This window comes from Engraulis encrasicolus, chromosome 12, assembly GCF_034702125.1.
Source record: "Engraulis encrasicolus isolate BLACKSEA-1 chromosome 12, IST_EnEncr_1.0, whole genome shotgun sequence".
NCBI classification, from domain to species: domain Eukaryota; kingdom Metazoa; phylum Chordata; class Actinopteri; order Clupeiformes; family Engraulidae; genus Engraulis; species Engraulis encrasicolus.
The window spans coordinates 8262974-8334076 of record NC_085868.1 but is presented as its reverse complement, the minus strand read 5'-3'; the positions used below and the strand labels follow the sequence as shown (position 1 = coordinate 8334076).

The window sequence follows — 71103 nt, the reverse complement described above, 5'->3', positions numbered from 1 at the left end:
ATAGCAATAGCAATAATAGCTAGTATTTACATAGCACATCATCATACATAACTGTCATTCAGTGTGCTAAAGACAAAAGAAAGAGAAGAGAGAACTCAAATATATATTGTAGAAAGTATTAGATATAACTTTCACCAAAGGCAAAGGAGAATAAAGCTGTTTTTAATTTCTTTTTAAAACCTGACACTGTTGGGTGCAGTTCTAATTTGGACAGGAAGCTGGTTCCAGCATTTGGCCATTTTGATTTGAGCTTTGATCATCAAAGCTTGTGCAAAGCTCAATAGAAACGGCAGGTGCTGCTGAAAAAGGCTCCCGAAATCATTTTAATTTTTACTATACTTGTCAGTCAAGGGATAAAAGATATGTTAAGAACGACCCTCAGTCTAGATCTCAGCTCTTGCACCCAAATGGCACCCTATATATGTAGGCCTGCGCTCCTCTTTTCTCCGTCCAAGGGCAACGGCTGTAGCCCCTGTTTGCTTTGCTGCATGTCATAACCCTCCATGATACAGACAGAGCACTGCACTACAGCGACCCACTATACATTCCTTACGCTTCCTTGCATAGCTTGCTAATCATACAGTCATGACCCAGATCTGTCACACCCAGCTCCTCAGCACTGAGGGTCTCCATTCAGAAAGAGCTTTGAATTTCTACTCTGTTTCCAACCGCTTTGCCACTACTGCTATATACCATAATCACATGACCAAGCATGCTTATTGTGTTAGCCAGGCGGATAATGGCGGCCATGTACAATGCCCTTCACCTCCAAAGCAGTGACCTGACCCAGAGACTCACACCATCGATGATAGAAATGTAATCTGGGAAATATTTAGATAATTACTCAGGCAAACGTTAGCATGTCACATGTTCATTGTGTATATTGTACACTGTTGTCTATAGGCTAATGGCATCCTCATAGTCATGGGCAGATTAAAAAAACACTTGTGTTAGCTAATGAGGGATTATGGATGGGTTTTAAGCTTAAACACTGCAGTTCCCAGTATTGCTGCCAGATGGCGCTGGTGCTCAATAGAAACAGCAGATACAGCTGAAAAAGACAGTCACATCACAGCCACTGCTCATTGACATTTTACAGTAGCCTACATACCATACGTGTACAGTTGGCCTATTTATAGGCATCCTATATGATGTCATACATGTATATGACGTCTATGGTGTGCACAGTATGTGGATCATAGATAATGTCTAATCAACCTTCCGAGCAAAGAGGCGCCACATCCACGTCTCTCTCTCTTTCTCTTTCTTTCTCTCTCTCTCTATCTCTCTCTCACCAGACTGCGGAAAAGCACCGGTCACGTTTCCACTGCAGAATAATAGGATCAGTTCACATCATTAATGTGAAACCAGAGATTTTGATAGGAAGGTCTAAACCGTCTCCAGTGTAGTCACTGTAAGTTAAGCCACTTCCTGTTGTGGGTGAAACATAAGTGTTGTTGGTAAGTGCTGCAGGTGCTGGTGAACATCAAATGATAGGGGCATCAGGATGCAGGTATTAATATCTCTGGTCAAATGAGGACACGCAGACACAGAAACGCCCCCTTGGACAGGCAGTCCTCCTCTGAACTCAATCTCTCTCTCTCTCTCTCTCTCTCACACACACACACACACACACACACACACACACACACACACACACACACACACACACACACACACACACACACGTGCAGTGCACTTACACACCTACTACAACAATGTGTTCCCAGGAAAACTGTAACACATCAAACATTAACCCCAGCCATACGCCACTGTAAAATGTGCAAATATTTGTCAGGCTTATCAAGAGAGGAGGAAGCGATGTCAAAGATTTCCTTATAATTTCATTTAGAACTTCCATTAGGCAAGGTGCTGTTTGCCCAGTGTTGCCTGGTAAAAATCTTTTTTTTTTTAATTATTATTATTATTAAATTACATTACATTATTTTGCACTGTACCTTACACTCAGGTCCCTACATTAACCTTTTTTCAACACCAGTCAAAAATGGCGAGTAGATGTTAATCTTATTAACCAATACACACTCACTAATGGGTCAAAGTGGCTAGTAAGTTGGTCTTTTCTACCAGCCAAATTGAAATTTCACCAGCATTTGGCCAGCTGGATGGTGTTAGAGCCCTGCTTACACTGTACGCTCACAGGACTGCACACAGATCATTCATAGAAAGCATATGGTGTATAGGAGGGAACTTGGAAGTATCCAGTTACGCGTTTGCATGACGTTGCGGGTAACTTTTTCCTGAACTTCAGGATGAGGTCAACTTAAGGACTCGGTTTGCTCTACTTGTTCAACGTCCATGCGGGCTCATTCATGTCATGGGTGGCAGTTTACGCAACACACCGCCTTGTTGGCCCTCGCCCCCAGCTCGATCCAGACTCTACTGCATATACTATAAACAGTTTGGCGCGCACAGCCGTGTCTGTGTGTGTGTGTGTGTGTGTGTGTGTGTGTGTGTGTGTGTGTGTGTGTGTGTGTGTGTGTGTGTGTGTGTGGCCGAGGGGGTGGGGTGTATAGGGTGAGTGTATAGGCACGTGGGTAGCATACTCATATGACATCAACTGGCCGGGGGCCAAGTCTTACTATCTCAGCTATTCAAAACATGCGGCCCCTCACACTTGAACTGTGTCTTGGAGACGGTCTTAAGTACATACAGACGACATGCGACACCATGACACATATACACATACAGTAAATCCAGGCTGACACGAAATGAACTCAGACTTCAGACTCATTGATTAAGCTGTGTACATTCAATCAATCGGACACGGTTAATGACTGCAGCCACTGAATGTGGCTCAGGGGCTTGGGTTTTAGTGCCTCACCCCCCCCCCCCCATATATATCTCTATTCCTACTCTATATTGTAAAAGCAGTGCTTTCCTATGTCTTTCAATGCAGCTACTGTACGAAAAGAAAGATGGAGACTTGATTTATTGTAAGGCCTGGGAGCCAACAAAATAGTTTGGCCAACTCCCATAATGAAATCCAATGAGAGGGACTCCCCACAGTGATCACTGCCTTATGTTATCACACTTGCCTAGCCACACACTAGACTAGACCCACATCAAATCAAGTTGAGGAAGACGTGGCAGTGAAATTCTGTTTGCCAACGGCATGGGTCTATCATGGCTAAGCAATTAATACACCAGATTAGCGGCGAATAGCCATGTAAGACTTCGCTTTACTGAATTAAAGACAGAAACTATACAGTTTCTACAATATTTCCTATGTGTAATGTTTTCCTTAACTCAAATGAAAAGGAGAAACAAACCTTTGATATCCAAACAAAGGCAGCCAAGACAGTAAAAAAAACCCAGTAAAACAGTAACTTTAAAAAAAACGTCAAGCATGTGTATCAGTTGAAGTACTAGAGACTTAGTTTGAGCCACACTGTAAATCATGGCATTGTGAATGTGTGGCAGGCTGTTTAAGGGTCATTTCCAGATTAAGGCATTCTTTCGGAGAGGCCACTATCCCCTCTGTAAAGGTTGGACTGCACTTCAGTTTCACGTCAGGGAAGTTCACTCACTACGGTAACGCACGTGGCTCCCCCACACCTCGCTACTCATTAACTTCTTATCAAAAGTGGAAGAAGTCACGTCTCACACAAGGGCGGACTATTACGTGTCACTAAGGGAGGGCGGTCACTGGCGGGACACAGGCACCATCGCCCAGGCTAGCACCTCCCAGTTAGCAGGACAGCTGTTGGGGAAGAGGTCAACCCCACACACGCGCACATGGCTGAATTCCTCTTGATGACGCGCATCGAGTAGACCGCCATGCTCTAGGAACTCTGCTTGCCTGATTGGCTGAAGCATTTCCCACAGGAGAAAGTTGGGGGGTGTTGGATAAACAGCATTTAACTCTACAGGCGTCAGAGGAAGTCCTGGAGCTATCTGTACATCATTTGGAGGGAAGGAGAGGGGCATACTGTGATTGCAAACACGTAGACACACAGGTTCCAGCATAGTCTTAAAAATATATATTGTGTGATGAATTATTTTGCACAACTGTCTATTGTTCTCAGGGAAGCCCACAGGGAGGGACAAACGAGTCAGTTGCCCCAGGCTCAGGGAGAAGGGGGCCCCAGAATTGAGTCCTCATTACAATGTATGTATTGCGTCGGGGGGCGCTTTCAGATGATTTTGTGCCAGGCATGGTTTAAGATGTGAGCGGCCCTGATTGTAATAACTTTGTACTTACACAAGATGTACGATATAGGTCTACATAAGGCTCTCTGAAACATTACGAAGTGCTTCTTAGTGAAATCGTGACCATCTGTGTGCATTAATGAGGACAATAACTGAAACCGAAGACTCGCCATCTAATTTGTACTTCAACCCAAAGCTGCTGTGTTGGTGTTAAGGTCAAAGTAATCTGGTCAAGTTCTTCAACCCATCAAACGGTTGCCTGTTTTGCTTTCCTTACTGAGACACAGTCACAGTCAAGACAGAACTGGTGTTCTATACTATTTTCAGAGAATTGTTTGAGGCCCGTCATCTCGAATGGAGAATCTTACACCATCTGCATATTGCTGCACTTCCAACTTTCTGGAAACACTTGTAGGCTTCGAGCCCCCTTGTTTTTCTCTAATGCTTAAAATAAACTTGAACTTGAATTTGAACTTGAGCTAGATGACCCCTTTCATTGCTTGACTGATTTCCACAGAAACATATACAACATCTTGTGAAAATGCCTCCAAGCAGAGTGGTTCAAATCTGTGTTGATGTACTACTGTGTACTATAGGCCTATGTAACTCTGTTACATATACATTGCACAATCACATTGCATCAATGACCTGATGTAAGTGTCCACAGGGGCCTGCTTGTTGTGTTCACACACAGCCTAACATACAATGTTCCACTTATTGGTTATTATGTAGAGTTCAGGAACATTAACCTACACAGAAAACAATGCAGGCTTAATCTATCATTGCAGGCCTACTAAATCCAGCAATATTTCAACCAAAATATGAGCGAGGCTATCTTTCCTCAGTTCCATAGATAAAGACGGGCTCTGAAGACGGTCACAGCACAGCGCCCCTAGCTAACCTAATGTAAAATGCGCTGCATTCACTGAAATTCTTGCTCCCCCTATGGTGAATAGTAAACTTGTCCTTAAAAGACCTTTCGGAGGAGCCCATCATCATGTCTGTTGCGTCACGGCGCAGGGGAACCTGTCCTTGGTGAAACAGCCAGCCCGCAGAGGAGATGCCCATGGTTTAACACGATAGGCCTTCTGCTTCACGGTGGCTTTGTAGGGGAAAAGGGAGAGCTGATATGGTTGATTATATTGTTCATAATAATAATAAATATAAAAAATAAAGAATAATTTGCTGCATAGTCTTGCCTTGAGATGATGATGCCCCATGGTGCCATAATGCCATTCCCTACCCTCTATCCAGCAAACATTGCCTACGCCCGACCTAACTAAAACAGCTTATGGTGTTTAACTAGCAAATGTCTTTAACATGGGCTAGAAGAACTAGCTACTGTGCTTTCTCCAACCTTGTCCCTACAAGGATGTGGATCCCAGCGCGTAAAGTAGACGTATGTCAAGTGGTAACAATTCAGATTCGTCGAAAGTCGTTCACGTGATGGAGAAGCGCCTGACTGTGATGTCATACGCCGGTGCCTCATAATGAAGTGACCTTCCACTACGACCGAACAGAAGCGCTCTACTTCAGACCGCAGCAAGTGAATTCATCCTACTGTTATCTCGAAGTCGTCCTTTTATTTCCCGGAGGTGAGCGAGATTTTTTGTTGTTGAAGACTGCTGTTTAGGGAGTTGACTAATGCTGGATATATTATGTTATTCGCCCCATCTTTGAAATGTGGAGAATTGATGACAGGAGAGTCTGAGAGCGGATGAAATAACGGTAACTTGAACTGGGCTGTAAACGTGGGTAACGGCTTTGAAGAATAGCAGGTTGCGTAAGACAAACAGGTGCCTTACAATTTGGAATAAATTGCTGTTTGGTGATGTATTAACGAAGTTTGTAAGTCTTTAATATTAAACCGAATTAAACGTAAAAATGAGAGGGATGTGCAATTTTGACAGTTTTTCACTACTGGATACATAATTTGTTTCAATTTCAAGTGGCATTCGTTCTAGAGCATTCGAAAGCAAACTCGTTCGGAGTGAAGAGCTGCCTGAAAGCCGGGGTTGTCCTCAAGGTTAGCTGCCTAGGCTAACAATTGCTTATGAAGGTGATGCTATTATTAATTGTTGCATTGTGTCCACTCTTTGAAAGTCTGGCCCGGTTTGTCGGTGTGTGTTTTGCATCTCATTCTAATATGTACGCAATTTGAGCGTCAGCTCCGAATGCAACCGCTTAAAAAAGCAGCCGGTCTGAATGGACACGAACCGTGTCAAGGGTTGCCATAGATACAAGGGGAAGCGTGATGCTTTAGGTGCTGTTCTAGATACAGCCACTAGAACTACATGGCAAGTTATACTGTCCCATTCCTTGTCTGGACAGGTCGTGTGGATTTGCTATCATGGTAAACCATATAGTATGGGATGCTGAGCTCTTAATCCATTCCTGATCTGGAGAAATGTGGTTGTAACATTGTAATAACGTTATCAGGAATATGAAACAAAACGTCTGGAGTTTTGGATGAGTGCACAACTGGATATATGCTTACAATAGGCCCAAGTTCCAAGGTGCACTATCAGGTGAAATTAGAAGATACAATGCATGGTATGACATAGTCATTTTGATTCAAGCTGTGGTGTGTTGATTGCACAAGTGATTGAGCAAGATATCGTAAAGTAATTGCCAAGAGTTAAACCACAGAAGCCACTGACCTTCGGCAGCACCATCACCTTGAAGCAGGTCAAGCATTTGTGAGCTAATCTTATATTACAGGCAATGGCTTGTGGGTTGGGAAGAAACCTTGTCTTGTGATGCATTACCAAGAGTGTAGTTTTACTGTGGTATTACTGTAGTGTTACTGTAGCTTCACTGCAGTATTCAGCACTGAACAAAGTAGGCTATTTTGTACATGTAAATACTGCAATGCTGGACGACAGGGGATTATACAGTGAAGTGCATTAAAGCCTCATGTCTCACCTCAACCTGTCATGGCATTTGTCCTCAGGTAAACCATGGGTGACGTGGCTAAAGGCAAAAAGGTTTTCGTCCAAAAGTGTGCCCAGTGCCACACTGTGGAAGACGGTGGAAAGCACAAAGTGGGACCCAACTTGTGGGGGCTGTTTGGCCGGAAAACGGGACAGGCCGAGGGCTACTCCTACACAGATGCCAACAAGGGGAAAGGTAATACAGTATGAAATGACCAGTGTTGAGGAGTAGCCAAATGCACTGAAAGTGAGATTTTACTGCTGACTTCCTGATCTTATTGATTGTACTGTACTGCACACTAGTTTTTCTTCTTCTTCTTTAACATTACAGTTAACTTAAGTGATACTTATTACACTGCTACAATTGTTACTCTGAAGATAGGTCATAACACATTACCTCCCATTACTGTATGCTGTCTTGTAGTCATGTCCTGCACTTAAATGTCTGTCCTGTCTGTATCCTTTGTATAAAATAGAAAATAGAATGGAATATCTTTTATTTGTCAATGTAACACATACAACGAAATTGAGCATTCCTTGTTGTTGAATGAGCAATAAATAATTGAAATAAAAAAAGACCATATCCTAATATGATCAGTGCATGTGAAGAAATTGACATTGATGCTGACTTTGACCTTTGTCTTGCAGGCATCGTCTGGGGAGACGGCACTCTGATGGAGTACTTGGAGAACCCCAAGAAATACATTCCAGGCACAAAGATGATCTTTGCTGGGATCAAGAAGAAGGGCGAGCGCCAAGACCTAGTTGCATATCTCAAGGCAGCTACATCATGAATCAATGTATAACTTGAAAAACAAATATTTTATTTAATGTGTTATTCTTTTTTCTTCTTCGTTTTTTGTATGTGAACACACAACCGCAACAACAGCAAAATCAACACAAAATCAAATATGGCAGAACATTCTGGATGTTACTCATGGTGCGCAAACTTACTGTACTTCGCTCAATAATTTTGTTTTTGCAACAGAACGGTCTCATCACTGTTGTGTTGGCTTATATAACATTGTCAGCAGCACTGTCTGTGGAAGTTTGGCGTTACTGGTCTCTTTTTAGATTCCCTCCCTCAAGAAGGAATGGCAGAGTGTATACCCTGGTTTCACAGGAGTTCTATGAAAGATTATATATTTAATATACTGTTAATATAAAGTGTTATGGTACAGATGTTTAATTGGTTTGGTAGGAGTTGGGGAGGTATGCTATGCTTTACCTGAAGGAATTGAACTGTCAATAAAAGGCATAGCCTTATTTTGTGTGTATCCGTGTCCCCTGGTTTCCTTATTAGGTCTACCATTATACTGTCCCTGGTAGTTGACTGCTGTGGGCTACACATGCATCCAGTGGCTCACTTATTAAGAAGACTTAAGCATTTCCACATATTGAATTGTGTGTGTTCAGGACACTACAATACCTTGACCTATGCCCATGCCGGTGTTACATCACTTGTAATGTGACGACCAACCATGTGTCCAGTGTAGGGCAGCATGCTATGATTCACAAGGGTGTACTGAAGTGTGCCCAATGACAGTTCAGCAGCCCCTGCCAGTGTCTGGCAGATTAATAAAGTGTATAGCTAGCTATGTCTTAACCCTATCCAGACTGGGGGGGGGGGGCTAAAAGTGCCCGCACCAACTTTGATGTAGTATAATTCCTTAACGACTTAAGCTATGACTACGAAACTTGGTGACTTTTCCTAACATTTAGTTGGCTACAGTTTAGTACCAAAAGATTATGTTTATCATTGTGTCTGACCGAAAATCACTGATCTAAGTCTCATTATTGTTCCTTTTTCATATTTTTTTGCTATTTCCATTAGCATCAGACAGCTTTGTGAACATTAAAGTGGTCTGAAGCATATAATCATTAAAATTTAAGTGCATTACCTAAATTTGATGGAAAATACATTATGGCGAGATTTTGGGTATTATAAACAGATGATGTCATAATGATGTCATAATACCAGATAATGACACAAAAATTATGTCATTCATAGATGTCCATATGTAGATCATCTCCCCAAAGTTTGGTGGTCATACCTTATTCCGTTCATGAGTTATGAGGGGGGGGGGGGGGGGGGGGTCAAAAAGCCCCCCCCCCAGGCCCAGGAATGCTAAAAAAGCCCAGTCTGAATAGGGTTAAAATAGTACTCCTGTTTGATAATACATTTTTTCATGCAAGTAAAAAAAAACTGATTTATATTTGGAGATTCTTAATTCCTATAAAGGCAGTGTAAAGGCCATTGCAACTTGTGAACAGATTGCAGTATGGTAGCCTAATGGCTACAGACATGGACTCGTGAGAAGGTCATTGGAAGGTGATCTTGGATTACAGCCATCTGGAAAAACTGAAAACAGCTTCATTATTCTATCCATGCACGCACAGTATGAAAGGGCCAAGGCAACCATATCGCTACAGTTACACACAAATGTGTCTATAAAAGTTCGAGAAATCATGTAGTGTTGGCCAATTGATTTGCCAGTGTCCCCAGGCGCTATATTTTTATGATATGTGTCATTGTCAACAACCATTTGGTATCAGAATTTGATTTCTTTATCAGCTGCGCGCGCCTCATGTAGCCTACAGGCAACAGGTTAATCAGATGCCAACCACGCCGAAGGACAAAGTTTTCTAAATGCCTGCGTACAGTATTGTAATGATATGTAATTCCCCCTCTGACACCGTGCCTCTGAAGGGATAGTCTTCCGGAAGGGGCTTAGGCGAGTAGTAGGCGACAAATTATCAAATCCAATCCTCAAAAAATGTCATGCTCCTCACCTTCAATATTCATTCGTTGCTCGCCTAACAACCTGCTTGGAGCGATAAAGACTTTCTTCAACAATATACACTACTTGCCAGCTATCTCTATACGTCCACACAGCTTACAGGCTTGCTTTGAATTCAGTCCACACTGATCTCGGTTTCCTTTTACAGTCGAGGATACAGACAGAGCCATTGACAATCAAGGGCTCTGTGCTGAAGGACAATACTGCCCCCCAGTGGCGTAAATTATGGTTGCGCATGAAGTCCACACAGTAATTGGTTTTATAAAACGTATGTAATTGCTACATAGTCGATGGTAAAGGGACCAAAGAGCATTACAAAATTCACTGCATACCCAAATAATATGTACGAAATCAAGGACCTATAGGGAGGGAAAGTAATCTCATCGCCCCCTGCTGGCAACGTTCCAACCCCCTGCAACAAATGAATGTTTTTTTTCTTTGAAAAATTACATGTCGGCCCTGACGACGAAGTAGAAGTAGTGGCAGTCATATTATGGGCATGTTGGCCCGTTTTATCGAACCAGGTGGTAAAATGTTCGGTTTTTCACTGATCTGAGCTGATTTTAATATTCTTTAAAAAGCTAATACAGAACTACACTGACTGGCATGTGTGGCTTGTTTACTCCATGTAATTAGCATAGCCAAATTAGCATAGCCAAACATGAGCCAGAGAGGTGGTTACTCGTCACCACAGAAGCCATCATATCTACTAGAGAATTTAAAACCATACCAAAATGATCGCGTGTATATATGTGTAATAAGAAGACAATGTGGAACTCGTAGGATTACAAGAATGTGAAGATATGCGAAGAACTTGCGTTCGTTCGCGTTCATTTGTTTCTCTGTGTTGTCAACGAGGCGCGAAGCACAGCATGCTGGGAGCTGTAGTCCGTTTCCGACCAGATTGGCACAATTTCTATTTTTCTTAAAAGGGCAAAAAATGACTTGAGATTTTCACAGGTAGTAGTTCATGCTATTGTGTACGCTGAAAAATGTGTCTGGTGTTATAGTTCCAAGTCATATCTTTGTGGGATTTTTTTAAAAACTTGTCTATGGGAGTTTCAATAGGATCACCCTGGTGTTTGGAACGTAACCGCTAGGATCGCTGTTTTCCACTTTCCCTCCCAATTAAATAAATGTATCTATTGAAAAATGAGCTATGGACACTACAATAACTATGTACCCCTTGCCACACATTGAAATCGCAATGAATAACAAATGGATGGCAGAGGTTGTGATGTGAAAGCAGTAGGCCTACAATCAATAAAGTGAAAATCACAGGCTCACCGCGGAGTTCAGAACGTTGTTTTGAGTGCGCTGTAGTTGTTGTCCTGTAGGGGGCGATCATGCACTCGGAGTTCGTACTGCAGCTGCACTACAGAAGAAGCCGTCTTCACATCACATACGCGCGCGACAGATCATTTTCGCGGCGATGTGTAGAGTTTTGAAGTTCTGAGGCGAAGGCAAGTTTTTCAAGTGCAACACGTCTACTTATTTTTATCGTGTGTGGATGAGAAACACCAGTCTTTTGTGTTGGGAAACCAAGCAGACGAAATAACAATGACTGATGTGGAAACGTTTGGCCAAGAGCATTGCCATGAACGGTAAGGCGAGAAAACAATCTCGGCTTGTCTCATTTTCACCATAACATAAAATGACATTCACGTCAACCTGCCCAGTTGAAACAACTTTTAATTGACACAGTCAAGTGCAAATCCCTAACATTATAAGTTGCTGGCAATATTGCAAGCCCATGATCATCACCATCAACAAAAACATAGGTATGCGCTAGCTGTATATTGACTGAGGTTCTAGCGAAGTGACTCGCCTGTGATAGGGTAGCAGCTAGCTAGTCGGACAGCTGCCAGCTAGTTGTACCAAAGATTCTTTTAATTCACCGTCTCTGGTTCTGCTGTTGAAGCCAGCTGTAGAACTAGTTCTAGTTCTAGCCTAGAGCTTACCCCACTCTGAGATAACTGGTGCCACTACCAGCCGTAGCCTATGTTGGTTGCTTACAACACAAGAGGTGGATAAACAACTGTTGAATCAATGATAGGAGCAAACATACAGTGTCAATCAAATGTTTAAAAATGAAATCCATAACAGCTGCTGAATGTTATGAGAATCATTGTTTGGTTTGGGGAAACTGGAATGAGGTAACCTGAAGTTGTCTTTTGATAAACTGTTTTCAAGAGACCCACAGACTGTTTCTGAGAGAGAAAAAAGTCCTATAAAGAAAGGGTAAACAATGTTCACTTGTATTTGCATTTGATAGTAGTCATAAGTCAGTTGATCTCCTGAAGGCTTGATGTTTTCCTCTCCAATGCAGATCGCATCATTCTTATCGTATGCAGTGCAGACAGAGGCAGGATTCAGATGGAGAAGTCAAGGTATCCTGTTGTGGTAGTTTAGAAGGAGACACTGTAGAAGTTGTCAACATCATATCATCTTTACCATCTCCTCTAATCAATCAATGTCACACACACTTGAAGTACATGGAGCTGATCACTGTAAGGTTATACTAGAAATCGTGTTAAAGGGAAATTCCAATCAATTTCAACATGCAGTTGTACTACTCATACTAGCCTCATTATCTTGGCCCTTTCCGAGATGCTTGCCCCCATAATGACATCAATGGGGGCCCATTCAGTAATAAAAGAGTTGCCTGTTGTTGTCAGTCACTTTTTGTATTACATAAAAGAGAAACATGAGCTGATGTGCAAAAGATCATTGGTTGATGTTAATTGTGAAATTGACAATTAAAGCATATGGACTTGAGATGCACACCTAATAGAATGACTCACATGCTAAGTGTGACATTGCTTTGAGAAGAGCATAAATGTAAAGGGGGAAAAAAGTAGCATATAGGGTCAGTAGGTATTTTCAATGATTGGTCGGTAATGTCATATAATGGCTAAGCTTGGTATGGTTTCAGTTGTGCTCAGAGGTCTTCATTATGCCATGCAGGTGGATCTTGTCATAGAAGAAACAGAAATCCGCACCAATGTCAAGCATGTCACCATGACTAAGTCCCAAGCGGCTGAACTCCCCCACACAGCATCCTCCAGCTCATTCTGGAAGTCACTGAACAGCAAGGACGGCGGCACCACCACCACCACGAGTGTCCATCCGAGTGACCTGTTCGTTAACCACACAAAGGAACTCATGGAGCGAGCCATGAAGGGCCACTCCTGGATACACGGGGGCGCCACTGGGCTCGGCGAGGAACGGTCCGACGAGTCTGAGCAGGACGATTCGGTGGACGATTTGATCGATATGATCGACCGCTCAGATCCCCATGGGTGGACGCCGTCCTCTGGGAGCTCCGTCCAAGACCTCTTTGCGCCAGAAGAAGAACCTCGGTCTCCACCAGCGCCGACGCACAGCACCAAAGAACCCTGGTCTCCGCCGAGACACAGCACCAAAGAAACCCAGTCTCTCCTGACTCACTCCACCGACGCCATTCTCCTCTCCGAAGGCTTCCCCTCTGACGCGGAGTCGGAGGAACTCCTCATGGTCTCAGACAGCGAGGACGAAGACGGACAGGATGCCAACGCAAGCTTTCGACTGGGCATCAGCAAGTCCCCGGAGATCCCCATCACTCCCAACACCAGTTTCGTGTCCCGCTCCACCACAAGCCAAGACACGTCACCGGCTGTGCCAGCGGGCGTTACCAAGGCCGGACGGCGGTCTTTGATTGGCCAGATCAGAGAGGAATCTGGCCGGGCGGGCAGCGATGCCAGCGAGGGACTGGTCGTGGTTGACAGTATTGCTGAGGTAAGGCTGTGCAGCAGTTAATAAAAAAAGGTATTACAATGGTAATAGTAATTAAAGACATTTTGGGCATATTATGCCTTTATTGAGCTGACAGATATCTGATTGACTTGGAAGTTGCATTGTGTTGTGTTTTTGGTGTTCCCTTATTATTTTGAACGGTATGTAATCCAGCAGTCCGATGCTGAGAACCTCAGAGACGGGGACACCGATGACAACAGAGAGACGATGGCGATGTCTGATGACAACATGTCCGTCTGCTCTATGGTGTCGGGCCCCAGTGGGCCCCCGGTGTACGGCCCCGGGGGGCTGTGTGGACGCTGCCTGGGACTCAGCAACAGGATGAGGAGACTCAACAGCAGCTCACAGCGCAGGGTCAAAGGTGAGATTGGTGGTTGCGAAGGATGGGGCAGCTGTAGCCTAAAGCTACATTCACACACGCTCTTGCTCACTCGAGCCCTACTTGCGGCTTGCTCATGGAATGTTTGCAAACCCTTCCTGCGGGTTTCACTTCCACTGCAAAAGCGAGAAGTAGAAGTACTGTCAATTGGAACGCTGAATGGAAGAAAGCCCCCAAAACGTGAGTAGGGAAGCATGATGGTAATTGTTTTGTCCATGGAGATGAAAAATATAGAGCAAATTAATTCACTTTTGCTGAAATCTTTCAATGGCGTGGCAAGACTGCAGCTAATACGCCAAACTAAGCTACTTTCAGTGTTGATTGATTTGACCAATGGCTGGGTCACATGGAAAAAGCCTCCACCCACTTATTAAAATGTCGAGACTGCAGGGTGGCACTCAAATTTGCACTCAACATTCAACACCTGGGGGTGACGCATCCCTTTAAGCCCTATTTGGATGGGACTAGTTTTATTATTATTAATAATAATAATAATAATAATACTTTTGTTTTATATTGCGCCTTTCAAAGCCCCCAAGGACGGTAATGTGATTTTTATTTCAGAACGTTGGTAAGAGAAATGGCTGTTTAGGAGTGGATTAAAATATCTCAGAAAAAGAACATAAGTGCTTTCCCTGATATTATACTTCAGGGAATTAGGGATGTTAGGGTGTTAGGGATGGGACAAACCGCACCGAAAACCGAAACCAATTCACACACATACCGAACCGTGACATTCAAACCGTGGCAAACCTCGGTCCATGCAGTGCCTTGAAAATATCTATTAAAACATAAGCATTTGAGCCCACCGAGTATGACACAATTGAAATCACTCTATTTTCACACTATAAGCATATACAGAGCATAAGTAGGATATTTATATCGTGATGATAACTCTGATTCTATCAGCCAACAACTGAAAGAGGACATTTGGAATGCTCACACAGTGCACATCAGCTGACGACAGTTTAAGTGCAAGTGCAGGTTAGCACAAGAGGCGGTTCTCACATGCAAAAGGTGAAATTCAACTTGCGCATCTTTACACGATAATTGTAATTATATAAATGTAGTTTGATATTCCCAGTGCACCGTGTATTATGAATTAAAAAAAAACAAAAAACAAAGAACCGTAAAGAACCGAAAACCGTGACCTTGATATACCGTGATATGGACCGAACCATGAATTTTGTGAACCGTCCCACCCCGTGTGTGTGTGCGTGTGCGTGTGCGTGTGCGCGTGCGCGTGCACGTGCACGTGCGTTACATTTATGTCCCCATGTATGGGTTAGTGCATCTTGTCTTACTTGTGTTTTCTCAGATCCATCCAATCCGTACTACGACCAGTGGATGCTGCTGAAACCCTGGTGTCTTCGAGGAATACTCGGCTATCGCAGAGAAAAGGGGTGAGTAGCTTGCAAACACATTACATTACATTTGGCAGGTGCTTTTATATTATACAAAGCGACTTACAACCTTGGACATAATCATAGCATATAACACTTGCAGACACAAAGTGCACAGGGAATATACAGAACGATAAGCGCAGATGCTAAGTAGGTTTAGTTATAAGTGGCTTGCAGTTGATTAAAGTTATCAGGCATATCACTATCAGGTCTCATTTTTGCAGACTGATCTGTGTATGAGCGTGAGTGTGTGAGAGAGGAAGAAATATATGTTTTCGACACAGTCGGTTTCTATCAAGATTCAGAATTGATTTATTGGACACTCGCAAAGCTGCCTTGTAATGTACAGCACATAACACATTACATTACACTTAGCTGACGCTTTTATCCAAAACGACTTAGTTTTTTTCTTTTTTTAAAAGGGTATTGGTTAAAGTCCCAGTGGAGCTATGTGGGGTTAGGTGCCTTGCTCAAAGGCCCTCCAGCCAGGCATTGAACATTGAGCCTGCAACCCTCTGATCTAGGCAAGGGCGCAAGGATGGGGGCGACGGGAGGCTTATGGTGGCGTTTGTTCAAAAAAGGTTGTGAACCGCTGATCTAACACAGTACAATAACCTAGCCTATCGTGCTTGCATATGTGTACAATAACCTAGCCTGTTATGTGTTTGTATATGCATACAATAACTTTGCCTGTTACTGTATGTGTTTGCGTATGTGTACAATAACCTAGCCTGTTATGTGTTTGCGTATGTGTACAATAACCTAGCCTGTTATGTGTTTGCATATGCATACAATGACTTAGCCTGTTACTGTATGTGTTTGCGTATGCGTACAGTAACCTAGCCTGTTATGTGTTTGGGTGTCTCTCCACAGGAAGCTGTTTGACAATCTCTCCTCTATCTGGCGGCGGGCAAAAGGCCGAGCTGAAGGAGAGCCAGAGAGCCAACACGACAGCTGCACTAGACCTCATGTCTTCATGCAGAGGTAAACACACCGACCACGCTGCTCTACAGATCTACCGTTAAAATTTTTGATTTTTGTTGTTTTCCTGATCCTACCCTTGGACTGCCCAGGACCCTGCTTCTTGAAAGCATCGTTGCTAACCAGTTAACAACTTAGTAGGTTGCCAATGGGAAATTGCATTGCAACCAACTAAGATGCTAACATAGTTGACAACGTCACTATCCAGAAACTGAGCCCTGTGCAATGAAGGCAAAAACCCCACAACATTATCACACCAACATGGTGACAACCGAATTGTTGATGCAGGAATTTGTTAAGATGTGTACTTTTATTTACACCTACATGGTATTTTCTCTGTGTGTGTGTGTGTGTGTGTGTGTGTGTGTGTGTGTGTGTGTGTGTGTGTGTGTGTGTGTGTGTGTGTGTGTTCCAGAACGCTGCGTCAGTGCCAGAGAGTCTTGAAGAAAAAGAAGTCGGCTTCTAGGAAGGCAAAAGCAAAAGCAAAACGAAAGCCATCGAGCTACTCCTTGCCCCCACTAAACCGCTCCATGGCCCAACGCCAATCTCAGGGCCGCAGCACAAAGCACTCTGCGAAGAAGAAAGGAAAAATGAGTGTTGTGGAGGAACAGAGGAGAGAAATGGAGATGTGGAAAAGGAAGATGATGTTGAAGAAACATGAGGAGACGAGAAGCAGGGAGAAGGAAATGAGAGGCAGGGATGAAGACGACTCTCTGGAACAGAGAAGGAGAGAAGAGCAGAGGAGGCGACATGAGGAGTCCAGGAGGAGGGACAAACTTTCATCTCAGGGCACAAAGGACACTGCAAAGAGAAAGAAAAGTGGCGTTGTGGAGGATCAGAGGAAGAGGAGAGATAAGGAGATGAAAAGGAGCGACGATGAACTTGCGTCTTCAGACCGTAGCACAGAGGACTCTGTAAAGAAAGGGAAAAGGAGCATCATATCGCAACAAAGGAGGAGAGACGAGGAGAGGAGGAACAGGAGACATGCGGAGATGAAAAGGAGCAAGCATCAACACCACAGTCACCATAGCAGCCCAGAAGACTTGGTTAAGAAAGGAAAAAGGAGTGTCAAATTGGAACAGCGGAGACTAGAGGTGACGGAGAGGAGCAGCGATGACCTTGCCAGTCAACATAGTAGTCAGCCACAGAGCCTCGAGCTCAACGCCCCCTCGCTCTGCAACGCAGATGGACTTACAGACACAGACACGGACAGTTCTACACAGGCAAATGAACAACCTGCAGCTGAAGTAGATCTTGAAATGGCAAGCGACACAGAGGAGCGAGGTGTCAGCGTCACCCCTGCTGAAAACCATCCGCCACCTACAGACGTACCCCGTACAGCCCCCGAAGACACAGCAAGGACCGTGCGGTCTGGACTGGCAAATGGCCCAGTAGAAGTCCGAGAGAGGGGCCAAAACAAAGATTTGCTTGTCTATGGACATGCGGATAACAAGGTCGCGCTTCAGGCCATGAGGGTTGCAGAACACACCAGAGGCGGCGCGTGCATTAATCCCGCATGTTTGAACTCTGTCAGGCAGCCCGTCGTAATTCTACAGAAATGCGACAGCATCGATGAGAGTCTGTGCACAGCCGAGGAACTGGAGCAGACCAGGCCAGCGTCACAGCAGCTGTCTGCCACTCACCGCCAGACAAGTACTGACACCTGTCCAGGTAAAGATGCAGCAGTCGCGAAGGCCAACAACCATGCCACGCATGAGGATGTATGTGTAGGTAAAAACATGGAAAGAAAAAAAAAACATCACAATGACACTGTTTCAACAACAACAAACGGGTCGTCGGGAATGGGCCAGAGCGTTCACTCAAACAGGCCCCCGCTTACAAATGTTAGTCAAGTTCTAAATGACTGTCGAAGGGCCAGAACTGAGGACATTAACTCTCTTGACTGTGACTATGCCGCCACAGACCACAAGAGAAAGTTGCACTTGTCACACAGCGCGCCAGCCAGAGCCCCTCCCACCGCCACAGCCATATCGGGCGTCTCCAGGTTGAGCAAAAGCGCTAAAAGCAAGAACAAACTCACACAGCCTCCACGTGAGGAAGAGAAGAAGAAGGAGGAGGAGGAGGAGGACGACGACCTTTACGCGTTCCGCACCCCGACTCCTCCTGAGATGCAGAGCTGCGAGCCGGTGAGGAAGCTGCGTCCGTTCGCCCGCACGTACGAGACGGGGAGGGCCCAGCCAGAGGACTCGGGCCTCAGGTCCATGCTGTGCGCTCTGGACAGAAATTGCAGCACCGTGGTGCGCGAACACGACACGTAGCGGTCAAAAGGGGGTCCATTTCAAACTAGTCCCGCCCGTCCTCTCTATTAGCTTGTGGCCTCCATGGAGAAAACAATACAGTCTCCGCTGTCACCTTAGGCAGAGCACCTTATGGGAGACTTTTCCCCATTTTAACATTCTGATTTCAGATGAGAAAATTACCTTTGAATTGTTTGTGACCTTTGAATATCTTGGCGAGATATTGAATAAAACTTCCATCTTCAATGCCGTCTTGCCTCACATCACGAGGCCACAAGAAACAGAAGAGGACGAGAGGTGCTAGATTGAGTTGGACCCGAGGAGAGACATGGTGCCTCTTTAAAAAATGATTTTTTTTTGTACATTTGTTTTGTAAATCTCTTTGGTAATGTATAGTTTTAAAGTTATTTAAGACATTTATTTAAGAAAGTTTTCCCCTCTTTTAAATGTATTCTCAAGTTAAGTCCGACCCATGATGGGTAATAGTAAGACAAAGACAAAATAGGAAGGCTATGGTAGCAGAAGCTGAAAAAAATCTTTACCGTTAAAACAAAGTTTTGTTATGTACAAATGTTGGTTGACTTAAAGTATTATACGATTAAAGATGCTCCTTTCTATTAGAAATGATGTGCCTGCTCCTTGTTGTAGATTAGCTTGAGGTAACCACGGGGTGGCGCCACTGGCACCTGAATGAAGCCTGAAAAGGGCCTACAGGGGCCACTTGATCGTTGTGTGAGTAGAGGTTCTTCAGGGCAGGGCCACTTACATTTCTCTCCGACTGCCTACACGTAGCCAGCCAACAGTTGGTCGATGACATGAACTGACATGGATATGTAACCAAATGTTCACAATCGTGTTCAACATCCCAGTCAGACACATTTGAAATGATCAAACGCATACTAAGTAAAAGTAAAAACAAAGTTATTGCAATATCTGCTGCACAGTACTTTGTCTTGTGAACGGCCTGGTTGTTAATGTGAGTCAATCAACAGAGAGATGACGTAGTCAGTGGACGCGCGGAGAACCGTGGGAATCTGAATATAAATGATCCAAGTGCGCTTCTTCACCGGAGTCAGTCCAATGTTTTCCGTGGAGAGTGTACATCGGCTGCGCATCAGTCATCATCCAGGTCTTTCATCTAGGCTCTCTATCGCCAGTTGACCGGAGGCAGTGAGAGGGCTGCGCGTTTTGCAGGATGCGCGCTCAGTTGGCTGCCAACATCTGCACGCGGACTGAGAGCGAGCAGGGGCGCACGGATTTTTCACGTTTTTTTTAATCCGAGGACTGCAGCTGAAATAGTTTTCTTCTTCTGACACAGTTGCTTCGCCCATAAGCTCAAAATGATATCAAAATATTGAGGGTGAAAATAGGAACAAAACGGATGAGAATGTCTAAGAGGATTTGGGACTGATTTTAGTCTTTAGCGGGTGATTATATAGTTCTAATCAAGTCTGAAGACATGCACTCTCGTTGTAGTATTTGTTAGCACTTGCTGAAAATTGTTCGGGGAGAGCCGAACACACATTAACCCCACGGATGTCCTGCGCCAAGGTGTCCCGTTTGAGTGTCACCACGGGCGCGTAACGGGTGCGTTGCGAGCATCATTGCGTGCGCCAGGGATAAAACAAAACGGTAAGTGTCGGAATGAAGTGTTGATGTCTTACAGATGCCATGGGAATATTATTTGCACGCACGGTTGATGATCAGCTGTAGTAAAGCGCCATTGCATGACTGTGGAATCATTGGTAGACTGTTTTAATCCCTCTCCTTCATTTCGAAATGCTATTGGTGTTTTATTCAACTGATAAATCCAGAATTATTTACCCCTGCGATGCCCTTAATCCTTCCTGTTCGGATGTCTCCACGCAGTTCGGATCAGAGATGGTGCGCAGAGTGCGTTGCCCGTGCCTTTTATGCGGTTGTGTGCAGTCCTAAAGTTGCCAAGGAAGAATTATGCTGAAGAAAAACCCAGAGATGACGAAGCGTCTTCAGCTGACACTGGTGATGTGCTTGCAGATGGTGAGTTTCAACTTTTTTTCCCAACCATGCACTGTCCCTTTGCCATCCACCTGGGCAAGGACCTTTAATCGTACAGGCATTCCTTAATTAAACCACTAAACTAATTGTTGTAGCCTAGAAATGTTACAAATCTATTCTTCATTGCATGTAATAAAACAACTGAAGGCACCATCATCTCATTAATTGGTGTTTTGAACTTCTGAAAAGAATGTCTAATTTCTTAACCATTTCTGACAGGATTTCTTAATCCTTATTTATTACACTTAACCTGCGGAATTTAAGGAACAATACATTCTGCTTCAAGTTCAATTCTACATAATAACCACACAGCCAAGGGGTCAAACGCCAATTGATGAGATGGTGGATTAATTTCATGGTTAACGCAATAGAAAGAATAGATTTAGAGTGCAGTTTTTACAATTAGTTTAAGTAGATGTAGTGAGAACAGCGGGCATGTTTTGGACAGGCTGTAATGGCACTTTAGGTACATTATGCTCTATAAAGGGCAGGCTCTAGGCATAGGCAGACGAGGCGGTCGCCCAGGACGTCAAATGTCTTGGGGGCACCAGTGATGTGCAAAAAGCCCCCCAGAATGAGTGAAATAAAACATAGACACTCATGTTGTATATTTGGGCAGCCTAGATTAGCTGTGCTTGATTTGTTGTAAGACGCACAATGCACAATATCTTCACATCATAATGCACCAACATCAGTCATTTCTCATAAAGAAAGTCTGTTATTTGAGTGCATTTTAAAGTCCTAGATGTAAAATTTAGTTGACCTGGCTGAAGTCAAAGCCGTTTTTAGCCTTTAGACCCAACACACACACTCACACACACTCTCACACACACACACACACACACACACACACACACACACACACACACACACACACACACACGTGCGCCATCCCTCCAGTCCTCCAGCCCGGCCCCTCACCCCACCCTATTCCTCCCCTCCCAACTCAATCATCCAGCATTCTTCGCTGCCTCTTTCTGCTCTTCTCCTCCCTGCTTTTTTAAAACCAAGGGATTGTCATGAAATGTAATAAAATGTGGCTGGATTATAAAGAGGTCCCTAATCTCTGCCTCATTGATTAGTTTTTTTTTTTTGCTCATTTCTTTATTTTTCTTCAATTCTCTCTCTCTCTCTCTGTCTCTCTCTCTCTCTCTCTCTTTCTGTCTCTCTCTCTCTCTCTCTGTCTCTCTCTCTCTCTCTCTCTCCTCCTCGGGGGAGCTTATGGCAGGGACATTAATCCGCAGTTTGATTGTGTCTGTTGTCTCCTGCTCTGTTCATTTCACTGTGGCAAAGGCTTCTGGGGGAAAAAAAGAAAGCTGCATGAAGAGAGAGAGGAAGGGATGGTCCTAAACTTCAAAGACCATCCTTCGCTGAGGGGAAAAAAGGGGGGAAATAAGTAACTCTGGGATTCTCTCTGTTTCTGCTCTGTTATGAAAAAAGGGTCCACAGCACAGAGTGAGTTCCCGTTGCTCTGAAATGGTCCAGGATCAGGTAGGCTACTACAGCAGCCAGTGTGGTTGTCTCAACCCTCGGCCGTTTACAGAACCTGACTGACACTCTGGATTTAGGTCTTAGCCGTGTTGTGTGTTTGGAGGAATCCCACTGAATCCCTTCATAATAGCCAATCACTCCCGGAAATAGCAATATGATATTTTATAATAATGCCCTTCTCTACGGGCTAAGCCTGCAGAGGGCCGAGGATTGTTGCCTCATCTTGTGGGATTACAACGTGATGGCAGACAATGCATCCAGAGCATGCAGTTTTGGGCTGTTGTGCTTTGAACTTCAGGGAGAGGAACAGACCAAGAGTTTGAATGTGTGCGAGTGTTGGTTTGAGGGAAGAGCAGAAAATAAACACACACACACACACACACACACACACACACACACACACACACACACACACACACACACACACACACACACACACACACACACACACAGGATTTCATGTTGTGCATGTGCAAGCTTTTGTCACTGCTACTGCGGTTATTCCATGGTTAATGAAACATCACAGACTGTAGTTACACACTAGTTACACACCGTAGTCACACTCTGGACAGAACAGGACACCATACTACCTGATGGCGAGGACCATGAGCATGCACAGGCAGACATTCCTCATGCAGGCGGTTTTTAAAATAAAAAAAGCCTGCCAGGTATTTGTTTCAGCCAATTCACTGAAGCAGCGGGTCTCTATGCAGATGAGCTCATTAATACAATCACCTACTGTATGTTCAGAGCATGGGCAAGATTCTGGTGGTTATTTACCTCTTTAGAACAAACGCCCCCTTGACCCCATCATAAGCCTGCCAGCGCCCCCTTAGTATTTAAAAAAAAAAAGAACAAATAATGTCCCCCATTTGTAACTGAGTGCCCCCCTCTCCCTCAGCTGTCTCCTTCTCTTTGAACTCTCTTTGAACTTCTCTCCTTCTCTTCTCCATGACACTCAAAGGTGCTTTACAGGTGAAGAATACATCGACAACAGTACAAACACACAGTACAAGCAAAGACTGAGCAGAGGAAGGGGGAGACAGCAGTGCAAAAATACAAAGGGCAACAAGAACAGATCAGGAGAAAGGAGATTTGTGGTTTGGTGGTTTTGGTGATTTGTGGAGCTAGAGAACGAGAAGCCTCAGATGTTATATGTGGTTTGGAAAAGGTGGGTCTTGAGGTTATGCTTGAAGGATGGCAGTGAGGGTTAGGTTTGGGGGAGGGGGGTTATTGAAGGCTTTGTAGGTGATGAGGAGGATCTTGAAGTGTATATGCTGTTTGTAGCGTTGCCGGGGGATGGGGGTGAAGTGTTGTCTAGAGGGGGAGTGGGTGAGCAGTTGGGCAGCAGAGAGTCAATCAATCCCTGCCAACATTAGATATTTTTTCTTGAGAATCAGATGATTTAGTGATGTTGCTGAAGAATATTGACTTGACCATAAATAAATTGTGCATGCGCCCTTGTACACTATTGTCAGATTGTCAGGACAAAACGAGACGGACAGGAAATCGGTGTGAAAAAAGAGCCCAGAGTGTAACATATGTGGTTCTTGAGAGCTTGAGAGATACATATAGTATACCAGGGCTTGACACTGGCACCTGCCAACCGGCCAAATGCTGGTAAAACTTGGCTGTGGCTGGTAATAATTTCAGTGTCACTAGCCAATTTGGCAGGTAGCTTATTCAATGTTATAACATATCAGAAAAGCCTATATTCTGCCATTTGCCACTTTACTTGTGTATCACCGGTTTGTATTTAAGTTCTATTTTTTTTTCCATGTAGAAATCTGTGCACCCATCTTCTTGCTTTAGCACCTCATCTTCTGAGGCTAGATGTACATCACGATAAAGGAAAAAAAAACAATATCAAATTTGTGGCTAGTATAACAGCTGGATGGCTAGTGACTTGGGAAAACCACTAGCCACAGTGGCTGGCAGGCGAAAAAGTTAATGTCAAGCCCTGTAGTATACGTATTGTTACCCACTACATACAGCATATTGTAACTCATATTTCTTTTCTGGTCCTGCAAATGGGCAAATTCACACACATGAATGCACCTAACCAAGTACTGTATGCACAAACAAATAATAGCCTCTTCTCTGTTCTTACTGTCTCTGACACTGAATAACTAAGCCTGGGCCCACCGTCTGGATGACAACTAGGCAACTGAATCAAAGATCATCCTTTTAGAGTAAGATACACCACCCCCTTCTTTTCTTGGATCCATGTGACCTAAGGTGCACGCCCCTTTAGAAGACCTGCGGTTAGGAGACCTTTAGAGACTTAAGGTTGAGAATAAATGGAGATCCCTCAGCGCTGTAGATGGCGATAGCCCACATCTTATCCAAGCGGTCACCAAATGCCACAGAAAGAGAAGAAGAAGGAGGGGACACTGCCTCCTTAGGAGACCAAACTTGAGCACACTCCTTTACATTGGATAGGCGGAGCTTGGGGTATCTTGAGAGCTGAGGAGTCTTTGACTGAATCGCTGCATTTGTTGTGTTTTGTTGTGCAGGTGGTGTGCAGGACTGAGCAGGGAGGCTTGGTGCAGGGCATGATGGAGTGGAGCCAGCTGCGCGAGCAGAGCAGGGCACCAGCGTCCAGCCATGAGGCCCCTCCAGCAGCCCTGAAGCCCAGCTCGCTGCGGCTCTTCGCCCATCCCCCCTCTTCCTCCTCCTCCTCCTCCTCCTCTCACAAGCACCCCATCGCCGGCCCTGCCCATCCAGACGAGAGCCCGCAGGACATGCTGGACACGTGGGCGTGGCTGTCCAACCTGACGGGGATCATGGGAGCCGACGACGAGGAGGCCATCCTGGCGCGCTCCAAGCGCCGACCCATCATCAAGACGGGCAAGTTCAAGAAGATGTTTGGCTGGGGCGACTTCCACTCCAACATCAAGACGGTGAAGCTCAACCTGCTCATCACCGGGAAGATCGTTGACCACGGCAACGGAACCTTCAGCGTCTACTTCCGCCACAACTCCACCGGTAAGTCCTGGCTGGTCAGGGACAATGATATTAAAGGGTATTTTTTCTGAATGGGCGTGGTTTCGGTTGTACATATGCTAATTAACTTAGAACCTGCCCTGACGGTCCCGTTTCAACGGCTAGGTTCATTCAGACTCTTTCAGACTCTACCCTTATAAACAAAGGCCAAAACATGTTGCCATGTATTAATAAAATCAATGATGATTTAGCCATTATACCTAGCTATCTAAAGCTACCTTAACTTTTTCAAAGAGTTCCTTAGATAGGTTCATCCTTATTTATTACCAAAGTGCACCTTCAGCCTACACCTCAAGACTAATTCGGCAGCCCTCCAAAACTACTACTGACCAATTCACCCATAGCAGAACCAGAGTTGTGCAGGATAAAGGAAGTCAGTTGGTGACATGATTCACGTAGATTCAAATAGTTCTAGGCAGCAGCTTTCTGTTCACTGGAGACTAACACAGAACCATTTAATAAGAAGCAAAGACGAAGTAGAAATTAATTACATGTACCTTTAACACACTTTCTGTCCTATACACCCAGCCCCAGGGGGAAAAGCCCTGCTCACCCTCTCTATAGCTGCTGTGCCTTGTCACCGATTGATTGATGGCAGCAATATGCGGGGTAAACATGGTGACAATCTGACTTCAAGTATCTAGTGTCCATATTTATGACGTTTGCCATTTGTTCCAAAACAAGGCAGTGGTCAATGTGGTATCAAGTGTTCATATTTATGGATTTATACTATTTTTACATAAAAAAATGAAATTGATTCAATCCCCCTTCAGACCCCATTCAAACCTTCAAACTCGATATTCTTGGAGAAAAAATCTTTAAAAAAATGTACCTGATGAAGGTCTAGGATCAAAACCTTTGTATTAAAGACAACAGTGAAATGGTCAGATCACAAGTTGGGAGAAAACACGATTTAACTTGCCAACTCCATTCATGATTCGTATCAATTGTTCCCCCCCTAGGGCTGGGCAACGTGTCGGTGAGCCTGGTGCCGCCCAACAAGGCCGTGGAGTTCCAGGACGAGAGCCAGCTGAGGGAGATGGCCGCCATCGCCGCGGCGACCGGAGCCGCCAACGGCAACGCAGCCACGCTGGAGACACAGGACACCTTGGCCAGGGGCTTCAACTGCCGCATCGAGTACGAGAAGACGGACCGCAGCAAGCGCACATCGCTCTGCGGCGCCGACCCCTCGCGCGTCTGCTACCAGGAGCAGACGCAGAGCCACCTGTCCTGGCTCTGCTCCAAGCCCTTCAAGGTCATCTGCATCTACATCGACTTCTCCAGCCAAGACTACCGCCTGGTGCAGAAGGTCTGCCCGGACTACAACTACCACAGCGACATGCCCTACACCTCCATGGGGTAACCAGCGCCCCTCCCTTCCTATACATGGGGTAGCTCGTTCCTCTATCCCCATTCCAAAAACTCCCTAAATCCTGTCTATCGATTTTCCAGCCAAAACTATCGCCTGGTGCAGAAGGTCTGCCCAGACTACAACTACCACAGCGACATGCCCTACACCTCCATGGGGTAGTTATTGCTCTGTCTATTGCCCTGGAAGAGCACCCTAGCCCCATTCCAAAACCCCAACTCCCTAACTGTAGTTCTCCAGCTGAGGCTACCGCCTCAAGCAGAAGGTCTGCCTGGACTACCATTACCACAGTGACATTCCCTACTCCTCCATGGGGTAAACTAGTGCCCCCTCTGTCTTACCACAGCGACATGCCCCACACCTCCATGGGGTAAACAAGTGGGCCCTCTATCTACTCTAGTTACCACAGCCAGATGGCCGTCTCCTCCATGGGTCAACCAGTGCCCCTCCACTCCTATACAGGACATGGGGTAGCTCTTTCCTCTATCCCCATTCCAAAAACACCCTAACTCCTGTTTATCGACTTCTCCAGCCAAGACTACCGCCTCGTGCAGAAGGTCTGTACCACAGTGACATGCCCCATGCCCTATATTTCCACCTGGTAGCTAGCGAGCTCGCCTCAACCCTGCATCCTCCTTTTTTGTGCACAGCCCCATTTCAAAACATGCTCCTCCATAATCTGTTCCATCCCCTTGCTTCCCTACCCATCGTTCTCAACTCCCTACAGACTCAAGTCTTGACTATCGGCTAGAGTGGGTGTGACCAGACTTCAACCAGCAGGGTAACAGTCCAGACGGACATCCCAAAGTGTCCTCCAAAGGGGTCCAATTCAATATCTAACCTCCTGTCCTCTCGTTTTGCTTGTGGCCTCCTGCTTCGCTAAGGCCCTGCATCCTTGGAGAAAACAATTAAGTTTCCCCGTTGTCAGCCTAGGCACAGCAACTTTTGAGGGACTTTCCCCCATTCAACATCCAGAATGCAAATGAGACGATAACCTTTGTATTATGCTTTTGTGAGACATTGAATAAAACCTCTCCTGTCAATAAGGTCTTGCCTCACATGCCTCCTTGGCCACGAGCAAAGGAGCGGACGGGAGGTTAGATATTGAGCAGGACCCCTGAGCCCCCCCTAGTGTCCCCCATCACAATTCCCCTCTGGACCCGTCTAAAGGAGGCAGTCCAAGGTGAAATTAACTCTGCCCTCTGCAGAGAAGTTCGTAGAATGCTGAGACATTCGAGGCTTAACGGCCCTGAACAGCTCAGAGCCACATACACACACACACACACACACACAGGGACGTAGCAGCAAATCGCGTGCTTAATGTACGAGCAACTCCAATGGACACCCCTCCAGATATCTCCATAAGTCAGATTGTGTGTGGGCCCCCTGTATACGTACATGGGGCCCTGAGGACTCAGTCCCACTTTACCCCATTGAACAATACCCCTGCACACACACACACACACACACACACACACACACACACACACACACTGCTAATACTAATACAGAAGGTCTGTATTAATCCGTGAACCTGTGATTGATATTGGAGTTGTAATGAGGTTTTTAGGCCTTTTTTCAATTTAGTTGAGTTTAAAAAGCAGTATTATGTCACGAGAGGCTGCGATGATGACACGCAGAGGTAAATCCCTAAATGCGCAGGTCTCTCGTCACCCACGTTCCCCTCTCATTGACCTTTTGACCCCTAGAGAACTTAACGGACCCAGCTGTCATTATGTTCTATCCCGCATTCATAATCGTCACCCGTGTGTGTCTGTCTCTCTACTGCGTTCCAGGTTTTGTACTACCCCAACCTACCCTGCAAATGTGATTAAAATTTCCCGTTTTTATTTTTATTTTTCCCCTGCACTTGATGTGAACAAAGCCTAAGGTAGTGACTCATCTTGTCTGTGTCGCTGTTGAATTTTTCTTTTCCTTAAAGTGTTGTGTACCAGTGCTCGTGTGAGGAGACAAACTGACTGTGATTTCAGCCCAAGGACTGTAACTTTTTTTCTTTTCTCAACTTGTTTTGGTCTCCTTCTAAAGTCATGCTGTATAATTCATCACTATTAAACAATACAAAACCTTCCACTTGTTTTACACAGACGTTTAGCCCAAGGGATCGCTCTCTGCATTTGTTTAACTGCAATGGCATGCATATTCTCACAGACTTCGGGCTAACCTACGGCACACATGCATAAAGTAATTAAGTCTTGTCCATTTTAAGTCTTTTCAAAGTATCTGCATTTGTTTAGCTTGCAATGGAATGCATATTCTTACAGACTTCGGGCTAACCTATGGCACACATATAGTAATTAAGTCTTTTCCATTTTAAGTCTTTTCAAAGTATCTGCAAGTTAATGTTTATTTAAAATCACAGTAAATATCTGATGACTTATAAATGACTGTCATAGATAGTTAGATAATGGATACATGTTATCTACAACTTCAGATCAAAGCCATGCGCTTGGCATACCAGAAACATTACCTGGATCCCACTCAGTAGAAAACATTATGGAGATGATATACGGTACTGCAAGTATGCTGACTCAGTGAATTTGGCCACATTTCATCCTTTTGTGCAGTTGCATGTAAATTACTATTCATCGTATTAACATCTAAAAGAAGACAACGCCTGTTTAAAGGTGGCAGAAATACAAAGAAAGAGCCAATGTCTGTGTATATCTAATATTTAGTCATCGGAACACACTAAGGCTGTGTCTCAAATGCTGCACTTGTGCACTTTAGGCACTGTTTTTCAGTGCCTAGGACGCTCACGCTGAAAATTTCAGTTGAGCCAGTGTACTGAAAGTGCCAGGATGATCCCCTAACAATGGCGGAAAAATGCAGTGCTTGAATGATGGACACTGCATGCACTAAAGGCCGGCCATATTGACAATGACACGGAGGAAATGTGGCACTCAGTTCAGTAGAAGAGTTTGGTCAACAGTCTCCTAATTCTGTAAGTAATGTCGATGGGACACCAACCTTTTCATGCCAACCAAAGTATTGTATGTGTGATTGTTGTCCTTTGGGGTGAAGGACATGGAAATGCAAGCACCAGACGCTGTGCATTGTAAACAGTAGCCAACTCATATTTTGGCGAGCTAATGCCATGCTCAGCCGTCACTTCTAGCGAGGGCACAGTGCATTTTCCTGGTGAACCAGAAGCTATGTGTTGACGCCCAGGGGGCTGGGCTACACAAACAGGCTACTTGTTCACCAGGAAAACAGTGCATAGTGCTCAATTTTTTCCACGACACTGCACTAAAGACCTCAGTGCACTGTGTGCACTGTGCACTGACAAAAGTATATAATTTGAGACATAGCCTAAGACTCTCATATGGTTTTCAACCGAGCTCCAGGTCACTGCACTCCACACGATGGAGTGCTTCCCATAAATTGACACAGCACCACAGAATGAAAATTAAGCACCACAAATTGATTCTGCCTCTGCCTTTCTCTTTCTTTTCATTTTGGGGGAGGTGTATTATTTTTCAGATAGGACAGTGGAGGAGAGACGGGGAAGGATCGGGGAAGGACCCGGGCCGAGAATCGAACCCGGGTCGCCCCTGCACAGCAGTCCAGTGCCCAGCCGCTAGAGCCACGGCTGGGCTGCCTCTGCCTTTTTCACAACAGTTCTTTGGCTGAGAGAGAGAGATAAATCAACAGCTTTGCATACATGTGAATGGGGGTTCCCACCCGGTACACACATAACCCTGGCACTGGCCCCATGTCCAGTGACACAATGCTACTTGGTCTGTGGAAACACTGCATTGACTCTGCTCGTGCTGAAATTCACCCATTACGTTACACTTAGATGATTATCCAAAGCAACTTGGTTATTTACAGGGTATTGGTTACAATTCCTGGAGCAATGATGGGTTAGGTGCCTTGCTCAAATTTAGCACATCAACTGTAGATGGAGGTGTAGGGGTGAGATTCGAACCTGCAAGCCTCTGATCTTAAGACCACCTTCCTGACTATTAGGCCACGGATGCTCGTCACAAATCCATCCCAGACTTCAAAAGACCAAGTGAAACCTTTTTTTCCTGCATTTTAATTTCAAAGCATGAAATCATAATTCATTAATTCATAAACCACGATACAGCTTTTTATCCGAAAAGACAAAGAAACTCAGCCGTTTGATCAATTAAGCAAAGCAGAATTGAACAGAAATGAGAAGACCATAGTTCAGAAAGAATGCAATAGGACATTAACACAAACTTTTTGTAAACAAAAAAAGAGAAGTTGGTAAACAAATCTTCATATTTACCCAATAGTTAAGGAGGAGGTGCAAAATACAGACATCTCAGGATTCTTTTTTTCTGTGTAATATCCATAATTACATACACTTGTAATACATCACATTTTCATTAAAAAAAGAAAACAAAAAATGAACTGGAGGTCCTCAGTGAGTGTTTCCCTTTCATGGGGTTACCACTGTGGAAGTTCTTTTTTTCTTTTGTTTTGTCGGTTTCAAGATGAGCAGCATCACCACTTGAGACTGGTCCAGAGAGACAGGAGGGAAACTCACAACGTGACAAGTCACACCCCTGTCCCCTTCACGTCTGATACTCCACCAATAAGAGAAGATGGGGAGAGGAGAGGACAGGTAAACAGGGGAGTAGAGAGGGGGAGGAGCGGAAAGGGGAGTATAGAATGAGAGAGGAGAGGAGGAGGAGGAGAGGAGAGCAGGGGAGGAGAAGGGAGGGAGAGGGAGTCAACAGCTCAAGATGGGCGACATTTTCCCACTTAATTAATTCCTGACACTTTGACTGACGTGTGACGTGCGGCAAAAGTCCAAAACGCACCGCCACACAGTCATGTTTTCTTCTTCGTCCTCTTTCTGTCCAACTACTGCATTGTGGGATACTAGTGCAATCTGGAGAGGCCTGTGTTGGCCAGCCCTGGCAGGCAGGCACGGGGGCACACACACGAAGACCAAGACAACGTCAGGGGTAGGGGCTGTGTGTGTGCATGTGTGTGTGCGTGTGTGTACTGAAGAAGCAGGATATCAAGGACAGGGATGGGAATAGACAAGATTATTACTATTCTGATTCCATTATCGATTCTGCTTCACGATTTCGATCCTTTATCGATTCTATTCCCGAACGGTTGTCATTAGATTAAAAAAAAAACAGGATTGCTGATTACCAATCATTACCGATCACAGATCCGGAATCACAGTTTTTTTTCTTGCAGAGGGTGAACCATTTGTGGAAATATTAATTATTATCTATAGATATCAATAATTATCTATATATAAATGTTTGCCACAATCTTCCAAATTGGAAATGTATTAGCCAATATATTTTTCAGACTGGAAATATATTTGGTATATTCACAAACTATCGCAGAAATGTACTGGATATGTTTTTTAAACCTTGAATTTAAGTCATGGAATTCAACGATTGAACTGAAACTGCACCCTTAAAAACCCATGATATGGCTTTCTATGAGCCTACTACACACACGAAACAAAAAAATAGTCACTTGAGATGAACAGGCAATAAGTACTTTTGAAACACAGCACGCATCTGTGACAAAAGCCCCTCCTCTCTCTGTCACTGTCCGCTCTAAGATTGTCCACTCTCCCTCTCTGTCCCTCACGTGTGGCAGTCCAGGGCTTTTAGCGAGTAAAAACTAATCAGGCTTTTGATAGCAAAGAAAGTAGAATGGATAAGAAAGCTCTCATGCTGGAAAATGCATTGACCACAGTGTAGTACAGGGGCATAGCCTGAGGACACGCATGGGCAGTCGGTGCGACGCCATGATGGATAAAAAAATGTGACACCGGAAACGATGCAAAATCGGTTGAAAGAGGATGTCCGATTGTCAATGTTTAGTTTGTGGCCAAATTAAGCTATCAGTCAGCGTTAATTGCGGCGGATAATTAATTCACGGTGTCCTATGACCTGATCCACACTCCAGCCGGGCCAGCCCTGGTGGTAGTGGCATTGCACTTTACCATGCCACCAGTACTGACCGTAGGAGAAGAAGGGGACTACCCTCACGGCCATGCCGTACTACACTCTGATGACGCAGCCATTAAAACTTTAAAAACAATAACGATGGCATGTTTGTACTGTCTACTATATGATAATAAGTTAGCTAACTGACGAGTCATTTGCAAATCGCAGACGTCGGGCAGACTTTGTGTGGCTCAGCAAAATAAGACCATATTGATGCAGATAATATTTAGATATGAATGGTGAATATAAAGAGGGAATGTGCAAAAAGGGAAAGGCAAGAGAAGAGGCATTTATTTGCCCATGAGTTTTATCTCTATTATGCACAGCAGTGGCGCCAGATGTAGGCAAAAAGAAAGTTGCGTTAGGAATAAAGTCTAAAATTTAATGAAATAATGCCTTCTGCTTACTGGAATCGATGAGAGAATCGCTAGATAAAAACTATTTAGTGGAATCGAAACACACAGAACAGAGTAGGTTCTCGATTCCCATCCCTAATCCAGGAAGGGGCTGGCGTGAAGTTGGTGGGGTGCGATAGTTATGTCAGTTTAAGGCCATACCAAAAAATAACAGGTGGAGTCGAGTCAACGGTCCAAGACGCCATTTTTTTCCTGAGCCGAGGAGCAGAGTGGAAGCGGATTGCCATGTTGTCAAGAGGCTTTGACACCCCCACTCTCTGGCTGAGAGCAGGGCATCATGGTCTATGACAAACACGGGGAAGTGGTGAAAGTGTGCATGTGAGAGCTTGTGTGTTTGTGTGTGAAAGCATGGAGTAAGAGCATGATGCTAGGGCGTGTGTGCATGTGTGTGGAGGGGGTAGGACTCGTGTCTTTCGGCAGTCTGTGAGAGTATAAAGGGATGTGATGGGGGTTCATCAGCGGCGGGGGGTCAGGACTGTTTTAGGCGTTTCCTGGGCAGGCCGAAGGGGGGGCACTGGGCGGAGGCCAGCGCTCGGAAGGCCTCGGCCACCAGGTGGGGGTGTGACTGGATCATCGCCTTCCAGCCCGCCGTCTCCATGATGTCCGCCGCGTGACTGTAAACACGAAAACACACAAGAATTACAATTGTGGTGAATTACAATTGAAATACAACAAAATGATTACCATCCTAGAGCAATAACACACCAAATCTGGGACAAATTCACAAGACAGTTTGAGGCCTCAAATGTCTATGTCACCAGATGTAATTTACAGCCACTTGAAACTCATTGCAATTTCCAGTGTTCTTCAAAGGTGTGTGACGTCGCGTGAGAAAAGCCCATTACACAACAAAGACATTAGATACCCCACACCACACATGCATCATCAATGAATAATGCAAAGAGATTAACAATTGCAACATCCAAATATCTCGTCACCACTGAACATTCAGGACTTACACAATCATAAAGACCTTCATCACCCAACTACACACATCATCATCATCATCAATAAATAAATAATGCCTTTGGAATTCCAACTCGGTGGATTCTGCTACTTCGGGTTAAAGAATGGCATTAAAAATTAAGGAATTTCAAATGCAACGTTTAAAAATAGCCATGTGCTCACCTGTTGTTCCAGTTCTTCCCGTCTTTACAGCCTAGCTGCCTCAATACACTACATCTGCAGAGGAGAGAGACAGAGAAACATTACATGCTTTTATTCAACGTCAATACACTACTACATCAGATGTAACATCTACACAGGAGGGGGGAGAGAGAGACAAGAGAGAAAGACAGAGAGGAACAGGATAAGAGAGCTTATTGTCGTCTCCCAGAGAGAGAGAGAGAGAGAGAGAGAGAGAGAGAGAGAGAGAGAGAGAGAGAGAGAGATCCCTCGTCCCGCTTGTCAACATGGAAGCATTACATGACATGCTTTTATCATAAAGTGAGTCAACAATATATATAGATACAGCAGGGCTTTTTCTGAACGGGGAAATAGGGGTGCTCCACCCTCATACCTCCGCGGGTGCACCCTCATACTTCTTTTTATATATATACAAATTACTTTTTTGAGCTCCCCTAGTAAATTCCCCCCTTCACCGCCCGCAACCTGCCATGATGCTCCCTCATGCCAAAAAATCCTAGAAAAAGCCCTGCACAGTATGTAAAGGAATACAGAGTAAACAAAGACATAAGGAGCAAGCTAGGGATGCAAACGATTAATCGATTAATTCAACTGACAAGAGACCCAAGTGAAATGGGCATGTGAGGAGTGTGTGTGAAGAGGGGTGTGAATAGTGGGAATATTTAAATTTCGGGGGGGAAAACGCCGCTTATCAATTAATCGTAAGTCGATCGATATGACTATCAACTAATGATTAATGAATTAATCGATAATTTGCATCCCTAGAGCAAGCATATGACATATGGTTATCTTATCTCACAGAACGGTGTCATATACAGTGCACACTGCTCCTCTTTCCACTGGTGTGAAGGAGAAGTAAATACATTGTGCTTTTGCATGTGATGGCTGATGGCATAACAGGTGTGTGTTTGTGTGTGTGTGTGTGTGTGTGTGTGTGTGTGTGTGTGTGTGTGTGTGTGTGTGTGTGTGTGTGTGTGTGTGTGTGTGTGTGTGTGTGTGTGTGTGTGTGTGACCTGTTGTTGAAATCTACGGCTTGTGCAGTGTGTGTGTGTGTGTGTGTGTGTGTGTGTGTGTGTGTGTGTGTGTGTCCTACCTGTTGATGAAGTCTATGGCTTGTGCTTTGAGCTGCTCTGCGCTGTGCAGATCTGCCAGAATCAAGATGTCCGCCACGTTCTCCACCGAGAGACTGTTACACAGGGCCTCCTCACACATGACTTTTAAACGCTCCAATGCATACTGTGCACACACACACACACAGCAGAGAGAGAAAAAGAGTGTTACACAGAGCTTCCTCACACATTGAGAGAGAGAGAGAGAGAGAGAGAGAGAGAGAGAGAGAGAGAGAGAGAGAGAGAGAGAGAGAGAGAGAGAGAGAGAGAGAGAGAGAGAGAGAGAGAGAGAGAGAGACTGTTACACAGCGCCTCCTCATACATCACCTTTAAACACTCCACACGCGTACTCCGCATACACGCACGCGACACATACATGTTACACAGACACTCTTAACGTAATGAACGCTGGGAGGCTTATGATTATATTAGGTCAAGGGGATGTTTATTCAAAAAAGTTTGTGAACCACTGGTCTAACGTGCGTGTCTGTGTGGTTACTGTAAGGTCTCTGCATGTATTTCTAATACCTGTTGGATTTCTTTTAAAGTGTGGCAAATAAAGCAGTGTGTGCGCATGTGCGAGTTTATAAATGCAGTGTGGGGGCACATTTGAGTGTGTGTATGAGTTTGTAAATGTAGTGTGTGGGTATGTTTGAGTGTGTGTATGGGTCGGTCAAAGTAGTGTGTGGGCATGTTTGCGTGTGTGTATGTTGTGTCCCACCTTGTCTGCAGCAGCTAGCAGGTTGTCGGCCATCTTGTCCAGGTTGGGGGCCTTCCCCGTGTAGATGAAGGCCATCATCTCCTTAAACACACACGGCTCCACGTCACTGATGTCCACGCGGTTCTGTTGGGGACGCAATGCACCATCATTTACCATAACTGGAAAAGCTTCTATTGAAATTCCATATTACAGGAATTCCATGACCAGAGGGAAACCTGTAAATGTGTTTTTTTTTATTCCAATTTAGACTGATAACTCACCTTTTTACTCTCCTCCATCTTGTGTTCAAACATGGCATTGAATACTGGAGACCTCGCTGGAAAAACACGGAAGCGGAAATCAACATAAAATATAATGCATAATTGCCATACAGATGCTCAGTTAAACGTTTCGTATAACCGCATTAGTGTACAAATTATTACAAGAAGTTAGACTTACATTCCAGCATCACCTGAGTATATCCACCTAAAAATCAATCATTTCATCACTCAAGACTTAAGTCTTACACTTTACAAACGCATGCGCGCGCGCACACACACACACACACCTCACCTGCTAGTATGGACTTGTGTGCTTTAAACTCCTGCCCCCCTACAAACAGGCTGCAGTCTGTGAAGCGTGACCCCTCCCACAGGCTCCCCAGGTCATCCGACAGCTGGCACTCCGGCACCTTCAGCACGTTCACGTTGGACTGGCCAGAGATGTTCACCGAATCCTGGACAACACTCACCTGGGAGTTGGAGAGGAGAAGACATAGCAACAGTGTGAATGCAAGCTGTGTGTGTGTTTTAATGGCCGAAATGTCCACAGAGTCCTGCACCACTGCAGTGGAAAACGAAGAAGCAAAACCACAGTGTGAACCCAAGTTGTGTGTGAGAACGCTACTCTCTCCATAAAAATCTATCGCCGTTAAAATTGAGCCACGTTAACGATAGTTTTGACAGCAATAATCATCAATTCACACGTTATTAAAATCTTAAATCTTGAGTGTTTCCCCCTTCAACCCTCTTTTTTTTTCAAACTTGTCACTGAGCCTCAGTTTTGACGTCTTGCAAAACAACCCTGTCCTGTCGTCGGCATTTCCTCCCAAGGCCCTGGCGTTAAAGCACATGGTCAATTACTCCCCTGGGCACGGGGGGAGGGAGAGAGAGAGAGAGAGAGAGAGAGAGAGAGAGAGAGAGAGAGAGAGAGAAGCAGGCAATCCCTCAAGCCATCAGGCAGCTGTAGGAAGCGGTGGGTGTGAATATGGCAGTGCGGTTTAAACGCTAACCGTGATGGATCCAGCAGGGGAAATTGGCTCGATCGATAGCAGGCCTGACTGATGCCGGCTGAGACAAATCACACATTCGTTCGGTTGTTCATTGGTGTGATGAGCGGGCGGCCTTGGACACATCCGGTCACTCCTGTGTGTTATATTTACTTGTCTTTAGTCACTCATTGATTTATTAATTTGAGGGGTCATTGCCTTGGGAATCGGTTTTATATTTGCTCTTTAGAAAATGCGATAGGTCAGTGAGTTGCATAGACATGGTCCATGTGAAAGTGTTACTCTAGCCCCATTTGCATACATCAATTACAGAACATGAATGCAGTATTATAGGGAGCAAGTAATAAAAAAAGGTGTCCACATGGTGTATGCAAGTATTTTTTTTATTTCTGATTTGTTTTTTGGCTTTTATGCCTTCACTCAAAATAGAACAGTAAGAGAGAGTGACAGGAGAGTACTGGGAGAGATAGACTGGTGAGGGATCAGTAGAGGACCTCTGGTCCTGCTCGAACAAGGGTCCCCCGATTTGATAGGGTACCTTAAGCTACATTCACACGCGTTACTCGCTTCTCGCTCATGGAATGTTCGCTTAACTGCCACTGCAAAAGCGAGAAGAACTGTCAATAATCCAAACTCTACATTCCAATTGACCACTTGCTTACTCGCGTTTCTCAAAGTTAGAATAATTTTATCTCGAATCCACAGACATCGCATCGCTGGTACTCGCCTCGACTTCTCGCTTCTCTAGAAAACATAGATCAGGGGTGGGCAACCTTTGTGACAACGAGTGCCAATTTGAAAATCTCTTGTCATTGACCGTGCCACCCTATGCGTGCCACCCCTCCCACGAGTGTGACATTTGTGTGTCTGCATTTTTGCTGTAACTGCATTCACACCTAAAATCACACTAATAGGCCTACTGCAATAGGCCCAATAATAGTAATGCAGTAGGTCTAATAGGCTACTGCACTGAAACGGCAAATTTCTTTATATGGCAGTACAACTAGGGCTGGGCAATATGACGATATATATCGTTATCGTGCTATAAAAGTGTATATCGTGACCTTTCTCCTATATCGTTTATATCGTGATATTCAATTGTATAAAATTACTATAATTTAATTACATTTCATGTTGTCACAATACACACTATACGTTAATGTAACTGTAAAAATAAGAATAAAAAGATCCATTTTAAAGAAAAGTTGTTTTGCGACATGAAAAAATAAAGAGCAAATAAAGAGAATAACTGAAAACGTATGTAATTGTTGATCTATATCGTGATATATATCGTTATCGTGATATAAAGTAATCTTTATCATGATATTGTTTTTTTTCCATATCGCCCAGCCCTAAGTACAACAGTTTTAAGGAGTACAAATAATGATCTTTAATGGCACAAATAGGCACAAAATAAGAATATGAATGGATAACTTGATATTTAACATGAGCTATATCACACTGTGGCCAATTATCTTACATTGAATTATCTTACATTTAAATGACTTTGTCAACATGCAGTATATTTCTCACATTTCAGTGTTTTCAATGGTACATGTTCAACCCAAGAGCCCAATTCAATAGCCAATGTAGTAGGCCTACAGTCCCTGTTGCCACGGCGCTTCAAGGGTTAATTTAAATGCAGCGGCAAGTTGCGAGAACAATGAGGGACGCTGGCAGTCTAAAAACATACAAGACAGCTGGAAGAAGTGGATACACAAATACAGTTATTTATGCATCGTTTTATGTTGAATAATCAACATTTTGAGAGACAGCAGTAGCACTTGCTTTGCGCACGGACACAAGTGGGAATAGGAATTCAGAATTAAGCAGGAGAGCCGGTGTAAAAGACTATCTTGGGCCGTAACAACTGGTGACTGTAGATGTTAGAAGCAATGGTGATTGGTCGTAAGTAAATGTCACTCTTAATCTGGGGCGTATTCATTCAGACCAGGATTGAGACTTTCGTTTTGACCAATCGCTGTGTTTATATCATCCGGAGTCGCCAGTTATAGTCTGTTACACCTGGATGAGTGAAACACTTCTAACGGTTATTTTCAAAGATAATGAAGCAGATGAAAATTATTTTGCCATACGATCAAGACTCGCAGGTGTAGGCCTATTCTACAAATGCCCGATGTAATTTAGTCCTAATACAGACGTTGAGGCAGCGTGCACGCGGCTTCTTTCTCTTTCTCTCTCTTTTAAAAAAAAAAAAACTAAAGTGTTGTTTGTTGCGGCTCTCCCCTGTTAACGGTCATGGAGCTGCTTTTATTTTCATGATAAATCAAGATGATCACTAGCCATGCAGAGAGCTTAGTGGGCTTATAACAGCTTTGACACCTGAAATTATCCAAATCCATTTTTGTCGGTTAAACTCAGATTGATGTTTCTTAACGCACGATACATGATGGCACGTGACATCAGGTCTTAAATGGAGGCAAGTAAATAGTTATTTGCTTTTAAATGTGAACTTGTTTACAGTGAGGACGTTTTAGCAAACAGGGTTCAGAATTGCGTAAAGGTATGGAACTTTTGGGCATATTGCGTGCGTGCCAGTGATCATGCCATCACGGGTGGCACATGTGCCATAGGTTGCCGACCCCTGACATAGATATTGTATTGACTTCACTCACTGAGCGACTAGTGGCAATGTGTGTGAATGCCCCGTTGGCCGACTGGGCCCCAGCGCCTCCAAGTATTAATTCATGAACACAGCCGTACCTCGCAGAAGAGTGTGAGCTTGTCGTCGGGTAGGAGCCCGTTGGCCTCATCCAGGAGGAAGTCCCGCCTGATGAACTTCTTGAAGCCCCAGTCCTTGCCCTGCACGAAGCGGTAGGCTCTTTGGCTTTCTGCCATGGGACAAAAACACAGGTTCACACGTCAGCATGACAAAACTGCCTGTAGCACAAAGGGCTAGACTAGTATTGAGTTTGTCTGTAAATCTTGGGCATGTGTCTCATCTGTTTGTTTGTGTTCAAGGCTCAAAACCCACCAACCGACCAAATGCTGATGAAAATTCAGTTTGGCTGGTAGAAAATTTACTATACACTTTGGCCCATTCATGAGTGTGTGTTTCGCTTGTAAGATTAACGTCTACCAGCGATTAGAGCCCTGTTTGTGTTGCATGCCATCTTGGCCAGAACCCTCTGGGAGAAGAGATTTAATAGCTTAACCTTCCTGGTTAAGTAAAAGGTCAAATAAACACTAATGAAACAATAAATGAGCACAATAAATAAACACTAATGAAACTTGATATAAAAATAGAATGCTCAGCACATAGCATAACAGAAGTGTTCCCCCGAGATCAGTCGGCTCACGGCCATATGTTAACAAGAAAAAATTGAATGGTCACATTTATTGATGGGTCATTGACGTTTATTTGCAAGCAGACATCAGGGTGCCCTGTACATTTAGTTCCAATTAGTAATTTATAATTATAATAAATTATATATAAATTATTAACAATAAATAAATAAATTATAATAATTTGATTCATACAAGGGTGGCATTAGCTGTGGTTGTACTGTACCCCTTGACGTCTGCTACCGGTACTAATAAAAACATCAATGGCCCAGATATTGAGTGATGCATCTGATAGAGGATTGTTAAAGGTTAGGCACTTCTGACCCACTCACCCATGGCTTTAGTTTCTTCTCGTTTGGCGTTGAGTAATGAGAATTTGAACTTGGCCCGGACTTCACTCTTGGGGCAGCTCACCAGCAGTAGATACAGTGATAGGTAGTCTTTACTCTCCTCATCTAGCCCTTTGGGGTTCACACGCAAACACCTGCAGAGAGAGGAGGAGAGAGAGAGAGAGAGGGAGACAGAGAGAGAGAGAGAGAGAGAGAGAGAGAGAGAGAGAGAGAGAGGAGGGAGAAATAGACAAAAGAGTGGAGGGGTGAACATATGGAGAGAGAGAAAGAAAAGGAAGAGAGAGAAAGAAAAGAAGGGTAGGGGCGAACAGAGAGAGAGAGAGAGAGAGAGAGAGAGAGAGAGAGACAGAGACAGAGAGAGCGAGAGAGGAGAAACGCAAAGTGAGAATGACAGACAGAGGGAGATACCAGAAAGAGGAAAAGACAAAAGGAACTCCCATGAGCATTTATGCGAGGACGGCTAGAGACAGTTTGAAGCTAGACTGTGTCTGTGTGCATCACAAAGACGTGCCTATCAAGCGATCTCTTTGAGCATGTGCATTTCAAAACAGCAATGATTAATGCCACTCCGTGTGCGTGTGCGTGTGTGTGTGTGTGTGTGCGCGTGTAGTTTGTCTGCTTTTGTTTCTGTGTCTGTGCAAGCGTGGTCATGTACTGTACTGATGTTCCCGTGTATGAAACTGTGTCCGGGTGCGCGTGCCTGTGTGTGTGTGTATGAAACTGTGTCCGTGTGCGCGTGTGCCTGTGTGTGTGTGTCTATGTATGTGTGTGCGCGTGCATGCGTGCATGCGTGCGTGCGTGCGTTCACCATTTCATCTTGTCATTGGGTCCGGATGAGAAGGTGGAGCTCTTCAGCACCTCCCCCATCTCCTCTCTGCAGAAGCTGAAGTTGTTGATGGTCCACATGTAGGAGAACTTCACCACCTTCACCTGCAGAGACAGAGAAGAACACCAACAACAGTCAACACCTGCACACAAGTGTAAGTTTACACTCACAGAAGGATAGACAGAAAGAGATAGTCATTGGAGACACTTATCTGGTCTCTTCTCCTTTTGCTCTGTGCAAACTGCCCCACTCTTTAGTCCTTACTTGACTCTTTAATAGTGTAATACACACGTGCGCGTCCTGTGCTGTGCCGTACCTGTGTGTAGCACCAGCTCTCAGCTACAGGTCCGGGCGTCAGGTCCCCGGGGGGAGGGGGGGTGGGGACCCGAGACATGGCCACCTCCGGCTCCAGCTCCACTACGGCCCTGATGCCTCGCCCTGCCTCCAGAGAATCACCACGCAGCAGCCTTCACACAGGAGACACAAGGGAGAGGGGAGAGCAGAGTTATTAACCAGAGAATCACCACACTGCTTTCACACAAGAGAGAGGAGAGCAGAGTTATTAACCAGAGAATCACCACGCAGCAGCCTTCACACAGGAGACACAAGGGAGAGAGGAGAGCATAGTTATTGACCAGAGAATCACCACACTGCAGCTTTCACACAAGAGAGAGGAGAGCATACTTATTAACCAGAGAAGCACTACATAGCAGCCTTCAAACAGGACACAGGAGAGACAAGGGAGAGAGGAGAGCACGGGAGAGGGGAGAGCATAGTTATTAACCAGAGAATCACCACACTGCTTTCACACAAGAGAGAGGAGAGCATAGTTATTGACCAGAAAATCACCAAACAGGAGAGGAGAGGATAATCATTAACCACAGAATCACCACACAGCGGTCTTCAAACAGGAGAGAGAGGAGAGACACAGCACTGCTATTAACAGCACCAAGACACATAGAGAATCACCACAAACCACCGGCCTTACAGGAGAGAGGAGAACATAGTTATTAGCCAAAGAGTCACCACACAGCCTTTAGACAGGGGAGAGGAGAGAGGACAGTTATCAACAGTGTCAAGACAAAAGCCGCCTTCACACAGCAGGCACTGTACAAGCCCCAATACACACAGCACCTCGCCTCCAGACAATCACCTTGCAGCCTTCGTAAAAGGCCACAGACAAGACAAGAGAGACAGCACAGTTAATCCAAGAGAATCACCACTCAGGCTTCATCAAGAGAGCAGAGCACTAAGTCAAGGTTATTAACCAGCACCAAGTCACATAGGACCATCACCATGCAGCCTTCAACAGGAGAGACACAGAAGAGACACAGCACAGATATTAATCAGTACCAAGACACGCAGGCCTCACCACACAGCCTTTAAAACACAGAAGAGCACAATCATAACCAACACCAAGAGCTCCACAGCTATTAACAGACATAACACTTTGACACATTTTTATCCTCATCGTTATTATCATCTAAAATAGGCTAATGTTTCGACATCACATGTGTCTTCATCAAAGACCTTCACTGTCGGGCAAAAAAGAAGCATGACAATGGTTTAAAATGTGTGTACTTTTACAAAGTGGAGCGCAGATATTATTGATTTTGTGAAGTTGTTATAAGCTACACGATAGTGTTGTTATCACACGTTGCATTGTAACATAAAATCTTTATTGCCAAAAGGTAGGTAAGAAGGGCCGTCTGCATGCAAGTGATAACTCGGGCTTGGCTGAAGTCAAGGTGGAAAACAAATCCTACTGTAGGTGCAAACATAAATCCAACAACAACAAAAACAAAAACAAATCGCCTGACTGCCCCAGGACAATTTGGCAAACAAGGTCCGTGCCTGTGTTTGTAAAACCACAAAAGGTACCAAAGTGAGGCGTATTTGGACTTAGCCTATCCTGCAGGACAGAAGCACAGCCAGAGCGAGCTTTGAGGAGGTTTTTAGAATATTTATGTATGATTAATCCAGCTGGCGTTGCTTGCCGTTTGTATCACACTGATCCAAGAACTGGACAGACTAAAGAAAATGTTGTAGTATTGTTCATGTTCAACCTGCTCTTGAAAGGCCATTTCTCAAGGTCTTTTGATAACGAGGTAAGGCCTCTTCCTAAGCGAGTTTCTGTCTGTAAGAGTTTCCACTAACGGCAGAAATGACTAATTTGCAATAACACACGTCTGCATTGGGTTATTCACCTACCTACCTACCGCTGTGCTTTCTGCACTATTTTCTGCAGAGCTGCATAGGAAGTAGAGGAGGGAGCATTGGAAAGTCCCTCATTTCACTTTCATTACTAACAGACAGACAGATGGCAATTTCTTGTCAACACTCAAAATTCATTGAATGTTTTTTTGTTTTTTATTTATTGAGCAGTGTCTGTATGTAGGTTCCTGTTCTGTATGCATGAGCTGTCAGTCAGGTGAAATGGGGCGGTAGGCAGAGGAGAGTGACAGCACTTAATATATTGTTCAGCCACATCAGCCATCACCAGGGCAACTGACAGCTTTGGACCAGAACCTGGACAAAGTCATCTGAAAGCCCTGCGCACTTAATACATACAATGTAATAGGAAACCAGTCCTGGGGCACCCCCGTTCTCCCTGTGCCTGGGCCAACTGACCCCTGTGTCCTCCTCACTGCTGCCTTCCCTGGCCATCACCCACCAACACACACACTAACTCACTTCTCTGGTACTGAGTGACTGAGGCCTGCTGCCAAGAACTGAATAGGCTAAGACAACCAAACACCACAGCAATAGAACGATTGTTCTTCACCGTTGTTGTGATGGTGATATTAACATCAGATTGGACACACACAAGCAATTTTCCTATGCCTGGCCTGATTCAGCAGTGAGTGTTTAAATCTGAGAGGGGCCTGACTTTCATGCTACGTGTGTGTGTGTGTGTGTGTGTGGTCTTACTTTAAATCTGGAGAGGGGCTGGGCTTTCATGCTAGCTGCACCGGCATCCCCAGAGATGCGGAGAAGGTTACAGGGGGTCACAGCATGCTCATCACAGACACTCTACTGGGCTCATCCTAGAGGGGGGGGGAGAGAGAGAGAGAGAGAGAGAGAGAGAGAGAGAGAGAAACATAAATGACAGTCATGTGATATTTATATTTTATTACAGCAATTTAACTGTACAGCCTACTCCAGTTCAGCTCTAATGACTTATCACTGCATGTCCTAGCCAGACACCATTGTGTTTTTCAAAGCTTGTTGTGAACTTTGACGTAACCACACAGTTTACAAGAATGCAGGCCTAGCCTTCCAACATCCAGAGAGAGAGAGCAAGAGAGAGAGACAGAGACAGAGCCAGAGCGAGAGAGAGTTATCGTTGGCTCTGGGGAGGGTGTGGTGGAGGAGCAGACGAGAAGAGAAAAGGAGGGTGTTGGGGTGGGAGGCTTTTTCACGTCGGCAGCTTCCCAAAGGCCATGACTCAACATGCCCTCACTAACCCCCCATCCCCCCAAAAAAAAACAAACGGCCTGCCTGAGAATAGCCAGTCAAACTCCCTAGACCACAATGCAATGTCTTTCAAGTCATGAAACATCACACACACGCGCACACACACACACGCACACAAAACATCAATGGTGACAACAGCGTTTCGTCAAACGCAGGTTGCTCACACACACGACAAACATAGATCACCAGCAGCATCAGGGCTTGCACCCCTGTCACTCCTGTTTGGCAGCTCCATGTGAACTTGTAAATGGGCTAGCAGACAGCCGGGGCGAGCAAGCCAGGGAGCGGCGGAGTGGAGTGAACGTGTCTGTCAACATGACAAGGCCTAAATCTGGCAGAACGTCTAGGCCTAGTAGGACCTACAGTTCAGGAAATAGAAACAACATAAACCCTGTTTTCTTTTTTTTCACCGTGCCGGTCTCATTACCATCTCCTGGCAGAAGAGATGTCACCTGTCATTTACAGGTGGTGGTAGACAGAGACGAGAGAGAGAGAGAGAGAGAGAGAGAGAGAGAGAGAGAGAGAGAGAGAGAGAGAGAGAGAGAGAGAGAGAGAGAGAGAGATCCCTCGTCCTGCTTGTCAACATGGAAGCTGCCTGCCAGGACGCGTCCCCTCTGTGCCACAAACCTGTCCCTGCTCCTGTCATTACAGCTCTCTTGTGGTCTAACAAGAGCTGATGAGCTCACACTCCCACCCCATCCAAGAAGAGGCCTTGCCTTCCTAAAAACCAAAACATGCAATCAACATCGACGGCACACAGTACACCACTCAACATGTTCTGCCAAGCAAACCATTAACGACACTCTCACTGGAGTTGCATGTGGTCGGGCCTGCTTCACGTGTGAATGTTAGGTTGGTTCGACCTGGTAGATATTTTCCATGACAATGTCTGGAAGCTGTTACCGGAGGAGGTTGATTCACCAGAGCCGCTTTAAGATGAAAGTTCCAGAACATGTTGTTTGGTTAGATGTTTGTTTAGCCTGGTTACTTTATCAACATCACTTTCATTCAATATTCCAAATAAGCCCTCAAACCTTACACTGGGTAAATATGCTATTCAAATACACTGTGTCTACAATAAATCTGGACAATACTGAATGTTAACTGAATATTATGCTATGGCACATTTTCTTCTTTTGTTCTACACGTCAGACGTTGAGCTACTTTTCTGGTTCATGTTTTAGGTGTTTGTGCAGGTGTGTGTAGTTGTGAGCAGCACTTTTGTTGGTCTGATATTTCTTATCTCACACAGAAATCAGTTCAAACTGGATGACTCATAACAAAACGGCTCTGGTCGTCTGATTACTGAAATGGAGAAAAGACTGGCTTCCACCCAGCTGTTTCATGTTATAGTTTAGTATCGCATCTGCAATTTGGGCCTATGACGAATTTTCCCTGCAAGCACGGCATCTGGTAAAGAAGTCATCGTAACAGTTGCAGCTGTTAATCTGTGATGATAATTACACCATAATGGTAGTTGGGCAAAAAAAATTAAATGGGCAAAGAATTTGCACGAACACACACCAGTGTAAAAACGACTCGTGGGAAACAGAGGTCGTTGGTGACAAGTCAGCAACACAATAAACACACAAGTTAACAATAACAAAACTTCTTGTCTGAAACGTTGTCTATCATAAATCTTGATCTGAAACAGCAATTTCAAGGTAGCCAAATGACGGAACATCTTTTTAGGCATTATATCCAAAAACTCAACAGGATTGTTGATTGATTGTTGGTCTGCATTGCAACGTTTAAATTTACTTTGTTTCATAAAACCAGTTGGTCAGTTTCACACACTCAACATGCTAAGATACAAATAAAGGGTGTTTCCAGTTTCACTGAGAAACATACATTATATTACTCTTAAAAGTTTCAGAAGTTCTTTCCATACACGCCACACCGTTAAGTATGATTATACAACTCAACACAGAGTGTTTCCAATGGGTTGGTCTCTCCATATTTCCAAACATATGATTCCACCAACAAAACAGAAGAACCATTAGCACGCCAGGCTAGCACGCTATACCGCTTAGCCTGGCCTCCATTTCTCAGAACAGTCCAAACAAGAAACTGGCTATGCTTGCCAAGTTAGCTCGCGCTGACACTGCCAACAAAAACAAAAGCGAAATCAGATGTCACGACACAGCCTCGTTCTTAATGGTTACAACTGATAACACATAAGATCATCTTCAAAGACGCCACATCAAAGTTATGAGTGACTCGAAGTCGAGCGACGTTCCTTTGTGTAATATTACCTAGCATAAGTGGAAGCCAGAACCGCTGAAGTTAGCTGGAAACGTCAGCTAAGCGGCTAACGCTAGCAAACCTGAAAGGTATTCAAATTTAATATAAGACTTACAAATCGTTCCCATCCCGTCTCCACTTCGGACTGAATTCAAGTCCTAGGGTAGTTCACCGGTATGAGTTTATAATTGTGACCAGTACAATAAGAAATAACTTTTGGCCCTACTGATTGGAATGACTGATGTTTTCAAAGCACATAGCGGTGCACTTCTCTGTCCTGCAGCTTCCAAGGGAATGTACGCATGCGCCTGGAACAGCTGCTCGAGAACTTCCTCTTCTTTGTCATTTGTTGCAAATATTTTTGATGCACAGCCAGGAGCTTTCACTCAGTAAGTAAAACACCCTGATATGTACAATTAACAGTTGTATCCTAATGGGAATGGGATGTGTTTGGAACTTATTGAAGTACATGCAGGAGTTAATGGTTTAATGGACACATTGTTCCCTTGGGATAACTTTTACAAATCACGGCAGAGAGGCTAATGTTTCTTTTGATCAATGACACCTCATTGTTCCTCTTTCACTGATTATGTGTTCCTTTTACTTCATGTCAGCAACTGTTTACATTTTATATTGTAAAATAGTTTTCAGTTGCACAGACTGTAGCCTATCATTACTCATGTGTGCATCACACTGTTGTCCAGTTGGCTTCTTCTTTTGCTGACTGGCTGCTTATGTGTTGCCAGTGTTGTTGGCAGAGATGTGCAGTAATAGCCTGGTCCTGACCATCCCATAATACTACCATTTCATTTCGTATTTATGGTCTGGCATTTGTTTGCTCTGAAGCGATTGTAGGAAGCAGGAAGTTTGCACTCAGTTATAGTTTGAAATTATTGGACACCTCTCACCCAATCGCTGGCAGTTACTCAACAACAACATAGTGCAGACCAATGGCTCTGGCGCAGATGTGTACGTCATTGTCACGAGCGTTCTCCCCCTTTCGTCCCCACGTGGGGGGCGTATTCGATTATTGGCTGTTTTCTGGGGGGGCGTTGCAATCAAAATTCTACTGCTCCAAGCACTCCACAGAGAAGCACGGCCAGACTACAGTAGTGGAGCCAATCCTTTGGCGGAAGTACGTAGGATGGCTCGCGAGGCTAGTGCAGTAAAGCCCCTTCTTTAATTTTCACAATGGCTCCTTTCCTGGACCGCAGACGTATAATGCATTTTCCGGTATGTCCAGTGGGGACGACACATCTGTTGATGTCCTCTGTGGTGCAGAAAGTAAATTTAACACCCGCCCCCACCTTCTCTCTCTCTCTCTCTCTCTCTCTCTCTCTCTCTCTCTCTCTCTCTCTCTCTCTCTCTCTCTCTCTCTACTTTGAGATGTAAATACTGTATTATTCCCGTAATCTGTCTCCACACGTCGCAGCATGACTGACCTGTTGAGACTGATGGTGATTGATCAGTGACTACAGTGTCACATTGACAACATTTTCCAATGTAGGCTATAATGCAGTATGGAGTAGGAAAGTCAATGTCAGCATGATGTCTTGTAATGTTCACTGAAGCGTCTGAGGAGCTATAGGGCCCTCGTGCTAATCCTCTGGCAGGTACACAGTAACAAAAACATGTAGCCTGCAGCCTTCAGAGGGATGCAGTGGGAGAGGGAGAGAGAGAGAGGGAGCGAGAGGCAGAGAGAGAGAGAGAGAGAGAGAGAGAGAGAGACAGAGAGAGAGAGAGAGTGGGAGACGGAGGCGGAGAGTGCTGGAGAGAGACAGAGACATACAGTGGGAGAAGAGTAAACTACTGGAGAAGAGAGAATGTGAGCGTGTGTGTGTGTGTGTGTGTGTGTGTGTGTGTGTGTGTGTGTGTGTGTGTGTGAGCGAGAGAGAGAGAGAGAGAGAGAGAGAGAGAGAGAGAGAGAGAGAGAGAGAGAGAGAGAGAGAGAGAGAGAGAGAGAGAGAGAGAGAGGCTGAGACAGAAACAGAAACAGAAAAGGGGAGAGAGAACGAAAATGAAAGGCAGAGAGAGAGAGAGAGAGAGAGAGAGAGAGAGAGAGAGAGAGTGAAAGGGAAAAGCGAGAGAGATTGTTATACGGGGCCTTTCTCCCGTTCATCCCTCTGGCTCCACATAACCCATTTAGGAGTCTGAAGCTCTCTGTCAGATAACAGCTGCTTGGCTCAAAGACTCTCTCTCTCTCTCTCTCTCTCTCTCTCTCTCTCTCTCTCTCTCTCTCTCTCCATCTCTCTCTCTTGTCTCTCCTCTCTCTCTCTCTCTCTCTTTCTCTCTCGTCTCTCCTCTTCCCCTTCGTCTCTCTCTCTCTCGCTCTCATCCCTCCTCTCGTCTCTCTCCTCTCTCCTCTCTCCTCTCTCCTGTCTCCTCTCTCTCTCTCTCTCTCTCTCTCTCTCTCTCTCTCTGACTCTCTCTCTCTCTCTTTCTCTCCCTCTCGTTTGTCCTCTCTCCTCCCTCTGTCTCGTCTCCGGCTGCCAGAGCCGGCCTTGATCTGCTGCTGAAACAGAGCAGCGTCTTCAAGCAGCCGTGATTAGGGCCTATTGGCTTACCCACCGAGAAAAACAAAGTGTCATTTCATGTGTTTTGAAGACCTGACATGAATTCACCCCGTGTGACGCAGCAGGGAATGAAGCAACTTTTCTTTTTTTTTGCGGGAAGAGATTGAGAAGTTGTGAGGCAGCTGTGTTTACATCGTGTTGAAGTTTAAGGAGAGATCATTCGTTCGGTCTGCCCCCCGGTGCCTCGTGCGCTCCCGACCCCCACCCCCACCTCTCCGACAGTTATAATTACAGGTCTTAATTAAAGTCCATTGTTGGAGCCAAAGACTCAAATCCAGAGAGCTGTAATGAGGTTTAAAACCTTTGGCGAGAGAGAGACACAGTTGCGAGAGATGGAAAGAGAGGGGGAGAGGGAGGTAGGACAGAAGGGGGAGAGCAAGCAAGAGAGAGAACATGAAAGGGAGAGAGAAGGGTAAGGCAAGGGAGAGTGAGAGATGGATGGACATAGAGGACAGGGGAGAGAGAGAAAGATAGCAAGCGAGTGAAACAGAATGAGAGAGAGGGATAGAAAGAGATAGTCCAAGAGAGAGAAAGCTCTAGCTTGAGAGCAAGGATGGAGAGAGGAATGTGAGAGAGAGAGAGAAAGAGAGGGAGAGCTCTTTGAGAACATGGAGGGAGAGAGGTGATTGTGTGGGTGTGGGTGGGTGTGTGCGGTAAGTACATGTCAGAGAGATGTGAGAAGGGGGGTGAGGGTGAGGAAGGAAAGAGGGAGCAACAAAACCAAGAAGGAGCACGACAGACATGAGCGATGAGCACTATGCACAGGGAAGAGATATAGTCTTGCTTGTTTATTATGCCAACACAGCTCCAATCACCACACTCTTTATCCTGAAGACTATTATAAACCCCTCCGCTGCTCCCCCATGCTACTCTTCATTACCACACTAATTAGCCTGTTCTTTTCCCCCTCAGTAAATATGTAATAGCACACTAGATAAAAGGTTACCGTTTTATTTACACTTGTTTCGTGAGCCTGATTTTATTCAGATCACACATGTATTGGACCTGAATGGCATATTAGCCAGGGCTCACTTGGAGAAGGGGCAACAGCCTCAATGGCATCACCCTGGAGAAAAAAATAAACATAAAATGAGTTTTTTTTTTTTAATGGTTTATGCGGGGAGTTGGGTTCTTATATTTTAAAAACCCTTGCTGAAACCAGTGACTGTGCCTTGCCACTGAAGGATTGAAGATTTTTGCTTTTTCGGTCCAGGCCATAAGCAAAAATTGTGGTTGTACAGTTATTTGTTTGTCAGGGATGAGTGATGTCTGCTCAGATGGCCCTGGCTATACATATTACAACAGGGCCCAAGAGCATCCTATAGCCCAGTGGTTCTCAACTGGAACAGTCTTGGGACCCACCATTTTCCACTCTCATTCGGTCACGACCCATTTTTTTTAGCGTTCAGGGCCTCATTTCCGAAAGGGCCTTAAGTACTACTTAACGCTACGTGCTACTTAAGTTCACACGTAACACCATCGTAGAGCTCACAGAGCGTTTCCCAAAGCCAACTTAGCTAAGAACCATCGCAGGTTGACACGTAACTCTAAGAGCAATCCACGAGTGGTCTAGAGTAGTCTTAACGCGCTAAGATTGATCGTAGCGGCATGGCACAGTGGAGACACCCACAGGATATGAAGGGAAAAGAAGAAACCTGCGCATAAGATTGCTGTTTTAAGACGCGAGTGGCATGGCACAGTGGAGACACCCATAGGAAAAGAGGAAACTTGCACTTCAAGTTGATGTTTTAAGACGCGAGTGTAAATATCATGGCAGCACAGTTGACAATGCAACGAAAATAAGAAGGTAACATTACTTGGATGTGTAGGCCTATAAAATAAAAGCAATGTGTTTGGAAATATTTTACAGGTAGTAAAATAGTTCGACTGTGTTTGATAAACCTGGGCATAATTAAACTGTGATAAATCATAATTTGTGTGGGTGCTTCATGAACAAGAACAAGGCAAAATGAATAAGGGGCTTCGGAAACCAGAGACAAGAGTGTTGATGAGTGGTGATGAAACTTTATTTGTTTTATAGCCTATATTTTTTAAAGAAAAATGGTCAGCGAGTTGTTGCACCCTCTTTCATTTTCAAGTAGCCTAAGAAAGGGAAGGCGACGCAGAAAATACATGATAGTTGTAGGCGAAGGGTAAGCTATGACAAAAAAGGCAGCGATGGGGATTCGTGTAGATTTTTTGTTTTAATAACAGCAGACTGCCGTGCAAAAATGTCCTCACAGTTGTGAAAGCCTTGAGCGCACGGTACTTTGCGCACCACATGTGCCAAGCTCTGCTCTCCCTATTCCGACTCTAGTAGGCTAAGCAATAACAAAAAGGCAGCGAGGGGATGTGTCAATTTTGATGGACATTGTTTTTCATAACAGCATGCTGACGTGCTCCCGACAGTTGTCAAGCCTTGAACGCCTTGAGGTTGTAACTTTGCGCATCCCAATTTGGAACTCCAACTAGGCCTACTTGTCTTCTTAAATAGGCCTATTAAGCAGCAGTAGCCAACTGCACGCGCTTTATCTGGGTCTTAACGGCGTAGCTCATGGTTATTACCGTCAGTTGGGAGTTTTGCATGATTGCATTGTTTGTGTGCATTTTATTTCATTTGCCAACAATAACTCCTATCAATAGTTGCAAACAGCTACAAATGTATTCCACCTTTTATGGAGAGCAACTTTTGACACTTACACACTTTACTTTTTGTAAATGGTTTAGCAGCAGATGACGGCGCAGTTCACTCAGAGGACACTTCAGCAGCACGTAAATAGACAGCGATCCTTAAGAGCGACGCTACGAATGATCTTAAGCGGCGTACACACACAAAGCTAGCATTTCGCTTGCTCGCCTACTCGCCACTCTTTCATGGAACTGTGGCCTGCGTTATCTCTTTACCGTAATATTTTTTATATTTTTTTATATTTTTTATGATGTTTAGTGACTACGCCACTCTCATTTGTTAGGGTGAGAGAACCCAACCATCAAACACTTGATTTGACTTTCCCCGCAACAGGTTAGTGAATAACAAGAGATACAACTGTCATACAATTCAGAGTTCTTTTTATTTTCTTTCTTTTCGTAATGAGTCTCTGTATCTGAAAATATGCCTCACGGGCTCAGTCAATTATAACAAATAGAATATGAAGCTTTTACAGTATCCTTAGGCACGTCATCTCAATATACAAAATTGTGCAAATGTGCTAGTTGCACGAGAGGTAGACCAAATAACAAAAATTGCACGGCAAACAAGTTAGTAAATCCAATTGTAAAAAAAAGAAAACGCAAAAGGGCAAGATTGGTAATGGCCGCCACACACACACAAGAGCCTGTTAGACACACGTCTTTGGTCTCCCCCTACAGCAAGTATAGGTTCCAAAAGGAGTCTGAGATTTAAGATACGTCTCCCAGTAATACTTCAGTGTTCATACCCTAATCATATACACAAGCTCCGTCTTGGCGGCTATTAACCTCTTATTGCAGCAGGGGATTTTATGGAATTCTGAGGCGTTTTGTTGATACTGCATTCAGCATTAATTATTTCAAGTTGTATAAATAGTTGAGAGGTCCATGGTGGCTTAAATGAAAGAAGACAAAATGGCCAAAACAACCATTCACCCCTAGTTGTTTATTTATGTCATAAAATGTCCATTTCAGATGGTTAAGTGAAGAAAAAATGTAAAAAAAAAAAAAAAATTTTTTTTTTTTTTTTTTGGTCTGTGAATAAAAGTCTGGTGGGTGATCGGATAAGAAAAAACTACACATGGTCGGATTCCCCAAGGTCTTGGGAAGTAAAATCCAAAGTTACAAGTACATACATTGAACTAAGACGGTGCTGTGCATGCATATGTATAGGGTGCAATTGGCGTTTCAAAATGTTCAAAACGCTCGTCATGCTTAAACGAATTAAATAGACAAAGGAGGGTAATTTTGTGGGTTTTTATGGTTTGACATTGTGTAAATACATGTTAAACATCTTATTGCGTTTGAATTTCGATGCCAATGTTATTCATATGGCCATTATTGGAACGTTATCTGACATCTGACCCATTCGTCGCATTTTAACAGTGCAGTGACCATAAATAACCAATGGATGGCAGTACAAGACCAGAAATGTCTTCCCCAACTCTCTCGACTATCGCCGACCGACTTTGACCCCATCCGCCATCGCGAGATTAGCGCCCAAGGCATTTCCAGCTTGCTATGTGTCAACAGGCCCCTATACGCTAATGCTACATTTACAGGGGGGAGGCACTATTATATGTCGCTACAAACACAATCGATGGTCCAAACAGGGCATATTACTGCTTCAAATGACAATAAAACGGTATACTATTACTTTCAAGGGACGTGGATCGCTGTGCACCCGACCAGTCATGCGTCGTAGCTGGCTAAACACAGTGCTACTTAGAACGCCAATGTCCGTAGCCACGTACGCACGACATTACGCGTGCTTCCTACCAAGGCATGGTTTACTAACTAAGGCTATAGAGCCACTCTTAGTGTTCGTCAAACTGTATAGGTTTAGTTCAGTAATGCCTCGATGGCATAGTTTAACGCTGATTGAGATATCTGCATATAATGTCGGCGTGTGGCTTTCACATCTCCATAGTTGGAGGCTGTACTAGGCAGCTTGATCGGGCTATATTTGGGAAATAGTCTGTTTATGACAAAAAATGACCATATGGTGTCACGGAGAACCCCTTCACGAGTTTCCTCATGTATGACATTGCGTGCAAAACCATAAACCAGTGACCAGTAAATGTCGACGGACATGCCATTGGATTTCTATGAGGAAAAAGTTCTTTTTTTCGCGATGAAGGGATTACGCAGCTGTACGATTTCCCTGGGCATTTCAAAACAACCAAGACCACTTTCCAGACTACTGAAAGGTAAAGAATGACTTTATGGCTTTATTTGTGCCCACACGCGGTCTTAAAACACATTTCTGAACGATGTTTTGGGGAGCGTGGCATGTCCCATTCAATCCTATGGAGGTTGCCTACCCAGCTAACTTGGCTAATGCTAGCTAGCCATTTGGTCGGCATCGGTGATTTTTCAACTCGACCTAGTTCAGACGTCATACGAGCTAGGCGAATAGAGCTCTTCAGCGTTGACGTCAACTTGTATGCGGCGTTTGGACTACCGGTTCCGTGGCGATTTTTTACATTGCAAAACGCCATAGAGATTCAGGTTTGGCAAAAATATAAGTTGCACGGCAACAACGAACATTAGCGTGTCCCCGCATCCCTTTCTCATTAGTGGAACGGATCGTATCATCATGTTTGTGTATTCACATGTTAAATCATGACGATTATAATTCAATATTGCTAACCCCTTTCTGATCATTAAAACTTCCGAACTACATACTGTCCTTTGGTTACCATGGGTACAACCTTCCGCACGTACATGCCGTTAGATACAGGCGCCGCTTCTGTAGTCGCCAAAAGCTTCCGGGTTTAGCATATGGACGCAACATCGTATTTATGTCGAAGTTTGACACAAAATGATCAACCATGTCATACCTACAGCCTATTTTTAACACCCTCGACAGTTTGCGGGGGTTCGCTAAGCGCGTGCTTGCACTCGGAGCTTATTTGAAATTTACCCCTATTCATTCCCAATGGAGGCCGGAAGCCGATAGGAACCAGGACGTCCTTAAATGCTAACATGAAAGACTACAATCTACTACATGCTTCCGCTTCCGCTGAAGAACTCTATGGCGGTTGCGACTGCATTTTCAAAATTAGTTGCATAAACGTGCAGCAAACTTTATTTATCAAAATTGGGTCGCCGGCGACCCCTGGTGGACGCCCGCTGACAAAAGGAGTTAAGTAGAAACTTACACGAGCCCCTTCGTCTCAGATGTTAGAGTGAAACTTACACAAGCCCCTTCGTCTCGGACGTCAAAGTGAAAAGGTTGCACAGGATGAATCACTCACACAATAGGACAAAACAAAACAAAAGGTTGGGAAAAGAACAGTGATGCCCCCCTTCTCTAGTGACACTGCATCAGTGTAGTCGAAGGCACCATCTCCTCCTCTGGTTCTCTCGAAGCGGCATGCAAGCAGTCAACCACACAGGACACAAAGTGGAAGAACATCACCAGCGACACTTGAGTTTGCCCAGCTCAGCACACCATCCCAGAACAGCAGCCGACCCCACGCCAGCCGCCGATGGACAGGGCTTTCCTGTACGATGGCTCAACCAGAAACGGAGGGACAGAGGGAGCGGTATACCCACGCTACACTCTGCAGCATCAAAAACATAGCCTCTTTTCTAGCTAGTTACCACCGCAATGATTTATGCTACACTACACACCTGAAGGAAAGGGGAGTGTCGTTACCCCGTCAAAATAAAAGTTCAGGATAACCACCGGTTACAGAACGTTCGCTGAAAGTTCCCGCGGCTTTAACTGCCAATGGACAGCTGAGAAGTACCGAACTCTGCATTCCAATTGGTTACTCGCTTACTCGCCTCGCTCGAAGATAAAATATTTTCAACTCGGAATCCGCCCACATCGCATCGCTTGTACCACTGACGTGTATAGTATAACTGGACTGCGGAGTTCGATAGAACTCCATTCAACGGTTTTGAAGCAACCGCGGCTGATTTACTTCCGCCCCAAAAATGCGGAAATATAATAATCACCCTGACAACGTTGAGCTACATTGCTGATAGGTCGACATCACCGGCCAATCCACAAACAGACACTTCAAGACATGTCCCGCCCCTCCCACCCGAATATGACATGGCGTCCCCAGCAGAAATATTGAACCCTGTTTTCAGCTGTGGAACTGGTCGACACAGAAACACTTGATTGTCATAAAAACACCAACACAAGTTCAAATGGAACTGGTGATCGGTAAGTATGGCAAATATACCATGCTATTAATAAAATGATACTTTGGGATGAAACCTTGAAGAGCTTGTTATGATGACCATAATAATTTTAGCTTAGCATCTAACGTGAGCCAGCCGAGTGGCGTAAGACCTAGCTTACTATAAGTTACTTCACCACGTTGTAATGTAGCCGCAATTAAAGATAAATGGGAAGTTAGGCTACAAACTTAGCTACAAACAGATGTGTCTTAGGGGTCGGCGTACCGTTTGGCAAAACATAATCCATGTCAGCAATACTCAGTATCAACATTGCTTTTGTATGAGAGCTCAGAATGCTCAATTTTTCATGTTGTACATCTGCGTAAAATATTGTTTGGTTTGTGTCTGCCACACCAAGTTAATCCTCTACGGACATTTGTAAATAACTTTGAATGTTTGGGCATCAAATGACATGCAAAACCTTTCCGTTTGACAGACAAACCATGGACGCTGAAGAAAGGCTCCTCGACGCCAAGCTGTCATCCGGAAGATTGAAGATGAAGATTGCCGTGTCGAGCAGTCATCATGACCATTTTTTTTGCTGATCCCCCCAGTTTTTGAAAAGATTCAGAATACAAAGCTTCTCTTTCTTAGATCACTCTTAGAAGTAGACGGTATGGTAAACAAACCAAAGTTAACACCTTTCAGTTAGTAAAACATAGCTGGCCTACAGTAGGCTATGACTAACCATCTGGGTGTTTTGTATGCTTGACATCAAGATTAAAATGAAATATTCACCCTTATGTTCTGCTTTTTAAACTTGCAAATCATGGAGTGGGCATTCTTCCCCAAGCTTGTAAGAAATGCATTACTTCAATCACACAGTGTCTCCCAACTTCTTTTTTGTCTCATGTACCCCCTAAGCATTTTTGTCATACCATGAGTACCCCCTCCCTCATGCTCTAGTCTACTGTATATCTTCCTCTATCCCAGTGGTTCCCAACCTTTTTCTTCAGGGACCCATATTTTTACCATTGTAAGCTTTGGTGACCCAATCGTGCCAGCGCCCACGCGAGAGGGAGTCCCAGGCGAGAGGGAGTCCTGCGGAAACTCATTAGAAAATTGTATTCCTCAATTTATCTTCAGTCAAATATAGAATGACTGTTTAATGTGTCGCTTACATTTTGTTGCCTCTATGCATATATCAGTTTAAAAGCTTTACTTTGTCATATATTCAATATGGTATTAAAACGAAACCCCTTAAAATCAAGAGGGCTTCGCGACCCACTGTGGATCTTTGGCGACCCATAAGTTGGGTCCTGACCCATAGGTTAGGAACCATTGCTCTATCCCAATATGATTATGCTCCATACATTTCTTTTTATTGATACCTGCCAATGCATGTACCACCTGCATTGTGTTGTAACAATAGTGTGGTTAACCAATATAACAAATTAAACAAAATGTGCGGGCTGCTGTATATAAGCATTTATTAACTGTGTTTCATAATTGCAATGGTTTTTGAAGCTGGTTCTGCATATCGGATCCTCTGTGGTGGTAGGATGCAGGCAGCAGCGTACTGTGCACATCTTCAGCTGTAACGATAAATACAAATCTATTTTTAAAAAATAATTAATGTAACATGAACATAATTGAAGCATATCACTGGTATATATAGAGTAACTATAACATTTCAGTGTAGTAAAAATGTCTACATTTGTTTAAAAAGGAAAAACCCATGAACATCCTTCTCAAAAAAGTTTTGGGTGCAGGACTAACAAAGTCAAATGACAACTGAAAATTAAGTCTGCTCACCAAGCTCCTGTTTTACTTATTTAATGTGATGAGCTTGAAGTGCAGACTTCATTTTCAGTTTTCAAATGTTTTTATTGTCCCATTAAATCTGCAGAAATATGGGGGTGTAGACTCACTTGTGTAATACACTATAGATGTAAACAGAGACGTTGTCCAAGTCCTTGGTCATGTGATACCTGCTGCAGTGTACTCCACGTCTTCAGACACCTCCGCTGTAAATAAAATAATGGCATATGAAGTGTGATGAGAATACGTCACTGTTTGGTACACCAACAACTTAACATACTTATGTCGTTTACATTATTTACCTCAACATTAAGTAGCTGAACTTGTATTAGTGTCAGGTTCATGGGAAGAAAACACAATAGATAAGGAGATGGGCTGCTCGTGTTTCAAAGCATGCTACCTAATCAGTGAAAATCATGGGGTGGTAGTTTCATGGTGTGGGCATGCATATCTGTCAATAGAATTGGTACCCTTGTAATTATTGAAGATAGTGGCTACTGACAAACGCTGAGAGTTTACTACGCTTGATCTATACTTTTATCCAGTCCAATTACTTTTTGTCCCTTCAAATTGGGAGGCACATGTAAAAATAAGTGAAAGTCGCTTTGGATGCAAGCATTGGCTGAGTGTAGTGTAATGTTACATACCGGGTACTATATAGTATCATAGATGGCAGCAGGCTGGTCAGGTCCTCAGTTGTGCACTGGCAACAGTGGCTGGTCCTTGTCAGGTGTGTTTATGGGGCCTCTTCTCAGGTCAGAGAGTCAAATCCTTAATGATGTTGACTATGGTGAGACCTGCTGGCGTGTACTGTACATTTTCAGACATCTGTAAAGAAAATGATGACAAACGAAGGGTGATGAGAACAACATATATTTCATTACTATGTTATTACTAATATATAAACACATGCAGAGTAAGCAGATGATGGTGTTAGCCTTACATTGGAAGGTCTCTGGTCTTAAGTCAAGCGTATACTTTAGGGATTTGAAACTTAGGCCTACCTGACAGTGAGTCCTGGCTGTGTTTTCCAGGTGAAGTGTGGTTTGTTGTTTTGCCTACAGAATGAAACCATGTCACATGAGGATGGGGAAAGGATGTTTACTACACAATGCACTCGTCAGTAGGCCTGCAATCGTCAACATTACTGACAGTTTGCATTACACTATGCACTCGTCACTCAGTACAGTCAACATTAATGACGCAATTTGCATACTGAAAACGAACGTACCAATGACCATCATTTCATCACCAACTAGCAACTTGGCAATTTGGCAACACAGAAACAAACAATATTTGACAGTTTTTCACGGAGGAACACAGCTAGACTAGGTTGCTTTTCCGATGTGGCTGGCCAGCATAGTGCCAGAATGGTAGTGAAATGTTTACAGCATCGTGAATGAATATGTAAGGATTTGGCTACGGTACGGAAGGAGGGAATCCATACACATGATGCACGCCAAACAGACACATTTTGCTTTCAAAAGCAAAGGCATTCAGATTACAATTAAGTTACTTGACAAACCGACAGATAATCAAACACTGAAAGATCAGCATGCTGCCTTTGGCTAATAACAAGCTAGCATTGTCGTACGTGTTTGTTAAACAAAGCTCAGTCATTTTGGTCAATCAGCCACGTATACAAGCTTTTATTTTACTTACCAAAACCGCAGAGGTCCTTACAGAATACGGAGAAGTACATCCAAAAGTACAACAAAGCATATTTGTGGGGAAAGTGTACCAAAATTAAATAATCCATCGCAGTGATGAAGCTGTTGAAAGCAGAGCTGGTTGAAAGTAATGCAGCAGGGAGAGAGGGGGCTTCCCCTGGAGACGCCGCGAGACTCGCCCTTCTCCTTGACAACGGCCTGCCTGTCAATCAAAACAATAATTCTAAAGAATGGCAACTGCCAATCAACCCAAATAGCCATGCTCATTGGTCATTTAAACTATTTTAATAGCTTTCTTAAATAAAGGGTCAGCCCGAAAAAAATATCTGGGTTGTTTAGGAGGGAGGGGAGACTACCGTTTTAACGAAACAGGGCCGACTCGGCAAGAATTGCCTAGGAACTACATGGCTTCAAGTCCACCATAGAGATACATGGAAAAAGGCGCTCTACTTCCTTCTTCCGCCCCAAAATCGTCCCATGTCCCGCCCCCAGCCGTTGCTTCACAACGCATCGAACATCCGCAGTCTAGTTATAATAGAAGTCTGTGGCTTGTACAGTACTCGCCTACTCTCCTGCGAGTCTCGCTGGGACACATTGACATTCTATTGAGTTCATTCGCTGAGCGAGTAACTAGCAGCGACGTGTGTGTACGGCCCTTTAGAGGCTGTGCACGCGCGTTCATGTACGAATGTCTTTGGGAAACAGTCGTAGAAAATCTAAGAACATTCGTAGGATCACTGGTTAACGACACACGTAAGGCTAAGAACCATCGTTATCGGGAAACAAGGCCCAGGTCAATTCAATGCAATTTTCAAAATATAACCAAGACTCGAATGACTGGTTGCACGCTATCTATCTCGCATAAACATTCAGATTCTATCTATGACTACAGACGACACGGAGTTCACTAGCCTATCAAAATAAAAGTTGTAAATTGTTGCAGGAAAAGTTGGATCTTTTTTTTTTAGAATTACGTTTTTTTTACAGCAAGGCTCCGCGACCCACCCATGACCCCTCCGCGACCCACTTTTGGGTCGCGGCCCACCAGTTGAGAAACACTGCTATAGCCTATGTAAACCCAACACTGCAGGTTCATTTTGTAGTCACTAACAATGTTTTACATCAAACATCCTGCAACTTACAGTATATCACACCATCCTGTAAATATACATACATCGTTCCTCCATAAATATGCCTAGATAAGCAATAAATAATACATTTTATTCATTCATAGATTCGCAGTACCATAAAAAAACAAATCTTGACAAAAATAGCCAAACTGCAGCTTTCTGATGGTGGCAGGTCTGGGGAATGTGAGGTTGGATGCCTCCACAGGTGCTGTTGAGGGCAACATAAGAATATTCATCATACATAAAAAAGTGCTTCACAGCAACCAGCAAATCAAATTGATTTTCCCCCCATGGCCTCTTCACTCGTGCAGATAAAAAAGAACGCCAGTCAAGTAAATCTCCCAAAACATACAGTACATGACAGGCGGCGGGCACATGTTGCTGACAGTCGAGTCTGCATTGTTTATGCATGTTTTCCCCTCTTCCCGATTTTTGAGCTTAACTGGATTAAAAAGTGGTTGCGTCTGACTGGAGGTCGACCAGAGGCAGTATACTACATCGTCTCTTCATGTGGTGTGCGGAGCGGAGCGGAGAGGAGAGGAGTGGAGAGGAGTGGAGCGTTGGGTAAAGCCTGCTGTAGTCGCCGCCGCATCTGTAATGAGTTTGATTACTCTGCTAATCCCCGGCCTATCACACCACTGCACTGTGACTGCGCAGCACGTAATCTCTTTAAGCGTGATGCTGTGTGTGGAGTGTGTGTGTGTGTAGTGACTGAGTGTATGTGTGTGTGTATGTGAATTGGTGGGTGTGAGTTGGGGTCGCTGCAAACGTGTGTGTGTGTGTGTGCGTTCTTGTGTGTATGTGTGCATGTGTGCGTCCGTGTGTGTGTGTGTGCGTGCATGCGTGTGTGTTTGAATGCGTGTGTGCGTGTGCGTGTGCGTGTGTGTGTGTGTGTGAGACTGTGTGTTTGTGCGTAGGCGCGTGTGTTCTTGTGTGCATGCGTGCGTGCCTGTGTGTGTGTGTGCGTGCATGTGCGGTTGCGTGCATGCATGTGTGTGTGCCTTGTGTGTGTGTGTGTGTGTTTGTCACATTGCCCATGTGTGTGTGTAGATATGCCTACTTACCTAGTCCACTTTCCCCTCCAGCTGCAAGTTCCTGTGTGAGTCGGCCACAAAAAGGTCTGCTGGCAGCAGGAGCGAACACGTCATGTTTTTACTGGGTCATGTGCTACCTGTTTGAAGCAACAACATCAACCCTCTCTGACCTTTGCATGCATATCCTTCATTTTAAGGGCAGCCTATCTACAACAACAACAATATACGGGTCTCAGGACTTACAGACAGAGATGTCAAAAGTAAAAGTAAAAAAAGAAATACAATTTCCTTCCAGCACAATTAACTCATTTCAATAACCAATAGACCTGTACTTGTTTTGTGATGGATTACCTTAGACCAGTAGACCTGTACTTGTTTTGTGATTCCCTGCGCTGGTTGGATCAAATTTGTGGTGGTGGGTTTTTGTAAGGTTTTTAGTGTTTTTCAGTAACAACACAGTCTATCCACCTCATTTGTTATAATGGAGTAAATGGTGTAACCGCTATGTAATATCATGGGCTAGTGTTGTACTTACACCAGAAATTTAAATTTACATTTCCTTTTGACACCTCTGCATGTTACAGAATAGCTTACAGCTCAATACACTGTTCATTCAATTGTCTGTGGGTGCATTGAAAACCACCATTGAAGACCACCAAAATTATATTCTCTCGATGCTTTTTTGTTCTTTTAATATTAATTAACTTTGTCTTTATGTGACTTCATGTCTTTATGTGTATGTGTGCTTACCTGTCTTGCTATGTTCATTATGTGTAGTACGTGTGTGGGCTACTTCACAGCTTAATTTCCCCTTGGGATCAATTTAGTCTAATCTTCTCTTTTACACTACTATTTGTTAAGTTATGCATATGGCTGAATTTTAAAAGATGGTTACCTTAGTTGTGCTGAATGTGATTCACGTGTATGTAAAATGTGTTTCCAAGGGGAATATTTGGTAGGCCTGTTCATTAATTTGGCTCCAGACAAACTACTTATTTAGCTTTGAACTTTTCGTGGCTTTGGAAGAGATGAGGAGACACTCTTCATTTTAAAACTTCAGTTTATTTCTTAATGAAGTACAAAGAATTATCAACACATACACAAAAGTATACTTTTGTCCCTTTGAGCATGATTAATTACTAAGAGAAATGGCTAATGTTGGGGTTTTCAGAGAGATGTCTGCTTTTTGAAGTTAATCATCAAGTTATAGGCCTACGCCTGGTTGATAAGCTACAAATGAAAACGCCAATTACATTGAATTTACTTCCAGGAAGTAAACTTCTCTTGAGCGTTGCGACTTTCTGTTTCAACCCCCTCGTGGCGTGCAGCTTGTCAGAAGAAAGAGACGTCGTGATGCGCAGGGAGAAAAATAAAAGCCAGCGTTTCAGTCACAAGACGAGTGTGAATTTCCCATTCTCAAACAAGCTGCACTGATAACGCTGCCTCCCAAACACACACACACACACACACACACACACACACAGAAGCGTCCAAACACGCGCACCGCCTAGCAAAGCTGTATTCTGACATTTTCAGGATGGCTCATTCCCTTTCATCTTGGGCTGACAGGAAGCTTTAAAGCTGCTGTTTTATTTATGTCTAAATTTGTATTTTTTACGCTGAGGGAGACCGTCGGGAAAGCTGCTCAACATTTCCATGCGTTTAATGGAGCCCCAGCTAGCGTGTGCTGACAGGCAGGAGCTGGATTACTCCACGGTCCTACCGGGCACAGGCTCAGGGGCCCAAGAGTGTAGGGAGCCCTGAAACCCCAAGCTTCTATATTTTCATTCATATATTGATTACAATTGCACTTTTAACAACTCTATTTTCAAAATGTCCCACGGACAGCCAACAACATAAAATATCTAACATCTGGCCTGCATATCTTTTTTATAAACTAGCAACAGCCATAAAGGGAGCCCCTTCTCGTTGTCTGGCTCAGGGGCCCAGGGAGTCATAATCCACCCCTGCCGACAGTGAGCGCCTAAACTGAGCACTTTATCGTAACGCATTATGTATACAGTATTTCCTCTCAGGTGTCAGGCTGTTTGTTGCCTCCCCAGCTACACGAGTTATCTTTTAAAGCAACCTTGAACGCGGTAATGAGAAAACTGCTTTGCCTCCTCCCATAATAGGCTCTGCACTAGTCCCTGTCGACAGCTGTTCCCTCCCTCTCTACCTCTTATGACATACGCGTATACTTGACAAGACCTGCTTTGAGGTCCACTTCCTTCTGATGAAGTTGGTATTTTCCATCCACAGGATATTGACAAAGCACCTTCCCACTGGGGACCTGTAGTCATGATGGAGATTCATGAAGCCTTCAATGACGTGCAGACTTTTTCCTTGAACCCGAAAACCGATCAGCCAGCCATATTTTGTCACCCGAAAGCTGCTCGATATTCAAGCGCGGTTCTCTTCAAGTTTCACTCAAGCTAATGGCTTGTTTACTGATGTGGATGTGTGATGGCAGCACCGACTCTCATCGACAAAGCGCTCTGTCCTCACGATACGTGGCGCTTTGGTGCATCCATGACTGTTGTCAACACCGGGACTCCTCCAGATTAGCAAGGGGGAAACTGATGTTGTGCAGTGTGGGCTTTGACATTTGTTGGGAATTGATTGCGGCGGAGGTAAATAGTGCTTGAGAGAAGGCATTCTTCTTCTTTCCCTCCGCCCGCCGATCACCCTGCGATCAATTCATCATGACATGTTCCACTTTCACACTCCGCCACAGTCTGCCTCTGCGCAATGCATTGTGGGGTGTGGCGGTGGGGTGAGCCATCTGACACTGGGGCTCGTTTCTCACAATAACACTTTCCTCCCCCCTCAGATCCACTTTCACAGTGTTCTCATATTAAAGTCATTCGGTTTCCTCAGCACCACTGGAAAGTGAAGAAGAAGAGAGACATTTTTTTTCTTTTGAATGCTGCTGTTGTGGGATCGTTGTTCTTGTCCGGTCAGAGGTTATAGACATGATGTTAGTGGTTGTAAAAATTGCTCTGGATGCTGTGAGATGGGTGGATGATGGCCATGGCTTTGTTTCCCAATGCTTCAATAGGTTTCAGCCATTTTTATTATTAACGGGGAAGAGTGATGGTGCTCACCGCAGGCACGCGAGAACAGGGAAGTTGACTTGACAGGGGGGGCAAACGAGTCAGTTGTCCCAGGCTCATGGTGGAGAACAGGGGTCCCCACCATGTTGTCCTCATTATATTATACATATTTGTTGGGGGGCCCTTTTTCAGATGACTGTCCCGGGCCTGACCAAAGCTGTCAGCGGCCCTGTGTGAGAAGCTGGCTCTGCTCCAGGATTAAACTTTTGCCGACATCCTGCGACACAGCTCCTAAATAATAGGGCCTAGTAACTGAAAAAAAAACCACAATCCAAACATAGAGCGATCAGTACTCTCTTTTGAGTGATTAAAGTTTCGCTGCACCTCTACCCATCACACTGGGTATTTGCCAAACAAAAAAAGTGGATACATCTCATTGCTATGCTGCCTCTGTCCTAACAGCCTGGAGAATCAATGAGAGGGAGACCGTGACCTGAACACTCCCCTGCAACACAGGAGGGGACTGGAGGTTGAGTTGAGAGCACTGTCCCCTTGCTCTCTTTCTCTCTTTCTCTGCACACACACACACACACACACACACACACACACACACACACACACACACACACACACACACACACACACACACACACACACACACACACACTCCTCCAACAGTTTCCTCTTCTCCAACTGTATCTCTCTCTTTCTCTCTCTCTCTCTTTCTTTTGGCCAGGTGGATTACTTTGTGTAAGAGCAGAGATCTGTTCGGCCTCTCTCCTCCCCTCTCCCCTTTCCCCCTCTCTAGACCGCTCAAAGGCGGCCGCAGTGCTCTTACTTAATGAGTGTGCGCTGACCTTGTCGCCCGAGTGTAAGCGGCAGCTTTGTGGAGTTAGCTGGTGCGGTGCGATGCGGGGACTAAATTAAGATTCAGCCCCTGGGCGACAGCGCAGGCTTTTAATTTCACTCTGACATTAAGACTTGGAGCCAGTGGGCCAAGCTGAAAAGGCCGCGGAGCAGTCACCAGCTTACTTGTGCGAGCACACACACGCACAGACACACACATTCACACACGCATTCACACACACATTCACATGTGCACACAAACACACACACGCACGCACACACACACACACTTAAACACTCACATGCACACTTTCACACACACACACACACACACACACACACACACACACACACACACTACGTACATGCACACTTACACTCACACACACGCAGACGCACTACGTACTGTACATGCACAAACACAGACACACACAAATAGTGACGCACACAGGTAGACACTGGCACACGCACACACAGACACATACACGCATGCACAGACACACAAGGACATACACACAAACACACACAGACATGCACCTCGTACGTGTGTACACACACACACAACGTATGTACCCGAAGACAGACACAAACACACACACACGCACGCACACACACACACTTTACAGTATGCACACATGCACTACCATGTAAGACACCTTCACAAAAAAATACAATTGTGGTCCAATACTGACCACATGTCCTACTCTACTTGCAAAACATGCACACACAAAAAACTATTCACACAAGCTTGCTTGCACTTGCAAATGCACTAGTATTAGACAGGTCATCAGCTGGGAAAATTAGGCCTTTCGTCCTACCGCACTTTTCTCTGTGGATTACTGACCAGAAGGCCTATTGGAAGAAATTAAAACATGGGGCCACGTCAATTTTTGCTCAGAATTCAATATGGCCGCCATTTTCCAAAATGACTTGTTTTCATGCATTATTACATTGTACTATAAGGTGATATTCATGAACTATTGACATCTTTCAGCACTATTCTGTCCTATTTCCTTACATACATGTTTACAAAGGTTGACTAAACTAAAACAAATGAAAATAAAGTTGGCCACCTTGCAATATTCAAAGGAAAGTGCTGAAAATAATGATTGAAATGCACATACAGAGTCTATGGCAGGGAAAATTAGGCCTATTGTCCTGTCAGGGTTTTCACAGTGGATTACAGACCAGAAGGCCTATTGAAAAAGATTCTCCAGCTGGTTGCCATCTCAAATGTGCTCCAAAATTCAAAATGTTCTCTGTTTTTCAGAATGGCAGACGAGCAAGCGAGAAGCTAGTAAATAGCAGCGATGTGTGTGTACGGCCCTTAAGACCATATTTATCAATAAAGGCAACCAATTTTCAGTGAAATTCTGTCCTATCTCCAATCTACAGACGTGAGTACAAAGGTTGGCAACAGAATGATGTAACTTAAATATATATCTTGCCCCTTTGAAATATCCTAAGGATTGTTGTCAGAAAATGATTGAATTACACATACACAGTTGACTGCTGAAAAAAGGCTATTGACCTGCCAAACCTTTCACATTACATTACTGACCAAAAGTTTTTCAGGCCTACGTTATTTTTGCATAAAGCAAGGGTGAGTGTGCGTGTGTGTGTGCGTGTGTCCGCGTGTGTGTGTGTGTCCGCGCGTATCCCCCGCTCATCTTTCCTCTGTATTTCCCCCACACACTATTCTGCCTCGCCCACCCCCTCACTCATCTCCCCCACCATCCCTCACTCACCCCCCACTATTCTGCCCCCACGCTCTTCCCACCTGACTCATTCTCCCCCCACCCCCCCCCACAAAATACTCGCCCACCCCCCATCCAATGTGAAAAGTTTGGCAGGTGAACCCCCCCACCCGACTCAACTTAACCCCCTCCACACACACACACACCATTCTGCCCCCCTAACCCCCCCACACTATTCCCCCCCACCACCTCACTCATCCCCCCACACACTATTCTGCCTCGCCCACCCCCTCACTCATCTCCCCCCATGCTACTCTGCCCCCCCACCCCTCACTCACCCCCCACTATTCTGCCCCACCCTCACCCCACCTGACTCATTCTCCCCCCACCCCCCCACAAAATACTCGCCCACCCCCCATCCAATGTGAAAAGTTTGGCAGGTGAACCCCCCCACCCGACTCAACTTAACCCCCTCCACACACACACACACCATTCTGCCCCCCTAACCCCCCCACACTATTCCCCCCCACCACCTCACTCATCCCCCCACACATTATCTGCCCCCCACCCCCTAATTCAACCCCGACTCATTCCCCCCACCCTCCACTCTGCCCCCTACCCCCGCTCACCCCCTCATTCATCCCCCCGCTTCTCCACATCATTCGGTATCGCCTACCCCCCCCCCCCCCCCCACACACACACACCCGGTCTACTGTGTCTATGTCAATGTAAGAAGCACACTGGTCACACACACTTGAGAAAAGCGCACTCAGGCACACACACACACATATAAACGCACGCACACACACACACACACACACACACACACACACACACACACACACACACACACACACACACACAGTTTGGCAGGACAATATGCCTTTTTTTCAGCAGTCCACTGTGTTTGTGAAATTCAATCATTTGACAACATTCCTTTGAAGATATATATATTCATGCCTTTTTCTAGACAACCTTTATACTCACGTCTGTAAGGAGATAGGACAATTTAACTGAAAAATAGGTAATCTTTATTGATAATTATGGCCTTACAGTATTGAGAAAAATGTGTGAAAGTCTGCCATTCTGAAAAACAGAGAACATTTTGAATTTTGGAGGACATAGATGGCCCCAAGTTCTTTTTCAATAGGCCTTCTGGTCTGTAATCCACTGTGAAAACCCTGACAGGACAATAGGCCTAATTTTCCCAGCCATAGACTCTGTATGTGCATTTCAATCATTATTTTCAGCACTTTCCTTTGGATATTGCAAGGTGGACAACTTTATTTTCATTTGTTTTAGTTTAGTCAACCTTTGTAAACATGTATGTAAGGGAATAGGACAGAATAGTGCTGAAAGATGTCAATAGTTCATGAATATCACCTTATAGTACAATGTAATAATGCATGAAAACAAGTCATTTTGGAAAATGGCGGCCATATTGAATTCTGAGCAAAAATTGACGTGGCCCCATGTTTTAATTTCTTCCAATAGGGCTTCTTGTCAGTAATCCACAGAGAAAAGTGCGGTAGGACGAAAGGCCTAATTTTCCCAGCTGATGACCTGTCTATATGCCCGTGTGCGCGCACGCACACACACACACACACACACACACACAAACACATACACACACAGAAAGAGAGAGACACACACACAGACATTGTTACAAACAAAACAAACATTGTTACAAACCAAACAAACATTGTTATTTCACTCTATTATTAATAATTAACTACCGACAACATTTCCTCCGAATTCCGAAAGAAAATATTGTCATTTAGATCATTTATTTTCAGAAAATCTCAAGTGGTCAAAATAACACGTAAGATGCAATGTTTCCAAATCTAAAAAAGGCAAAGAAAACAAGATTATATTAACTTAAAAACAGCACAATAGTATTATTATATACAGTATATACTTACAGCGCCGCCAGTTAGTATTGGCACCCCTTAATTTTATTTACAAAATGTGCAATATATCCAGAAATAAATAGAAATATAAACAACTTTTACCAACAGGATATTTTAATTGAAGGAGCAAAGATATTTAGAATAGCAAAGTATTTTTTTCCAAATGCATTTTGTAATTTCAAGCAAAAACATGAAAAAGGGCATGTCCGTGAATATTGGCACCCCTTCTTAACGGATTGGTCTCACACCATTAGACAGCAAAAGCAGCCTCCAAAGGTTTTGGTATTCGTCTATGAGCTTCTTGCACTTCTCTAGTGGCATTTTGATGTGTGCATTTGGATGTGTGCTTTGGGTTTTTGTCTTGTTGGAGTGATGATCTTCACCTCAAACCAAGTGTTCTTGCACATGGTTACACATTTTCCTGTAAATGATGATACCTGTGATGCCTGTCATGATACCTGTGATATGGTCAAAGCCTCCAATACCTAATGCATCAATGGGGTGACATAATATTACGGATCTGACACCATGCTTGTTTTCCTTTTCCTCAAAGACTTTCTTGCAGAATATGCAAACATGTTGTTTGTGTGCATCACTGAAAAGCTGTACAATTGCTTCATTTGACCTTAAAACATTCATAAAAGGGCTGTGCTTTCCCTGTATTCTCTTATACAGACTTCAGGTGTTCCCTTTTATGACTTTCATGAAGCAATGTGGTCTGCCTTTGCCTCCAACCAAAAACCAATACTTTGTATAGTGTTTAACTTGTGATGCTTATTGAAAAAAAACTTCCCAAAACAGTTCAAAGTTGACCTTCAGGTCTGTAGTTTTGTCGTTATTTGCATCAACTTCTATCATAATTTCTTCCCTTAACCCCACATTCAAGGATGTTCTTTACAGCTCCCTGTTTGGCAGAATTCTGAATAACACAACACAGTGTGGGAAATGGTATACTAGGGTGTTTTGAGATTACCCTTTATTACTTGGAGGTCTTGTTTATGCAAATAATTGTATTTCTGGTGTCCTCAGGCAGCCCCTCTGTCTTCACATTTGTCAAAGACACACAAGATGTAACAGG

The 71103-nt window shown here is 44.4% G+C and overlaps 4 protein-coding genes and 1 long non-coding RNA gene across 10 annotated transcripts; 3 read left to right on the top strand and 2 right to left on the bottom strand.

Annotated features, from left to right (window-relative positions):
* Window positions 1-5646: 5646 nt before the first annotated feature.
* LOC134459275 (cytochrome c) lies at window positions 5647-8378 on the top strand. Of its 4 annotated transcripts, none has more exons than XM_063211581.1 (3): window positions 5647-5765; window positions 7124-7299; window positions 7752-8378. In XM_063211581.1, exons 2-3 carry the CDS (start codon window positions 7131-7133, stop codon window positions 7895-7897), a joined length of 315 nt encoding a protein of 104 aa, XP_063067651.1. In that variant the 5' UTR covers window positions 5647-5765; window positions 7124-7130; the 3' UTR covers window positions 7898-8378. The 4 variants fall into 4 exon arrangements, with proteins under 4 accessions (XP_063067651.1, XP_063067654.1, XP_063067653.1 ...); XM_063211584.1 differs by having other exon boundaries at window positions 5762-5898; XM_063211583.1 differs by lacking the exon at window positions 5647-5765 and adding an exon at window positions 6096-6196.
* A 2952-nt stretch (window positions 8379-11330) lies between these two features.
* LOC134459274 (uncharacterized) lies at window positions 11331-19344 on the top strand. 2 transcript variants are annotated; one of them, XM_063211579.1, is made up of 7 exons: window positions 11331-11508; window positions 12234-12294; window positions 12872-13681; window positions 13853-14060; window positions 15397-15481; window positions 16355-16465; window positions 16878-19344. In XM_063211579.1, the coding sequence occupies exons 1-7, from the start codon at window positions 11465-11467 to the stop codon at window positions 18739-18741; spliced, it is 3183 nt and encodes a 1060-aa protein (XP_063067649.1). In that variant the 5' UTR covers window positions 11331-11464; the 3' UTR covers window positions 18742-19344. The 2 variants fall into 2 exon arrangements, with proteins under 2 accessions (XP_063067649.1, XP_063067650.1); XM_063211580.1 differs by lacking the exon at window positions 12234-12294.
* A 1156-nt stretch (window positions 19345-20500) lies between these two features.
* LOC134460029 (neurexophilin-2-like) lies at window positions 20501-26919 on the top strand. Its single transcript, XM_063212513.1, has 3 exons — window positions 20501-20739; window positions 24765-25236; window positions 26217-26919. The coding sequence occupies exons 1-3, from the start codon at window positions 20674-20676 to the stop codon at window positions 26615-26617; spliced, it is 939 nt and encodes a 312-aa protein (XP_063068583.1). The 5' UTR covers window positions 20501-20673; the 3' UTR covers window positions 26618-26919.
* A 3754-nt stretch (window positions 26920-30673) lies between these two features.
* LOC134459273 (speckle-type POZ protein-like B) lies at window positions 30674-47764 on the bottom strand. 2 transcript variants are annotated; one of them, XM_063211577.1, is made up of 12 exons: window positions 47576-47764; window positions 44671-44786; window positions 42056-42206; window positions 41722-41843; window positions 40896-41047; window positions 39982-40109; window positions 36543-36720; window positions 36251-36306; window positions 35991-36113; window positions 35254-35396; window positions 34143-34196; window positions 30674-33628 (listed from the first exon to the last, which is right to left on the bottom strand). In XM_063211577.1, exons 3-12 carry the CDS (start codon window positions 42131-42133, stop codon window positions 33484-33486), a joined length of 1179 nt encoding a protein of 392 aa, XP_063067647.1. In that variant the 5' UTR covers window positions 42134-42206; window positions 44671-44786; window positions 47576-47764; the 3' UTR covers window positions 30674-33483. The 2 variants fall into 2 exon arrangements, with proteins under 2 accessions (XP_063067647.1, XP_063067648.1); XM_063211578.1 differs by lacking the exon at window positions 44671-44786.
* Window positions 47765-58148: 10384 nt separating this feature from the next.
* Window positions 58149-60874, bottom strand: LOC134460028 (uncharacterized). The gene is made up of 5 exons (XR_010036953.1): window positions 60345-60874; window positions 59687-59740; window positions 59330-59510; window positions 58793-58888; window positions 58149-58456 (listed from the first exon to the last, which is right to left on the bottom strand). It is a non-coding gene; the product is annotated as an uncharacterized LOC134460028 (long non-coding RNA).
* Window positions 60875-71103: the final 10229 nt, after the last annotated feature.

Excerpts from the sequence above, each read along its gene's own strand:
- LOC134459273 (XM_063211577.1), bottom strand. The coding sequence starts at position 42,133 with ATGTCTCGGGTCCCCACCCCCCCTCCCCCCGGGGACCTGACGCCCGGA. Across the intron at positions 41,844-42,055 it reads AGAGCTGGTGCTACACACAG|GTGAAGGTGGTGAAGTTCTC; the intron begins GTACGGCACAGC and ends CTGTCTCTGCAG. Across the intron at positions 35,397-35,990 it reads TGCTAGCTGCTGCAGACAAG|TATGCATTGGAGCGTTTAAA; the intron begins GTGGGACACAAC and ends GTGTGTGCACAG.
- LOC134459275 (XM_063211581.1), top strand. The coding sequence starts at position 7,131 with ATGGGTGACGTGGCTAAAGGCAAAAAGGTTTTCGTCCAAAAGTGTGCC. Across the intron at positions 7,300-7,751 it reads AGATGCCAACAAGGGGAAAG|GCATCGTCTGGGGAGACGGC; the intron begins GTAATACAGTAT and ends TTTGTCTTGCAG.
- LOC134460029 (XM_063212513.1), top strand. The coding sequence starts at position 20,674 with ATGCTGAAGAAAAACCCAGAGATGACGAAGCGTCTTCAGCTGACACTG. Across the intron at positions 20,740-24,764 it reads TGGTGATGTGCTTGCAGATG|GTGGTGTGCAGGACTGAGCA; the intron begins GTGAGTTTCAAC and ends TTTGTTGTGCAG. Across the intron at positions 25,237-26,216 it reads CTTCCGCCACAACTCCACCG|GGCTGGGCAACGTGTCGGTG; the intron begins GTAAGTCCTGGC and ends TTCCCCCCCTAG.
- LOC134459274 (XM_063211579.1), top strand. The coding sequence starts at position 11,465 with ATGACTGATGTGGAAACGTTTGGCCAAGAGCATTGCCATGAACG. Across the intron at positions 11,509-12,233 it reads CAAGAGCATTGCCATGAACG|ATCGCATCATTCTTATCGTA; the intron begins GTAAGGCGAGAA and ends TCTCCAATGCAG. Across the intron at positions 13,682-13,852 it reads TGGTTGACAGTATTGCTGAG|CAGTCCGATGCTGAGAACCT; the intron begins GTAAGGCTGTGC and ends TATGTAATCCAG.